The sequence below is a fragment of the Squalius cephalus genome (assembly GCF_949319135.1).
Source record: "Squalius cephalus genome assembly, chromosome: 25".
Taxonomy (NCBI): Eukaryota; Metazoa; Chordata; class Actinopteri; order Cypriniformes; family Leuciscidae; genus Squalius; species Squalius cephalus.
Window position 1 is genome coordinate 18,829,241 of NC_137146.1, and position 72,089 is coordinate 18,901,329.

General features: G+C 38.6%; 1 protein-coding gene across 3 annotated transcripts; it reads right to left on the reverse strand.

Annotated features, from left to right (window-relative positions):
• Positions 1-18,657: 18,657 nt before the first annotated feature.
• Positions 18,658-56,474, reverse strand: lztfl1 (leucine zipper transcription factor-like 1). 3 transcript variants are annotated; one of them, XM_079862626.1, is made up of 10 exons: positions 56,238-56,474; positions 55,353-55,477; positions 55,053-55,247; positions 31,206-31,263; positions 30,652-30,723; positions 30,499-30,564; positions 29,412-29,489; positions 28,808-28,966; positions 21,859-21,962; positions 18,658-21,752 (listed from the first exon to the last, which is right to left on the reverse strand). In XM_079862626.1, the coding sequence occupies exons 1-10, from the start codon at positions 56,238-56,240 to the stop codon at positions 21,734-21,736; spliced, it is 879 nt and encodes a 292-aa protein (XP_079718752.1). In that variant the 5' UTR covers positions 56,241-56,474; the 3' UTR covers positions 18,658-21,733. The 3 variants fall into 3 exon arrangements, with proteins under 3 accessions (XP_079718752.1, XP_079718753.1, XP_079718751.1); XM_079862627.1 differs by having other exon boundaries at positions 20,502-21,752; positions 28,808-28,885; positions 56,238-56,467; XM_079862625.1 differs by having other exon boundaries at positions 20,502-21,752; positions 28,808-28,984; positions 56,238-56,467.
• Positions 56,475-72,089: the final 15,615 nt, after the last annotated feature.

Sequence of the window (72,089 nt, forward strand, 5' to 3'; positions counted from 1 at the left end):
TCGTCGGTTAGGAACCTGGGTGTGCTCTTTGATACCAATCTTTCATTTGAAAGTCATGTGTCTAGAATCTGTAAAACCGTATTTTTCCATCTTAAAAATATATCTAAATTACGTCATATGCTCTCATTGACAAATGCAGAACAATTAGTTTATACGTTCATGACATCAAGGCTAGATTATTGTAATGCTATTATGGGTGGTTACACTGCACGCTTAATAAACAAACTACAGCTGGTTCAAAACGCATCAGCTAGAGTTCTTACCAGAACCAGGAATTATGACCATATTAGTGGTTCGGTCAACACTGCATTGGCTCCCTATTAAACATTGTATAAATTTTAAAATATTGCTGATCATCTATTGCGATCTCAAAATTCCGGCCAGTTGATAATACCTAGAATATCAAAATTGACTGCTGGCGGTAGATCCTTTTCCTATTTAGCACCAAAACTTTGGAACAGTCTTCCTAACATTGTCCGGGAAGCAGACACACTCTGTCAGTTCAAATCTAGACTAAAAACACATCCGGCCTAGCATACACATAACACATTATTGACTTCTATAATTCAATATTAGGCTGCATAGTTTAGGTCAGCCAGAACCGGGAACACTTCCCATAAATCCTGAGGTACTTGATGATGTTTTATTAACAAAGTTCAGGAGGAGCACGTTCAGATAATTAACACAAGTGGAGAGCACTCAGCAATCAATGGTAAGAGGTGTATATATAAATTCAGCAGTCTCACCTCAATCCATTGGCAGTTTAGCAGCAACACTCCACCACCCCTTCTCCACACTTCTAGTCCTAACCACTTACATACAGGGGGGAGTACTCTCGGTTCGGGCCGAACTCCGAGCTCGGAGCCCTCCCACCGGAAAACACGCCAAATACACATTAAACTTTACCCCCTCTAATTGTATGTAAGTGTGAACTCGTGAATTACATCATAAGAAGGAAGGCGTCTACGCTAATATTAGTCTCTCTGTTTATCCGAGGTTTAACGCAGTCCGACGGATCCAGGCCGTATCCAGATCTGATGAAGGACCTGCGCCTGGACACGATGACAACGCAGTCCTGAAGTGTCAATCAGTCCATCCCCTGTGAAGGCCTCCTTCCCTTCCCTTTTACCTCAGTACAGATAAAATGTTGTTGGGATAGTTCCGGTTCGCGTGGCTACGCAGACGCGACAAAAAAAATTCTGTATTATACATTTTTAAAGCCAGACAAGTAGTTTATTGAGGGTTGATTTGTAAAGAAGGACTACACGCCTGCACACATATATATTCAAACGCGCATACATTTGGACTGAACACGTAATGCGCATCTGCGTTTTCGGGGGTTTGCATTTTTGAGGTTTGCACAGAGATAACGGATAATCGTTTGCACCTTCAAACCTATTTCAGGGAGTGCGTTCTCGAGACACCAGGCACTGTTTTGTTCGGATGGGCGGCCGGAGCGCATTAAAGGAGAACTCCGGTCAATTTTAACATTGAGCTCATTTTTTTGTACATTTGGAGTGCTGTCAATACAGAGAACAACGACAAAAATCGGTGTTGCCTACACCGAGTTATTCCATTTTTAAAATTTGCACCCTGTTGACTTCAATAGGGCAAGTAGTAAGCCTGCTTTTTAGCCTCTTAACATCCTTTAAGTGTCATTACAAGTGCACAGAAAATGTGAGTGATTCCTTCCGAGTGAACACGGGTGGATCTGACTGCAGTAGATGTTAGAGATATTAATAAAAACGAAGTTAATTCAGCCAGCGCTCATACCTTTGTTTACATCCTGTTTCGGTGGAACGCCATAGTAATCGGTTGTCGAGTTCACGCGCATAGGTTTAGTTACCAATTATCACGCGCGTGAACTCGACAATCGATTACTATGGCGTTCCACCGAAAACAGGATGTAAACAAAGGTATGAGCGCTGGCTGAATTAACTTCGTTTTTATTAATATCTCTAACATCTACTGCAGTCAGATCCACCCGTGTTCACTCGGAAGGAATCACTCACATTTTCTGTGCACTTGTAATGACACTTAAAGGATGTTAAGAGGCTAAAAAGCAGGCTTACTACTTGCCCTATTGAAGTCAACAGGGTGCAAATTTTAAAAATAGAATAACTCGGTGTAGGCAACACCGTTTTTTGTCGTTGTTCTCTGTATTGACAGCACTCCAAATGTACAAAAAAATGAGCTCAATGTTAAAATTGACCGGAGTTCTCCTTTAAGGATTTTCCTGTTAGAACGGTGTTGTGTTAGCAGCCCCTAAGTTTATAACTAATGATCTTCGCAACAGAAGGGAATCAATCAAAACTAACTTTAGCTGGACTATAATGTTACGGGTAGTCGGACACCACCCTTAACATAAAGGAGAGACGCACACAGATCAGCTCGTATCAAAATTAGGGGTATGTTTATTTAACAGAATGGGTATCAAATAATAGGTTGGTTAACAATAAAGAAACAACCACAAAGGCGGAACGTTTTCTACTGTCGGGTGGACGACTAGACGACAATCATTCAAAAGACAGAAAGCACGGCTGTGCATCGACTCTGTTCTCAGTCTCTGTGTGCGCGCTCAGGAGCGTAATGAGAAGCCTTTTATAGCGCAGGTAGGCTTCGCTCAGGTGTGGCTCGTCATCTGTAATTAAGACAAGGGGAAGAGACATTGCACTCATACATGTGTAGGAACAAACACCAGGGCTGAGGGACGTAACAACCCCACCCCAAAATGGTGACTTGAACACGAGAACTCATTTTTTTACTCTTATGAATTCTGTGTTCAGCTCACGGTTCGAGCGAACCCAGACAATAGAGTTCCAGCTACAAATAATCATTACCTCGTTCAAGGCGTATCTGCATGTGAAAGAAATTAGAATTACACAGGTAAATCATAACTATGTATGATGCAATACTTAGTATTGCTACAGAATTACATTTGGTTAGCCAGCCCAATAAATCAAAATAAATCTCAAGACAAATAATCTACAGTGTTTTTCTTTTATTCTTATTATTAACTATAACCTATATGTATAGGCCATTTCAATCAATAAGGACACATGCAAGTTCATTTATAATAAACAAAACTTTTTTTTTGGTTTTTTTAATAAAAAAAAAAAAAAAACATGTAATACTATTAAGCATCCACCCTAGACAACGCATCTGCGATGATATTGTCTTTTCCCCAGACATGCACAATTTGGAGGTTAAACGGTTGAAGCAATAGACTCCAGCGCATTAACCTACGATTTGAATTGTACATGCGACTGAGGAATTTGAGTGGGTCATGATCAGTATAGACCTTGACTGGATGTACCGAAGAACCCAAATACACTTCGAAGTATTGGATAGCTAGTACTAAAGCCAAAGTCTCTTGCTCGATAGTGGAGTACTTTCGCTGGGCAGAATTAAATTTCTTAGAAAAGAAACTCATGGGATGGTTTACGTTGTCTGCGCCTGATTGCAAAAGTACGGCACCGCCGCCTGTGTTGCTGGCGTCTACAGCAAGCTGAAACGGTTTGTTAAAATCTGGCGCAGCCAGCACGGGAGCAGTCAGTAAGAGAGCTTTGACGTTTTCAAACGCTCTATTACAGGACTCAGTCCAGTCAAATTTAGTTTTGGGGCTCAATAGGTTAGTGAGGGGACAAACCACAGTCGAAAAGTTCTTACAAAAACTACGATAGTAGCCTACCATTCCTAAGAATCGGCGTAGCGCACGCCGATCGCAAGGCACAGGGAATTCTTGAATTGTGGCCACCTTAGCCATTACTGGTAAAACATGTCCTCTGCCAACTACCCGCCCCAAGTAAGTGAGAGTGGCTTTTCCAAACTCACATTTTGCTAGATTAATTGTGAGATTTGCATTGGACAGTCTACAGAAAAGTTCTCGAAGTTGTGTTATGTGTTCGGACCAAGCGGCAACATTCTAATCTGAAAAATGAAGCCTACCCGGAAGTGCGAAAAACTGCAATACATCGAAAATCCGCTAGGGGAAGGTCCCAAAAGGGAGCAAATGTCCATAGCCCCCATGTTAAAATGTCCATTTTCACAGCATAAATTCATGTTTTTACAGGTTGGTCCCATGGACTTTTATTGTATTTTTCGATAGCTTCCGAGTGCCTGACAACTGTGAGGGGGGTGAATTTTTTTCTGACTCGTTAGTTTAGATCATATTTAGATATAAAATGTATGACAAATAAGGGCGTGGTTAACTTGATTGACAGCTTGATTGACAGCTTAGGCTCAAGGAGAATGACAACATAAGAAGCGCCATTTTTTAACACAGTTGAAATATAATACTACTGTTTCTGTATCATGAAATGTAGTTTTAAGAGTTTTTCAGGCGAGAATGTAGTTGTTTAAAGCTCAAATCTGTGGTTTATTTAAAGATTTATGAAAATTTTATCCAGTTGTGAGATCCAGCGATGACCGGGCGCTCGGCGCTCCTGTACCCCGCCTGGAACAGCCTTTTCTCGGCTAGTCGTTCTGGCGCTTGCCGCGGACTCTGGCGTCTCTGTAGTGAGACATGAGATATAATTCGTCTTGTCTATATCTAATGGGCGATTTTTGGTCTTGTGAAACTATAATTTGTTCCCTGGGCAATCGTTTAGGCTGTGGGGAAGTTTCATAACTTTATAAGCAATAACTTTACCGTTGTATGGTTAGACTAGAGCGCTGACTTTGTATGTTTGACTGAATTGTTTACTTTATTTGTATAGCTTCTTGTACCTTTTACTTATACTTTTATAATGGCTAATATTGATAAAAGTGAAATTTAACAAAAAAGAGACTGGGTTGAGTTTTGTCATTTTAAATTTTAATACAACGAAGATGATCTGCAATGTTGTTTACTGCAAAATCTGTTGTTTAGTACAAATGCACATATTGCCTGGACCATATTAAAATGTTTAATATTTTTGTATTATATTCAAAACGAAAAGAGGCAGGTTTGTGTTTTATATTTTGTTTTTTTATAAATAGGCAAACGTTATGTGCAGTGAATATAATCAATACGCGTTGCCTGAACCACATTTGTGTGGCTATAATGTTTAAGATTTCTTTAAATGAAAACGAAAAGAGTTAGTGTGGTGTTTTATAACATATTTAGTTGCCTAAAATATACACAGAGATAACCGGAGTAGCAGAGCGAGCTGAGTGACGCGCGCTGCGTCAGAAGGTGGGCGGGGTTAGGATTTCCCAAGATTTTCCAAGATGGCGCCGCCCATACCCCCCATAAACGGCTTCAAACCCGTTCTTCAGAAAGTCTATGGGTGACGTCACAGACGCTTTGTCCATATTTTTTACAGTCTATGGTTCGGACCAGTGTGTACTATATAGGACTATGTCGTCCAAATACGCCTCGCAATTTGACATTCCAGCTAAAACAATATTTACTAAACGCTGGAACAAGGCAGGTGCGTTACGCATTCCGAAAGCCATAACTTTATAATGCATGAATGGATCTGGTGTTACAAAAGCTGATATTTGTCTGGCTCTTGGTGTAAGGGGCACTTGCCAGTAACCTTTTAGGAGGTCGATTTTAGTGACAAATGTGGCCGAGCCAACACGGTCCACACAGTCATCCATCCGTGGCAATGGATAACAGTCTGGCAGAGTGATGGCATTAACACGCCTGTAATCCATACAAAACCTGTAAGTGCCATCAGGTTTGCCAACTAAAAGGCACGGGGAGCTCCAAGGGCTAGAACTAGGCTCAGCAATATTATTCTTTATCATGTACTCAACCTCCCGTTGCAGGATAGCTCGCTTTTCTGGATTTACCCTATATGGGTGCTGTTTAATCGGCCCTTTATCACCCACGTCTATGTCATGTTCCAGGACAGTAGTTACAGTCGGAACATCTCCGAATAACTCAGGGAAGCCATCTATCACAGACAATATGTCAGCTGTTTGAGAGGGAGTTAAATGTGGCAAACGATTTGCAATGACCGCCAGCATAGCAGAGTTGTTGAGTCGACCTTCAATCACGCATCGCGACGGAGGAGTCACCGCGTCATCATCTTCTATCAGTGAAGAGAGCAACACGGAGGACTCGACTGGATCGGGTAAGTTAAAATTACACAAGTCAGTAGCCCCGTTTACATGTAGCATTGTATTCCGATTATAACCAGTTTAAAAGTCCAATCAGAATGAAAATGCTCCATGTCAACACCTCAATCGGAATAAAAATGCTCAAACCGATTGAAATTTCAGTCGGATTGAAGGGGGTGGAATAAACCTTTTCATGAACCGATCAAACGAAAGATTACACCATGTAAACGAGCTGATCCGATTACTTTGAGTGTACGTCTTTCTGCGCATGCCTGGTTTTGCGCCAGATAATTCTGTCAGCTAACATTACGCCTTCTGTTTGTGATCCGTTGTGGATTCTGATCACCCTATAAGGTAGGAATATGTATACCCGATGCAAAAAACTATGCGCGCTAACCATTACCATAGTAAACATGGTAAATATGAACGCTTGAAGAAATCAGACAAATCATAAGTTATCTTAATCCTGTTTTTATTTTATCTCTTTATACTGGACTATCCTCTTTTAAATATAACTGTATCCTTCTGGGAGAGAGTGCTAAAGCTCCTCAGGTCAAATTTCTGGTGGCATATTTGTAGAAATTATCATTCTTTCTAAATGTGATGTAAATGTCCTGTAACTAGGCTACCAAATAAACAGAAACAGACGCGACTGAATAATTGTGTGTCCTCTTTCTTTTGTGAACGTTCACAAAAGTCATAAACGGTAAACCACTTTATTTCTGTGTGACTAATGTGCAATTTTGACACAAATTAATTCATTATGATGTATCGCTTTTTATTGTAAACCTGTGGTAAAACATCTATTCTTGGGTTTTAAATATTCAATTAAACAACAAAAATGCCAGCAAACGGTCGCTCTTGTTTTGCGATCACGCTGTTTCCAGTGATTTCTTTCTGATAGTTTTCTGATAAAACTTCCATTTTATTGGTGAAATGATGGGTTAGTGTGACGTTGTTCCAGAGAGGCGTGTTACAGGCGTGTTTTAGTGAAGCGCTGTGGAGCTTCTGGCTCCACTGCGCAGTGGAAACGCAGCATATTTTGGGCACGGTGCGAACGTTACTGGCCCGAGGCTATTAGCCTGGCAAGGCCCGTTTAAAGCCCTGGATCGCACTGGCCCGACATTGGAAACGCGGTTAATGCCTAACGTACAACTAACGCGACGATTAAGTGATGCACCATCTTGACAGGATTGAAAACGTGGGAAATAATGAGCTTCCAGATCCGGCAGACAAGCTGTGTGCGCATGTCACAAAATGATTTCGATTGGAAGCGTCAGCACATGTAAACACCTGATCGGTTTAGATAACATCCCATGTAAACAGTCAACCGGAATCCGTCAATCAGAACGATCTCAATCAGAATAGCTAAAAAGTGTGCATGTAAACGGGGCTAGTGTTAACATATTCACGCGTATGATATGGTTTGAGCATATTTATATGACAGACGCGAGAATGCCGTCGCTTATCTGGAGTTAAAATTACATAATCCAGGTCAGATTTTTCTTTTCAACAGTATATGGCCCTCTGAATCATGCCTGAAATACAGAACTGGGCACGGGTAAGAGAACCAACACTTGGTCTCCAGGCTTAAACGAACGGGCTCTTGCTTTTCGGTCATACCAAGTTTTCATGCTAGATTGGGTCTTTTCTAAATTTGCTCTAGCGAGTTCACGAGCTCTGTGTAGTCGGGTGTGAACGTCCCTTATAAACTGTAACGCGCTACGAGAAGTAGGTTTGCTAAACCACTGATCTTTAATGACGCTCAAAGGCGTGCGAACGTCGTGAGCAAACACTAGCTCAGCAGGGCTGAAACCAATTGACTTGTACAACTTCTCTAGAGGCCATTAGCATCCAAGGAATCGCATCTTCCCAGTCTGTACCCACCTCCAAACAATATGCACGCAGCATCGATTTTAGCATCTGATGGTAACGTTCGAGGGCGCCTTGACTCTCTGGATGAAATGCGCTTGAAATGCGGTGCTTAATTTGGAGCGACTTTAGGACTTGGGAAAAGACACGCAAAGTAAAATTTGTCCCTTGGTCACTTTGAACGATTTTCGGTAGCCCCACAAAAGAAAAGAATTTTAATAAAGCCCTGGACACGATTTTAGCAGTGATCTTCCTCAGAGGCACCGCCTCTGGGAAGCGAGTAGCAGTACACATAATTGTTAATAAATACTGATATCCACTTTTTGACCGTGGAAGAGGACCGACACAATCAATGATTACCTTTTCAAAAGGCTCACCCATCGCAGGTATGGGGGTACAACGGTGCAGGTGGAATTATCTGGTTTGGTTTACCACTAACCTGGCAGACATGGCACGTTTTACAATACCGCCGCACATCACGCTTCGGCCAAGGCCAAAAAAAGTGACGAAGAACGCAGTTGAATGTTTTAGTCACACCTAAATGACCAGAAACACCATCATGCGCGACACTCAGAATAGCGCGTCTGTTTTCAAATGGCATAACGATTTGCTCAATGTCATTCCACTCATTACTTTTCTGAGGTCTCCACCTCCGCATAAGTAAGCCGTCTCTGATGAAATAGGTCGGACTCTCGCTTGCACGGTCTGAAACAGATTGAACTGCATTAAAACATGAAACAAGAGAGGGGTCTTTTTGTTGAGCATTAACAAGTTTCTCTAATGACAACGAGACATCTGATTGTTTTTTCTCTCTTTTCTCATCGGTCACTATAGGCACAGGACTACTGCGGCACTGAGTGAAAGCGGGCTCGAAGAGCCTCTCACACTCTGCAGGGTGAGCGACGAAACTGTCACTCAGGTCGACGTCACTGGGAGGTGCTGCATCCTTCAACCTCTGAGTCTGCGACCTAGTGACGACACTAGTGGGAAAAACCTCTGGGAATTTTTGTGCGCACTCATCGGGGCTCTCTTGAATGAGCGGCACAGACACAACCTCGGGTGGGACATCGCCACGGCTCCACACGTTTCCACCGGCTAGGTCATTGCCAAGGAGAAACGTGACACCGGGGATAGGCAAAGAGTCTTGAACACCAACAACCACGTCACCACACACCAAATCTGAATCAAGACGCACGCAATGTAACGGCACATCAAGAAAACCCATCTCGATTCCTCGAACAAGGACACTACTACCAGTTGCAGACTTTTCAGACAACGGCAACAAGCCGTGAAGGAGGAAAGACTGCGCAGCTCCCGTATCACGCAAGATGCACACAGCGACAGCCTTCTCACCAGGCACAGATACGGTCCCATTCGTCAGAAAGGGCTTGTACATGGACTGGGGTTTCTCTGATTTTAACTCTGCACGAAGGACAGGCGACATTTTCTTCGAAGAACTAACGAGACCCATTGGCTTTGTGGACTGGTTTTTTTTTTATATTAAACAGTCTGCCACAACATGCCCGGGCTTTTTACAATAAAAACAGTGTCTGTCTTCTTGCTTTACTGCATTCTTTTTCGTGTCTACATCAGTGGTCGTAGAGGGGTTAACTCTTAAACGAAAACGTTCCCTGGCAATGTTATGCGTTAAGACATATTCGTCAGCAAGTATAGCAGCTTCAGAAATAGACTCGGCCTTCTGCTCAGCTAAATAGGTTGCCACAGCGGTTGGCAGGCAGTTCTTAAATTCTTCTAAAAGAATTAGTTCACGCAATTTCTCCTCACTATCAGCACGCTGTGATGAGCACCAATGATCAAACAGGGCTGCTTTATCTCGACCAAATTCAACAAAAGTTTGACGCTCAGCTTTTTTTAAGTTCCTAAACTTCTGTCGGTATGCTTCAGGGATCAGCTGATAGCACCTCAACACTGACGCTTTCACAACATCATAGTCACCGCTCTGCTCCAGTTAGCGATGAGTAAACCTCCTGCGCCCGTCCCACTAAAACGCATTGCAGGAGGAATGCCCATGCAGTTCTCGGCCAATTTAAATTAGTCGCGACATGCTCAAAGTGGGGAAAATATTTTTCCACATCTCTTTCTACAAAAGGGGGCACAAGTCGGATGTGGCGAGTGACATCAAATGAATTAGGGTCAGAAGGAGCAACACCTTCCCTCTGACAACTTGTCCCATCATTACGCCTGAACTGTACAGCGTCTCACCATATCAGGGGGCTAGAGCACACATTTAGTTACTTCTTGACATGTTTCTGACACACAATTTTCCTGTTTACATAATAATGCATGTGTTCGTTCACCTTCGTGAAAGCATGATGGCTATTATGTTTCTGATGGGTCACATGTGTTCTGTATTGTGAAGGGTAATTCTGTAAAATAGTGATCCAGACTTTACAATGGCACACAGAGGTAAAGACTGGCCTTTCTGAACACCATGATATAAAACCACACACTGTAGCTCAAGCCTTTTAAGTGTTTTTGGCATGGTTAAAAAGAGTACCAAGTGGTAAGCCCCTTGATGTTTGTAGTGAATGTTTATAGTGAAACTTTCAAAGCCACAGTCTGCTGTCAAGTAACCCAGCCCCCCGGATTTTTTTTTTTTTTTTTTCAAAATATTTTTATTGAAATTTTCCATTTTTTTTCCAACAGAATAGACAAGGCATAAAAAAAAAAAAATATATATATATAAAAAAAAAAGAACAACAGTTCAGGCAGACCTTAAATACACAATTCTCAAATCAATTATTAATAAAATAAATAGGTTACAAGGGAAGATACATCAATACTCACAGGAATAGGCTTCTTGTCGTGAGCCATTACAACAGTTTTCAAGAAAAATATAAGCAATTGTCCAAAGTAAGAGAAACATAGTCTAAATAGGGTGTCCATATTCGTTTGAAAACGTCTGTAGAAGAATGTAGTATGCATGCTAAAAATTCCATTGGGATGAGCTCTTTCACAAGGCTATGCCATTTTTTAATTGAAGGAGTCTTCTCACTTATCCAGAACATCAAAATGTTCTTTCTTGCAGCAAAAGTTAAAATACTAAAAAGCCTTTTATGATATTTATTCAAAACAATACCAGCTGGCAGACCTAGAAAAAAAAAACAAAGATCAACATCAATTGTCATTCCCAGAATGTTGCCAATGTGGTCTGCGATTTTTTTCCAAAACAACTGAATTTTGTGACAAGACCAAATACAATGAATATAATTACCAACTGATATTTTACATTTTGAGCAATTGGGGGAAAGTTTTGGGTCCATTTTATTCCTGATGTAGCCGACGTATTATTTTGAATTGAATAGCACGTGCTCTGTTACACACTGATATTCTTTTAGCATGATCCCAGACTAAATCCCAATCCTCTCTGGAGATATTTACTACCAAATCATTTCCCCACATCTGTCTAAGATTATCTATGTCCCCTGGGAGAGTCAAACTCAGTGTAACATAAATATGAGATATCTTTTTTGTCTCGTGTCTTCTAGTAGTATTTTCTCAATTTCGGTCCTGGAACTATCAGTATGCAAAGTGGTCTTTTTACCAATGAAGTCCCTTAGCTGCAAATACCTAAAAAAATGATGTCTTGGCAGATTAAATTTAGCAGACAACTGTTCAAAAGACATAAGTGATGAACCCTCAAATGTATCTTTCAGCCTCACAATACCTAAAGAATTCCAGAGGTTGAACCCAGAGTCATCAGTACCAGGAGGAAAATCTGGATTATTTTGAATTGGTGTAAGAGCTGATGACAAATTAAACCTACCCTCTAACTTGCGCGACTGCGCCCAAGCTTTAAGAGTGTTCCGTACGATTGGGCTATCATATAGAACTTTTAACTTTTTAGGGTTGACAACAAACAAAAGATTCTGAAGAGGGCACAGAGATTGTGAGGCTTCAAGATCAAGCCAAATAGAACCTGGATCATTCTTCAACCAATCCGCCACAAAACGAAGCTGACACACGCCAGCTGATACAGTCTGATATTGGGAACATCTAGACCACCCTTATGACTAGGAAGCTGTAGTTTGCTCATTTTTAACTTTGGTTTCCTTTTACTCCATATAAAACAAGAAAGCCATCCATTAAGCTCCTTAATGACTTTGCTAGAAAGTAAAATAGGCAGCATCATTAAGGGGTACATTAAACGAGGTAAAATGTTCATTTTGATTATAGCAATTCTTCCCAAAAAGGATACGGGAAGAGCATTCCACCTCTGCAAATCACTATGAATTTTTTTCAAAAGAGGATCAAAATTACTTTTAAATAAAAGTTGGAATGTTGGGGTTATGTGAAGCCCTAGATAGGTAAAACCTGACATGGAATATTTAACAGGGAAAGAGGAGAGCATTTGTGTTTCCGAGGTAAGGCTGCCCAGTGGTAAAGCAACAGATTTTGTTAAATTAATCTTATAACCAGAAAATTCTCCAAAGAAGTGTATAACATCTAATAATCGTGGAACTGATGTATTTGCATCCGACAAAAATAGCAGAATGTCGTCTGCATAAAGTGAAATCTTATGTTGTCTGTCATTTATTGTAACCCCTCTAATCACCGAATCATATCTTATTGCTTCTGCCAAGGGTTCAATGGCAAGGGCAAACAATAATGGTGAAAGTGGGCAGCCTTGCCTAGTGCCTCTACCCAGAAGAAATGTTTTAGATCTAATGCTGTTAGTGATGACAGCAGATGAGGGTTTATTATAGAGCAGCTGCACCCACCTCAAAAACGTATCTCCAAACCCAAATTTCTGCAAAGTGTAAACTAAATAGGGCCACTCAACACGATCAAAAGCCTTTTCGGCATCTAATGAAATAACTAAAGTATCAAGTTTTTGATTTTGTGAGATATTAATTATGTTTAAAAGCCTTCTGACATTGTGGCTAGAACTCCTTCCTTTAATAAAACCAGTCTGGTCCTCACAGACTAATATTGGCAATACCTGCTCTAATCCAAGTGCAAGTATTTTGGATAACAGTTTCAAATCCGAATTGAGCAGTGCTATCGGCCTGTAAGATCCACAGTCCTCTGGATCTTTCCCTTTTTTTAAAATTACTGAGATATCAGCCTCTCTTAGTGAATCAGGTAGCAATCCTTTTTCAAAAGAGTGGTTTAACATCTCAAGAAAGGGATCCAGCAGGACATAATGGAATTCCTTATATAATTCAGAACTTATGCCATCCGGGCCAGGTGCTTTACCGGCCTGGAGACTCTGAAGTGCCTGCATAGCCTCTTCTCTACTGATTGGGGCATCAAGAAGGTCCTTATAAGTTTGTGGGAGAGTTTTCAAGGGTAAATTATTAAAAAATGAATACATTCGCTCTGCACTGTCCACACATTTTTCAGATTTATATAAATCTGAATAAAATTCCCTGAACACATCATTAATTGAAGGATTATCAAAATGTCGTTTGCCAGATGTGTCCAACACAGAGGTAATTAATTGTTGTTTTGCCCTAACCTTGGTCAGCTGAGCAAGATATTTACTTGGTTTGTTACCATGCTCATACAATTTCTGCTTCGAAAATAAAAAATTTGTATTAGCTTTTTGTGTTAATAACAAATCCAAAGAGGTCCTAATGTTAGATATTTTTTCAAGCATTTTAGAATCTGAAGTTGCATTAAATTCCTTCTTAGTATTATCAAGTTCAGTTTCAAGAAGTTTTTGTTTTGCCAATTGTCTGTGTCGCTTGCTAGACAAATATGAAATAATCAGCCCTCTAATATATGCTTTACAAGTTTCCCATACTAAAGATGGGCTCACTGAATCAGTAGAGTTAATTGAAAGAAAAATTTTGAGTTCTGTACAAAAAAAAGAGAGAAAAGCCGAGTCCTTAAGTAAGCTAGTGTTGAAACGCCACCTTCTTGTTCGTTGTGGGACTCCCTGAACTAATAAATCTAAATATACAGCGGCATGATCTGATACCAGAATGTTACCCAGCTCACAGCAAGCGACCGATTGCAAAAACAGCTTATTAATTAGAAAATAGTCAATTCTTGTATGGCATTTGTGCGGGGCAGAATAGAAGGTAAAGTCCCTTTGTGTCAGGTTTAAAGTTCGCCAAACATCCAAATAGTCTAGTTCTTCACAGATAGCTACTAATGCCTTTGACTGCTTAGTATGAAAGGGATTTCTAACAGGCCATTTGTCCATCAAAGGGTTCATCAGGCAGTTAAAATCCCCTCCTATTATAAGTGTTTCAGAGGGATATACAGAGAATTTAACAAGGGTTGAGATGAGAAATTCAGGGGAAAAATTTGGAGGAAAATACACATTTAGCAGCGATACATCTTCCCCATAAAGAACCCCATTAAGATAAACATATCTACCAAATCGGTCTTTGTCACTCTTTACAACATTAAAAGGGATGTTCTTATTAATAAGTATAGCAACCCCTCTACTACTAGTTGTGAATGATGAAAAAAAGATTTGGCCAATCCAATTGTGTTTTAACTTTAAATGTGCCTCATCATCCAGATGTGTTTCCTGTAGTAGAGCAATATCTACCCTTTCCTTAATAAGAACAGACATAACCCTCCTTAATTTTAGTGTTCCATGCAAACCCCTAACATTCCAAGTGCATATTCTTAATTTACTACCCAACATTAATCTATAGAGCAAATTTTAATGTATAGAGCAAATACAGATATATGGAAGTGCTCCTCCCTCTATATAAAGTAACAGATTAAGTACTCAAATGAAAAAGAGCCTGCCCAAGCTTCAACAGTGAACATTATAACAAATATCATCAAAAAACAAAAAGAAACAAAAAAAAACAGAAAAAACAGTGAACAATACTTTTACAAGGGGTATTTCCCCCATAACAAGGGGAACGATGCGCACCAACAAAGCGCCGTTCAGTGCAAAAGGCTCTTGCAAACCTCAAAGAGATATGGCTACTTGATAAACACTGAACAACTCAAGAAACCATGCACTTTAACGCAACCTGTCTCACTCATTGACAGATTAGAGAGTACGAAATCAAGCAGAACAAAAATTAGGATAGGCCTACTTTTTTAGACATACCACTAAGGCAGGCGGGAAACAAAACGATCCATAAAATTATTTAAGCCTACCTAAAACCATCAGGTACAGTCCACCTCCATTCAAGACAAAATGATCACTTTGTCGAGTCAATAAAGGCCAGAACTTCATCAGGGGACTCACAAACTTTAGTAACTTTACCGATGGTAACTCGGAGTTTGGCTGGGTAAAGCATGACATATTGAGCTCCCATCTGCTGTAGCTTTTGCCGCGCCGCATAAAACTCCTTTCGCTTGCGTTGAACATCAGCGGAAAAATCCTGATAAAACGATATTTTACAGCTGTTGTACATCAGATCTCCCTTTTGTGCCTCGCGTCTGCTGGCATCCACAACCCGCTGCTTTTATCTTGAAAGTTGTGGAAGCGAACAATAAGCGGACGAGGCCTACCCTTGGCGTCGGCTTTCGGCATAGAGATGCGATGAGCTCTCTCCAGCTTAAGCATCCCCGACTTTGTCTCAATGCCGAGGAACTCTGGGATCCAGGTCTGAAGAAATGCGGTCGGATTAGTTCCTTCAGCATTTTCAGGAAGGCCAATGATACGTACATTTTTCCTCCGCCCTCGATTTTCTATATCATCCAGGTGTTCGGCGAGTGACGAAACTTGGCGCGCGAGAGACTGAAGCCGCGCGTTCGCGGTATCAACCGACGACTCGGCCTCAGCAATTCTGTTCTCGGCTTCATTAAGTCTACCCGTCGTTTGCTCAAGTTGTTGCGAATGGGCTTGAATAGTCTGCGCAAGCGACCCAAGCCTTTCGTCAATCACCTTTGTGATTTTATCAGTCATCTCCTGTAGCGCCCTAGATAACGCTGGATCAAGTTGGCCAACATCGTCGCTCGTGTGGCAATCCTCGCTAGCTGCGCCCTCAGGTAGATCCTTTTTCTCGAGTTTCTTCGATGGTTTCGGCATTTTCACAAAAGAATCAGGCCAAACAGTTTCTAATGACATAGTACCTCAGGTTACATTGCCAAAATGCATTAAATTACGCACTCAACTGAACAAATGATGAGTTTTATATTGAGTGAGGCAGGAGCATCAGCAAAAGCATCCACTTCTCCACAGAACTAGGTTTCAGCGCCTAGAGAAACATTGGAAGATCCGAAAGCTCTCATCGGTTTGATGGTGTTTATGCTACAAAAATGGTAAAACAATGTGTCTCTGGTACTTGTATCACTGATTCCAGCTATCCTGAGAGGATGGGCAATGGAATTTATTTTATTCCATTTCCTAAACCCAAACAAGACAGAGCAAAATGTCTGCTTTGGATTAAGCTGTGTATTAATCCAATGATGTGTGCGCAGTAACCTGGTTCCCTAAGGATTCAACCCCAATCCCAATGAAGACGAAAACGTTAATTTTCTGGTTGTCTTACTCTTATAAGTTCAAATTAAATTTAGTGAGTCCATGCTAACGTACAAACCTAAATAGCTAACTGTTCTCACGTCATGTACAGACTGGTCTACAATTCAATGTCTCTCCATATTAAACTCGTTAAAGTAAATTAATTTAATCTTACCCTGCAGTACATGAAGTTGTTCGGTTGTTCAGTAGTTGGGCGGCAGTGGCTCAGTGGTTCATGTAGATTGTCTACAAACCGCAAGGTTGGTGGTTCAATCCCCGGTTCCACCTGACCAAGTGTCGAGGTGTCCTTGAGCAAGACACCTAACCCCAGCTGCTCCCGACGTGCTGGATCGCCTTGCATGGCTGACACCGCCGTCGGTGTATGAATGAGTGAGTGAATGGGTGAATGTGAGGCAATATTGTAAAGCGCTTTGGTGGCCATTGGGTCTGTCGGAAAGCGCTATATAAATGCAGTCCATTTACCATTTACCATGAACAGTGTTGATCCTGGATGTTGCCATCTGTGATCGTGATGACTGTAACATGAGGCTTTTCCCGCTTGCATTGTGATCTGTAAACCCTTGCTGCCAAATAAATGTTGTTACCCACCATATTTATTTTAAAATCTTTTATATATCCTCCATGGCATAGTTAGGTCCCACATGAATGCTCCTCTACGAGAGGTGGTCTTTCTGTGTCCAACATTCATCAAAAACATCTTGGGACAAGGTTTGCACACACAGCTGTCGACAGCTGTCGCAACAGTAACTAAGGGGGGGCGGGGCTTATGATAGGTCAATTGGAGGCGGTCCTTGGCGCTATAAGGCCAATTCACACTGCACCAACAGAAGGCAATGGACACTTCGTCAGGTTTTGTCGGATCAGTGCGTAACCCCTGTCAGTGTCTGTTGGCGTCTGTTAGAGCTTGTTCTCACTGATTGAATATGCTGAATTGGATTTAGAATGTCTGATAAGTGATGTGCTGTAATCTGGTGACTGTCGGCATTGTTCTGTGTCTGTCGGTGCAGTTTGAATTGGCCTTTATAAGGAGGCACTGAATAGTCATTGCCTCAGAATCTTTCTCCTTCAGACAGCTGAACTGTCTTCAAGAAGCCATCTACAGCTTGCTGTTGATATACGCTTGCCAGTGGACAGTGGACGGATTGTTGCTCCCCTGCAACAATTTTTCTTTCAGTGATTTTATCTCAGAAGCAGTGCTGCATGAGTTTGTTTTTCAACCAGATGTGAACCTTAAGAACTGAGGTTATGAGGTCACGCCAACTAAGTGACCGCATTCCTCTCACCGAATTCTTCAAGAAACAAACATGGCTTCAAATGCTCCCACCCATTGTGTGGTGGAGCTGTGAGCGGAGATAACAGCAAGGGGTTCACATGCCGGCAAAGGTCCAGGATGCCCCCGGGTTTACGAACAGATAAAAGCAGCCCCCCCACCTCAGAGCAGCGTTTTGCCTTATTAGCACAAAATGTTTGTCACTCATTCAATCACATGATGTAAAAAGGTTCCGCATGCCCCCTGCTCTCAGAATGTGCCTATGATAAAAGCAGCCTCAGCGTGGCGTTCTACCTTGTATAGGGCACAAATTGCTCCAGCTGCTTACTTGTTCATATCATATAACCAGCCCCCTGGCCTCAGTGACGAGCTGTCGTATACAAAGCAGGCAGCCTCAGCCTGTACGAGAGGACGTGTAGTGCTGCTTACACTACCACTATGTACACCAGCGCTGCTGCCATTTATTTGTTTCTCTATGATAAAGCACCAACTGTACCGCTGCTTTCATAAGATTGCGTGGTGTTGCTTACACGAACCAATATATACTTCAGCGCTGTTCATTGCCTTGCTATGATAAAACACTGGCTATGCCACTGTTTTCATAAGGTTGTGTAGTTCTGCTTGCACTAACCATTTGACTGTAAAAAAAGATGGATGACGCACCTTCACTCTCTTCCAATGTCGAAAAGTGAATCTGCCAATGTCCCAATATGGCACTGACATCTTGGAGCCCTAGACTGCGTAGTAGTGAACTCGGAGCCCAAGTCTGTGCAGTAGTGAACGCGAGGTGGAGCTGCTGTATCAAGACCCCGCCCACACGGAGTCAAGTTACGGAAATGTAGAAATTAAAGTTAATTAAAGTTAAAGCTTCAATATCCTCCAGAATATCCCGGGGGGAAAAAAGTCTGTTGGTGCCTCAGTGACTACTTCGCTCAGAGAAGCTGTCAATCTCAGCGGTCAATCATGACATCACACTTCCGTTTTTTATAGCATCAAATAACTAACTAAAACCAACCTTTTTTTTCTTTTTTTTTTTACAAACACTTGAAACATCTTTGGAAAAAATGTATTTGAAGGTAGTTGAGTTTGTCTCACGTCCCATTAGATTACATGGAGAAGGCGGGGTTTATGACCTATATTGCATCCAGCCACCTGGGGGTGATCGAAACATTTTGGCTTCACTTTTCAGGACTTGTGCGGCACATTGGGCACTAACCGATATATATACGTCAACATTGCTGCCGTTCATAGCCTTTCTGTGATAAAGCACCTGCTGTGTGTCTGTTTCCATAAGGGAGTGTAGTGCTGATTATGCTTACAGCCGCTGTACAATCTGCATGTCGGTTTCAGACTGTGTCTCACGTTCTCATGTTGGGTAACAGAGCCGATTTTCTTTTGCCATTTGCAAATGAAGAAATGCAATAGTTAAAATAAACAAAGATTATCAATATCAGAGTCTTTTTCTTCTTTCTTTAATCACTAAAAGGCTTAATCTTAATCTTTAAAGGCTAATGGCCTTGTATACAACGGAAAGTTGCTCAATAGGAATTGCCTTGATGTCACAGTGTACTACACACTTACACAGTAAAACAAGCTTCAAGCAGCAAACTGCTCTGTACTCAGAACAAAGTGCTTCAACCTCTAAGCACGGAGATACATGGCGGGCTCTGCCAGGCATCTTAGACTGCGTAAAATGATATGCTTTCCTGTAGCTCAAACAGTAGAGCATTGGTGCTTGCAACGCCAAGGTCATGGGTTCGATTCCTAGGAAAAGCAAGAACTGATAAGAATGTTAAAATGTAAGTCGCTTTGGATAAAAGCGTCTGCCAAATGTAAATGTAAAAAAGACAGTGATAAGCGAGTATTCACAGTTTATTCACAGACCGCCCCGTTTCAATGCAGTTATGTCTGTTGTATCAGCTTAGAACATGAGCAGAGATTCACACACTTCTCACAAAATGTACAATAGAGGTAGTGCCTCTAAGATCTGCGCTGCTAAATTGCACGTGTTCAACTAGATCCGGTACCTAGTAATAGGTATGACAAGGGAGCTGATGTCACCTCCGCCATCCCATTATATGACATCACCTGGATGATTGGCTGGTCATAAACCCATTCCGAGTGTGTGTTACACAGCCACAAAGTCAAACTACTCACCTCAGGTGTTTAGGGCTTGTAATCAATACACAAAGAGCGTACTGCAGCCCACTCAAAGTATCTCATTCCTGGGAATAGAGCTAAACTCAGTCTCAATGCGGGCTAGGAAGTGCGGGCAAGGAAGTGCCTTAAATTTTGATAATCTCCTTCACTTCATCGAACTAGGAAAATCACTGCGTTTAAAGGGTTTTCGAAGAACATTTGGGTTGATGATGGCAGCCTCATTGTTATGCCACCTTAGTCCGTTCCATTTGTGGCCACTTCAACTTTGGCTAAAGCCCATGTCCCACGATATGCGTGGCGGATTGGTAAGGCATGTCAAAGTGACCCACAGCTGCGTCCTGATTTAATGATGCATGTTTAAATAAATAAAATAAATTTAAATAAACAGATTAATAAATATGAAATAATGCATGTGATGGGTGTTTGTTCACCTGAATATGCGACATCAATATCCCCTTATTTAAACTAAAAGTGAATTGTTTATTCAGATAATTACAACTAGTAACTGCCAGGTCTAACTGCTTAATTATTAAAGTCCCTGTAAAGTCAAAATTTAGTATGTGTTCTGAGTTTGTCACACCACAGAATAATGTGTTATTAGCCACCCAGCCACATTTGAATGATAAAAAAAGCAGCCAAGTAAATAAAATAAGCGATCAAAATCTTGAAAAAATTAGCAGTCATCTCTGCTGATAAATAATCATAAATCAGACCACAAATGCTGCAAAAGCAAACTTTATGAGCTCAAGTGAACCATTGCATTTCACACTATTACATCACTAGAAATGTTAATATCACTCCTACACGGCTGTTACAGTGATCCTTACTGATTGAAGGGGAAAGGACATAGGTCTTACAAAAATATACTGTGGATAGCATATAAATATACAATGAATGTGCAATCCAGTAAATATTTAAAAGCACTGGTGTCTCCAGTGATGTAAAGACTGCATTCAGCTTCTAATTGGCCTGTAGTGTTAATATGTAGATATGTTTCACTGGTCTCTGAGTTTACAGAATATCTTAAAAGATTCACAGTAATTTGAGGAGCAAGTGTCAAAACAAAGTATGTGGACTAGTGCCTCACTGTGAGTCAGAATGGGAATAAACATATTTTAATGAAGTATCTAACTATAGCCAGGCAAATAAAACAAAAGAATGTACTATTCTTAATTATATATATACACACAATTTCATCAAAATTGCAATGTATTCAAATATTACCATAATTGCCATAATTTCAATATTCAATATTGGCATAATTGCCATAATTTCAATTTTGGTAATTCCAAAATTACCAATATTTTCTACAAGATGTTATAATCTACAAATGTTTGTATAGGTTATGTCCTTGTGGTAGCAGATAAAGGTTCTAGTAGATTCATTTATTCATAAAAAATAGAAAACAATGAAAAAATTGCACAGCTATATACTTTTTTGAAAACAAAGTATGTTGGACCTAAAAACAAGAATTTTACAGCAGAGTCAAGCTGAGTCAAGCTGTATTCCTCTAGGAAAGATGAGAACAAAGCCTTGGACATTACATTTCCTCTTTAGCAACGTGAACCCACAATCTTCTGTGCAAAAACATGAAAGTACTTGCAAAAAACACCTCTCAGGTAGCCAGCCGTAGACAATGAAGAATACAGAGAGAACCGGTGATAAATAACTAAGCAATTGTTGTGTCACGTCTGAATACAATTTCTAAACTATTGTAAACCATTAAATTGTACAACAAGTTGTTGCTGATACGTAGTGATCATCTCGCCAATGAGGAATTACATAAGAAGGCATGGAACTGTGTAAGAATCTCAGCTTATTTTTGTTGATCATAATTTGGTCCTTTGCCTTTTTGAAATGTATACCTTTATAGACAAAAATGACCACTTCCGTTAATATGTATTAAAAGTCCCTCTGTTGACCTCCTCATATGTGTCCTGTGGGTTAAATGTTCACTCATCTGATTCATACCTGTGAAGGGAATAAAATGCAACAAAATCACAAAAATTTCGGATTTAAAACAAATGAGTTTTATGACATTTTAGTGATGGTCATAACATCCGAAGTGAAATTATACCTTTGTAGTCTCTTTCTCAGATCTTTAATATGTTCATTCTTTTTAGTGAGAATCTCCTTCATGTTGCGGTATGCAGCCGTCTGCTGAAATTTCTTTTCCAGTTCCTTAATTGATAAATAAACACAAAATGTATTATCAAACGCATAAAGCTTCACTGATTTATGAACCACTGATTTGCTATTTATGAACCACTGACTTACGATACCTTAAAAGTTCTAAAGATTTTTTATCAGCTATTGTAAGTTATAAAAAAGATAAATATTAAATAATAATGTGTAATTATGTATAATAATTAATTATAATCATATATAATTACATTTATATATATTAAAATGTATTATTGTCAGAATAAATTAATTAATTGGGTGAAATTTAAAGATTGAGACTGAAGCTGATTTTTTTACTGTCATCTGTTTTTTTAAGGTGAGTAGCCAAAGTAAAACTGAATCAAATTTCCAATTGTGATCAGGGCCCGTATTTATCAAGCTTCTCAAAGTACCATTTTAGTCTTAACTGCTGGGAATTAATGAAATTTACTCCTACTTTCAACCTTAAGTATAAAAGCAAATTTCTTAAAGCTAAGAATCACTCTTACTCTTATTTAAAACAGCTCGAGAGGTCTCAAGTGGTTAGGAGTAGCCAGTAGGGGCTTGTGATGGCACTGAGGAGACAGAGACGTGCGCAAATCTTTTAGGAGAGGAAGAATGTTTTGAATGTTTGTCGACGAGCAGTTAATCAAACGGAATTGTATATATACCGTGCAATTTATAAGCGAAAATGTGATACGCACTTTATGGCGTGTAATACCCACGTACCCCACACCAATAACCCTACCCAAACATATAATACGCACATACCCCACACCACTAATCTTACCCGAGGGGTTTACAGTACCTATCATATGAACATAAAAACTTTTTTTTGCATATAAATTGCATGATAAACACAATGCGTGCTATAGAGATGCATTTCATAAGATCAGGTTGGTAAATCATTATGTATTCTCTTGAAAATTATTTATTGTCAAATGTGTGTAAACTCCTCTTAGGAATTTCACCATTCAATATGAATTTATCTGAGAATATTCTTAAATAAGGAAATCTATTCAGTGATTGGTCCATGCCAATGTCATCATACAAAATCCCGTTTGTGGCACATCAAAGTGTCGTGAATCATCTCTAAGACTGACACTTAAGATTTATTCCTACACTTCACATAAATTACGACTGAAATGCTTGATAACTAACTTTTAAGCGCAGCTTTGAGCCAAGAATTGTTTTACTCTTAAAGGTAGGGTAGGTAGGATTTTTATAAAAAACTTTTTTTCAAATTTGTTTAAACTGTCTTTATATACCAATACATAATTAAAATGTAAGTGCTCTGAAACAGAGTATAAAAATCGAGTGACTGTAGACCTTTTAATCTGCAATAAACACAGCTCATTATTTCCATTCGGGACGAAACAATTGATTGGTTTGGGCGACTGTCACTCACTCTCGCAATCATGGCTACCACCCCTGTTGCTAGATCTGCCCATATGCGCACGCACTCGTTTGATTTGAGGAGTGCAAGAGAGGAGTGGAACCTACAAAGAGTAAAATTATGGCAGAGAAAGAGCATTCAAAATTCAAAGCACCTGCATATTCAGTCAGCGAAGGCAAACAAGGCAAAAACTACTTCCTCGGACCCTGGTTGCCCGCACTCTTGAACGACCTTCTCTGCTTCGCCCTCGACCCCGGACCTGTCCTCGAACCGACGAAGCGGTACTTGTCTCCGGAGTGTAGTCCTCATTAGAGTCAACAATGTTTTCATCATGGAAACTCGCAAAACACCGTATATGTTATGAATCTTACACGAAATTCACCTTCATCACAGTGTAACTGATGGTAATGGAAAAACGTGTATCAATGCAACCTGTTTTTAGCTTTGCCTTATAAATATAGCTCGTTACCTATAAATATAGCTTGTTACCGAATCAAACAAAGTATATTTTAAACTTTACCAGTATCGATATTAGGGATGTGCACGAATATTCGAATATTCGATCTGTAATTATTTTTCGAAAAATAAAATACTATTCGAATTTTATCGAATTTATGAAGCCGTAAATACTTTGCGGGTTGTAAATGCAGTGAATCCCTGATAAATCCCAAGCACTAACGCGCAGTTATAATTAAATGCACTGGATGGCACTGTGGTGCGTGTTTAACAAGTTGTTTGTATTTGATCATAATGTCGTCGTCTGCCTCGCGAAGTTTGGAATTACTAGTCGAAAATGAGGTTACTAAATGATTTTACCAAATGGAGTTACATTTGATCAAATTAATTAATTAATCTGGAGTTATAATATCATCACCACAATGAGAAATCACATGAAATCCAAACAGCAGTCGGAAAGACAGCTGTCTATCACTGCATCACGACTGCAGGTAAGCGCAGCTGTAGTGCGAGTGATCCGAGATGATAACTTATCTAATAGCAAATTGATTTTGAGACATTTTCGTCCTTTAACTTTCGTTGAGAGAGAGGTTTAAGAACAGAAAACGCAAAGTGTTTTGTTAGAAACTTAGAACTAGAACACCGTTATCTTTGTTTCTCTGAAACATCTGTCAGCGCAGCACGTTTTCTCACTCGAGCATAAATTGCTGGCGACGCCCCTGCATGTGGATATTATTGTTTTTCTCAACATAAACGTGAAACAATATAAACACGATTATACCATGGGCTGTTTAAATACTCGATTCTGATTGGCTGGAAGGTGTGCAGTAAAACCGTTTAATGCACAGGTAGTTCCAGTCAGTTTGATTACAGTTCGAAATTAATCCGCTACATTGGTAACCATAGTAACACAGATACACTTGCAAGCAGAGTGAGAGACGCATATGAAAACGTTTAGGTAGGCTAAATGGATGATTTTTGAATATCGTTTAATTTGTATCAGTGTTGCCTGTCATTCATAAATAATTGTAATAAATCCATTAAAGAATCATTAAGTTAGCTATATGCTTAAGCAACGAGGGGACTGTAAGTTAGCTGCTTAAAGAAGAGATCGACGCACACAGGTAACTCGCGCACGCATCTCTCTCTCTCTCTGTTCCTTCTCCTTCAGTTCTCTGTCTCTCTCTTTTAATAATGAATTTAAATAAATGTGAATTCATTCAAATAAAAGCAATCCGATGGCTCTACTTTATTTAAAGCGGACGGAGTGCAAGAACTTAAGAAATAACCGTCATTTTTACACGTCTGTTAAAAAATTACACTGTAAACATCAGTTACAGCTTTAACTTATTTTTAACTTGGCAAATAACCAAGGTATAAGCGGGATAATCGACGGCTAGCCATGCATTAAAGAATTTAAATGCACTTCGTAGAGGCAACCACCCTCCGCTTCGCGTCGGGTGGTTCTTCGCCTCTACGTCGTGCATTAAAATCCTTTAATGCATGGCTAGCCGTGGATTATCCCTTACTAATCATATGCTGACTCGAGTGTATGTCAAGGTTATAATCGTTAACGAAAACTAACGAAAAAACGAAAACTAGGTGGGAAAAAACATTGTCGTTAACTGAAATAAAAATAAAAACGAGGCATTACAAAAAAAACGATAACTAACTAAAACTGTAATGTGTGTTTGGCAAAACTAACTAAAATAAAATAAAATTATAGAGTAAATGTCCTTAGTTTTCGTCTTTGTCAAGGTCTTTCATTTTTTTAACGCTATTTAAAACACGCAGCGTATTCGTTCAGCTGCATTTCCTTTCCCTGCTCTCCCTCCGTCTCTGTCTCTCACATACGCACGCGCGCGCGCGCACGCACGCACGCACACACACACACACACACACACACACACACACAGCCCCTCCCCTCCGTGCACACCGCGTCTCCATGAGAACGAGTGTTCGTTCGACGTTGAAAGCAAGTTCGCTAAAGGTTAGTATCTCTATCTCGTGAACACCTTACAATCACACATTAAAAAGTGGTATCAAAATATTTTAAATTCTGAATATAATTTTGTCAGTGTGTTAATGTCGACCCGAGAAGCGATTGCTCCTTTTTTTAGAAAGTTAACTAGTCGCAAGTTTGAGGTAAGATGCACTTTTTGGTTGTGGTTGTCGTTGTCAAAACACTGTATACGATTTGATTCAAATATTAAATAATGTTATGTCATTTTTTTACTTTTACACTTAATGTTTGCTGCTTCAATCCAGATGAGTAGGCTATTGACTGTACGGAAAGTGGGGTGAGTTGTGCCAGTTTTTACTCAAAGTGACTTTAAAGTGAGGCCATGGCAGTAATTCCTTCAACTTAACGATGTAGCAGCTACCGGGTACATATATTTCAGGATGTGGTGCATCCCTGAGAACAATAACTTTGGATCTGAAATAAATTGGTTCAGAAATATAGCTTTTGGGGAAAAAGTGGTCTCATGGCACAACTTGCCCCTGGTGCGGGGGAAGTAGTGCCTTTAGGGCAATACATTGGGGTAAATTGTGCCAGTGATTTCTGAAGTAAAACAGAACATTTTAATGTTATGAACTGTAATGCTATATGAAAGCAAGACAATTTCAATACAAAATTACTCATTTAAGGTTTATTTAGATATTGTCACCCTGGAATACCATAGCATGTGTTTTTCCTACTATGGTCAATTGCATAGGGATTTTGTATTGAACATAACTCTGGATCACAGTGTCATAGAGACAAGGGGGTGGGCTAATTTTACTCAGACGACCAATCAGTCTCTCAGGATCATTGTGAAGCTATCAAGCTACGGCCTAGCAACCATTTAGAGCACCATAGCAACACAATATATGATATTTGTGACTCATTTCAGGCAAAAAGGCTTTGGCAATAGATGCCTGTTGACATGGCGCTGTCTGTCAATTATGTAACATATAAGAATAAAGTGACTAGGCTAATTTCTAAACATACTATTGTGACATAGGCCACTTAAAAACGGAATAAAACTTCTCTTTACATAGTGCAAACTCAAAACTGAAATCAGTGTTAGCTAAATTAAACAAATAGCAGGCAGGCCTAAGTCAAACAATGATGAGGCATGCCCATCTCCTCACTTCTCAAGATTATCCCCTGTGAGTATGTAGGTCTAGGTGGTCTGGATCTGGCACAACTTAACCCAGGCCCTTTGGCACAAATCACCCCAGACCCACAAGTTTGAAAAACTAGCATGATCCAGCAGTTAAGAGCTAACATCATGCTAACTGTATAGACTCATTGTGTAGCCTACTAAAGCACTAAAACATGTGTGAAATGTTTTCAAACTTGTCTATAATTGTTCAGACACTACAATCAAAAAACGTTAATCATAGAAATTTTACTTTGAAAGGGAAAAAACTGTTTTTTGCACTAAAATGTGCTTAAATCTCATGCCATGTGTCTCTTTGGAGGATGACTAAAAGTGATTGCTTTTCAAAATTATGTGGTCACATGACCAATTTCCTCTATGGTTTTCCAGAAACAAGGGGTGGAACTACTTCCCCCCCCCCCCGGCACAAATCACCCCACTCTCCCCATAGGGTAAATTTAGTATAGGGTGTGAAAATTGTACAGCTGTGGTATTTAGGGTGTGAATTCTGTATAGAAGATGTGTAGATTTTTGGTACAGCGTGTGGATTTTGTAAGAGGTAAAGGAATTTCAATGGGGTGTGAATTTTTTTCTAAAATTGTATTATGTTTTTATTATTACACAATACTTTTTCTGACTTTTTTGAATCTTGCCCCTGACAAATAACCCAAATTACAAAAAAAGACTAAAACTAACACTAAAACTAATAAAAACTAAACTAAAACTAAGCATTTTCAAAAAACAAAAACTAAACTAAACTAGCAAACCCACTTTAAAAACTAATTAAAACTAAACTGAATTTGAAAACAAAAAGTCAAAACGAAATAAAAATAAAAACTAATGAAAAATGCAAAACTATAATAACCCTGGTGTATGTGTACGTTCTGTACGATAACTGTTACTGGCGCAATCTGCTAGGCTACTCTGCTTTATTAGGCGTTTTTTCCGTTCGCGCTGCTTGAGCTTATATCCTTTTGTTCTTTATATTTTTTTGTTTACACATAGGCCTACTGTTTAATGTTTTCAATTAAAAGAAAACTTTAACATATATTGTAAGCTTGTTGTGTATATTGCCTAATCGTAAGCTTCTTCAGAAATGGTGACAAAAACGGAAAAAAAAAAGAACTTAAAAAATAACGTCTTTTTCATTAAATGTCATTTAAATAAACGAATATTCGAATATTCAAATTTTATGAGCCCGAATATTCGAATGCAATATTTTTGAAAAATGCCCATCCCTAATCGATATGCTAGCTTGATAGTGAGTACTAAAAGAAATCTTATTTGTTTATATTTATAGTGATAAAGTTAGGTATTTTATTACATGTGATTCTGACATGATGTCACTGCATGCACTGCGCTCCTTCCTCTCCACTCGTCTCAGGTAAATAAATGTGTCTTCCAGCTGAGCCTGAGCGTTTGGTGTCGCGCGTTCATGTGTTTTGGGGGCGTGGTTTTGGAAGGAGCTCAGAAGGGAGGGGGTGGAGTGAATGGAAATAATTAGCTGTGTTTACAACAGTCGTGAGAGGTCTACAGACACTAAATTTTTATACTCTCTTTTTCAGAGTACTTACATTTTAATTATGTATTGGTATATAAAGACAGTTTAAACAAATTTGGAATGTTTTTTTTTAGAAAAATCCTACCTACCCTGCCTTTAAGTCAATTCTTAGCAGTGTTCTATGGAGTAATACTCAGAGGCTTGATAAATATGGGCCCTGATTTCATTCATATGTGGAAATATACTGAATTTGTATCTGATTTTTGCATTGTGATTTCAGTGTGAACAGTCAGGTCAGAATTCAGATTAGTGTCTGATAAGCGCTTCAGCTTCAGAATTTGCAATGTGCAGGTGGCCTTAATACCTTCTCAGCAAGGGAAAGTTGCTCCTGGACACGGAGTAAGTCATGTTTAGCGGATACCAGGCTGTCTTGCAGGTCTTTCTGAGAAGCAACATTGGCATTCAGAGTCTTTTCAAAGTCAGCCTGCATTGCTGCAACTGTGCCTTCCAGATTTGCGATCTCCTGAGCACACATTGCAAACTACCAACGAAAAAAAGGTCTGTAAATATTTTGTCAATTTTACTGCTGTTTCTAAACTTTACACACAAAAAAAAACTTTTCAACACATATAGTACTGTGCACTTGACAGATACATATATAAATAAATAAAACAGCACATACCACAGAGATCCCATGAAGCCAAACAGAAAGTCATAACGGAAATGGTGAGAAATAAAATCTTATAAACAAAAAATGAGAAGTCATATGCCAACGAAGGGAAATCACTCTCTGTGTGTTCACAGGGGCATTGACCTTTGTCAATGCCCCTGTGAACACAATCCAAATGTCTACTATGGAATCAAATCCATGCCACATATATTTGCAAAACAATAAAGTATAGGTCTACCGATAATGAAGCTGAAGGCTAAAATTGCCAACTTGGCTAAGTGTGTGATATATTTTAAACCTGATGATCTCCTTGGCTTTTTTGAAGGGCTTTCAAGGCTCTCTCTGCTTTCGACTTGTCATCTAGAGCACTCATGGCCTACAAAGGAATCATTATACAGGCATAAGAGATAATAATGTACTATAAAGTGGTGTCCAAAACTATTTGGACACTTAAGCCACAATTAAAAATGTCTGAATGGCATGGCATTAGATACAAAATATCAAAGCAAGTAGGGCTGTCACTTTACGTTCGAAAATCGATTGCACAATCGATCGGACCAACCAACACAAGTTTCGGAAACGAAAATAGGGAATCGATTTTAACGTTTTTTTCTCGGAACGCGTCCAGCTCGTCACGATACGCCCGCAGCGAACGCGCATCACACAGCAACTCACAGCAACACACAGCAACAAACACGCATTATACTTCTGCATAATGTTTCTATTTTTACTACAAAAATGTGAATTCTGCCGGTATTCAGACAGTCTCATGCATACAGATACAGATTCAGGCTACGGTCAACAATCGCCTACGTAGGCAACATTTGTTTGACTTTTCTAACCGTAAACACTAGGCATGTTGAAGACTGCAGTAATGTTTTTCATTGATGTTATGGCAGTCCACTCTGCTTATTGCTTTTCGAGAATGTTGCACTCCTTTTTGTCATTGTGCACTAAACTTCACGCCAATAAATCAACAGGAATATTGCTGACTTGTGCGCGTCTCAAGCGCCCTCTTTACGTTCGTCCTAATGCCTGTTAGTTGTCCGTGGATTTGCCCATATTTGGCGTTTAAAATGGAAAAGTCTTTAGACATGGAAAATCAATTTCACAATCGATTCAATGAACACATGTCTCACAAATCGAACAGAATTTTTTCACAAAAGTGACAGCCCTAAAAGCAAGTGGTTTTTATTTTAAAGAAGCACAGTACAAGCTCACTTTTAAAGCTAAACATTTCACAAAAATATGTCTGTTGGGTTTTATATGAGAAAATAATGTTTTTTAGGGTGCAAATACTTTCTGAGGCCACAGTATGTATTACGTTTACCAATATACTAAGACATTCTGGGTTTTTACTATTATTATTTTCATAATTTCTTTACCTGAGATTCCAAAGTTCTGAGTCTAGCTTTCAATTTGTCATTGTCCTCTTGTAGTCTGGAAATCTCCTAAAATTAAAAATTTAAAGACTTTCTCTGTTAGTGTTTATTTATTTACAGCACATGTGTACTTGTTCCAATTTAATAAGAAATGACCTTCTGGAGTAGTTCAGAAACACCTCCTTCATTCAACGGTGCTAATTTTGGCTTACTGGACTCCTGATTTACCTAAAAGCACACAAAGAAGATGTTTAAGGTAGTAGCTCACCATGGAGAAGCATTCTTAAAATATAGTCCTTGTTTTTGTCTTTGTTTATTTAGGACATATGAAATCTATCAGAATTAGCATTGTGGGTCATTAGCTTTGAAGCCTTAAATATGCTCATCTAATGTACTTCTAAATTTGCTAAATAAACAATGCATTTCATGGAATTTTTCATTTGAACTCATGACCATGACAGAAACTAAAGTTATATGGCCACAAGATATGTTTTGACTGTTTATATTTGCTGTTATCATCAGACTAGCATGACAAGCTGTTCTTAAGAACATCACAAGCCATGACAATCTAGAACGACAAAAGGCGTATGTCACACTTTAACCTGCAAAATGTGTGAATTTTGTGCAGGCTGCTACAAATAAAACAACTTAATAACTGACTACACCTATCAGAGACAGATGTCTCATGTCCAGATCTGCAATGAGCTCACCTTGCTGTTGGGTTTGAAATCAGTCTTCTCAAACTCAGCTACTTGTTCCAGTAACTCTCTAATAAGATAAGAAATTAAAAAAGGGGGGAATGAGAGACATGTAAGGATTAATTATGAATGTTGCACAATATATGAGCGTTATCCTTGTTATAATTCATTTTAAAGGAGTCAAACCATAAGAAATCACACTTTTCCTTGATACTTTGAACAGAGTGTCCAAGCTGCTTTTACATACAACGCAAGTGAATGGGGACTAGGGCTGTCAAGCTCCAAAAAGACAAAAACAATTATAAAAGTAGCCCATTCGACCGTCCATTCTCTCCAGTCTTTCTCTTCAGAATACTTTTGAACATTATGTAGGAAAATTAACATCAATATTAGGAAAGAGTGGCTGAAATACATTTTTCTTGATCACTTTAGTCAGATTCAAAGGAGGAAGAAAATGGTCATTAAAAAACAATATTATGACTGCTTTAGCTCAAAATACATAATGGACCTTTTAATGGACATTAAGGAAAACATAAATAATGAAAAAATGTATAATTACTTTTTTAGATGTATGAAAAATATTAATACATTTAAGTTGATGTTACGTGTTGATGTAAGCCACAGAAAAGACACATCAATGACACAAAAGCAGATGCACCTGCTCGGATTCTCTGTTGTGGGTGGAGTCAAAGAAGGGAAAGAGAAGAAGAGCCTCTAAAAAAACACACATACGTACATGTCAGTTACATGATTCTAAATGGAAAATAAAGCCCCTCCTTCTCCTTCTGAAAACAGTTTGTGGTAGGCAAAACATTTGGCTGTGTGTGCGGTCTGTGAAGACTGCGGTGTACACATGCAGATATGGGTGTTTTCCCTGTGTGAGGCCCATCCCTGATGTACCAAGGAGGGAGGATCATACACAAACACATACAGCTGTTTATGCAAGTAATGGAGACAAAACACACTTAGCCACAAACACCATCATACTGCACAAGCGACATGTTACAGTAAACAAAAGTAAAAAAAAAAAAATTAAAAAAAAAAAGTGTTTAAGTGTGTGAATGCTGCTTAGCTCTCTCAGATCTGTGTTTGTGATTTTACTGTTGTTGGTCAAATTTAGTTCAGTACTGACCACACTACAGTGCATTATTTTAAAAGGACAAAAATTCATATTCTACTCATTATCAACAAAAACAATAATAAAAGCAGCCTATATTCCAAGTCTTCGAAAGTCATACAATAGCTTTGTGTGAGGATTAGAATGAAGAAGGAAAAAACCAAATGGGTTCAAACAACCATTAGGTAAACCACCTAATGATGACTTAATTTTAGTGAAGTATCCCTGTGGATAAAGCTGTTCTAAGCATCATTTCCTCAAAGCACCCCCCCCCCCTCTCCCCCTCCCTACATATAAGATGTTTCTTTATTATGACAAAGCCACTTCTTTTCACATTTTGTATACAGAAACTGTGAGTACAAAATGAATAGTGGTTAATCAATATATGAATAATTCCCTAAGTTTGTATGTTCTATATTAAAATCAATAGTGATTGGGGAAAGAAATATAATTTGTTTACTCATATTTTTAGCATTTTAATTTAGATTAGAGTTAGATCATTTTAATAATTACTTTCTTCAGTTAAATGAGGAAAAAGACAGAAATTATTATATTTGGCCCTAGTAACTGGACAAAAAATATAGCAACGAGTATAGATCCTTTATCATCCAACATGCACACTTATGTTAAGAATTATGGTTTTATTTTTGACACAAAGTTAAAGTTTGACAGACAAATCAATTCAGTTGTGAAGAATAGTTTATTTCAACAGCGAAAAATTGCTAAACTCAAATCATGTCTTATCTTTCAGTGATCTGGAGAAAGTAATTCATGCTTTTATTTCTTCACATCTTGATTACTGCAATGCTTTGTACCTGGGTGTCTTCGCTGTCACGTCTTCAGCAGATACAAAATGCAGCAGCAAGGTTGCTGACAAACACAAGAAAGAGGGATCATATATCCCCTATTTTGGCCTCTTTACACTGGCTACCAGTTCAATTTAGGATAAAAGTACAAGGTGCTTTTGTATACTTTTAAAGCCCTACACGGACTGGCACCAAAACATATTTCTGAGCTTATAAACTTTCGTTTGTCACAGAGATCTCTGAGATCCCAAGACCAGCTGCTCCTTGAAATTCCTCGGTCACGCTTAAAAGGCAGAAGGAGATTGCGCTTTCTCATTTGCTGCCCCAAAGTTGTGGAATGGTTTACCAATATCTATCAGATCGTCTACTTTGTAAGCATGTTTAAAACCCATCTTAAGACGTATTTGTTTGATGAGGCCTTTGCTACTTTGTAAGGACTATTGGTTTGGATTAGGATGCATTTATAATATTTTATCTCTTTCTCATATTTTATTTAATTAATTCTTTCTTTGTATTTTTATTGTTTTATTTAATTCCTTTGAAACTGTACAGCACTTTGGGACACAGTGTTTTTTAAGGTGCTTTATAAATAAAGTTAGAAAAATTTGGATTTCAATGATAACTATAAAAATAAATATAACTATATTAGCGTCCACACCTGTGGACAATATCATTCTATTTATTCTAATCGTGTGCTACAGTTGAGTCATCTGCCACTTTAAATGCTCCAGCTCTAAAGCAGAATGTTTTCTGATTGGCTGTCAATATTTGTATCATTCATCAGCTGGAAAAAAATTGTTCTGCAAGTTATTTCAATAATACCTTTTCTCTGTGCCAGTTATTGTAATAGTTGTGGTGTGGACTCTGCTATTATTTTATATTTAGAATGATTTTTAGAAAAATATCTTTATCATTATTGTTATAGTTATTGTCCTTGGTGCGAACAGGCCTTAAGACCACTAGGCATTCCAGATGTCCTAGCCTGATGACCTCTCAGATGTCTTCATCATCAACATAAAAATCAGAGAGTGAAAGTTTAACTTTCAGCTGACCTTTAAGCATGAGGCCCGACCAGAGCAGTAGGAAGGATGTGGTTTTGACTCTGACAGTGGAGCAAAAGTGCATGGGTCACAAATATGAGATCATGATCCTAAGCCCTTCAAGTTATTCTAATTCAGTCTAGTGGTTAGCATGAGTAAAATTAAAAACAATTACAAAACCAAGACAATTTTGTTACGGAGTGTCTATTTATGCTAAGTAAGTATTTAAGAAGTAAGACGTGCTGAAAATAGAAATAGTTTTAAAGGACAAGTTCGGTATTTTACACTTAAAGCCCTGTTTACAGATCGTTTCTGATGAAATAGAACGGTTAAGATTAAAATTTGGACACATGCTGCTGTCCCGAGAATTTTAGGTTTCTTTCGCTTCTCCCCCCCACCTACAGAATGGCAGCCTATGGGCACTGGAACAATCCTTCCAAAAAACGCATTAAACTTTCGTTTACAAAGACGTGAAACTCACCGAGTGGTCAGGGCTGTTCACTGATATGCTCAAACAAAAATCGCTGCAAAAGATGCTTTCCAACAGGTTTTATCGTAGTTTTTGTCCAAGTTTTTTTTTGTGTGTGTGTTTGACAAAAACTACGATAAAACCTGTTGGAAAGCATCTTTTGCAGCGATTTTTGTGTGAGCATATCAGTGAATATAGAAAAGTGCTATATAAATAAAATTTGTTTGCTTGCTTGCTATTTACCAGAGGTGGGTAGTAACGAAGTACATTTACTTCGTTACATTTACTTGAGTACTTTTTTGGAAAGATTGTACATTTAAGAGTAGATTTAACTTTACTTTTACTTGTACTTTTACTTTAACTCGAGTACATTTCTATACCAGCATGGTATCCTGCCAAGACTCCTATGGCCACTACTGATTTACGAAGTCCCAGTAACCAGTGTGGAGGGCTTTGAACGCAATATCAGCCAATACCTGCGTAGATGGCTGGGTCTGCCGAAGAGCCTGAGCAGCATTGCTCTGTATGGGCACAACAAGAAGCTGCAGCTTCCCTTTACTGGCCTGACCGAGGAGTTCAAAGTCACCAGAGCCAGGGAGGTGTTGCTTTACAGAGACTCTGCTGACATCAGAGTCTCTTCCGCCGGCATCACGGTCAGAACTGGGAGGAAATGGCGAGCGCAAGAGGCAGTCGACCAGGCAGAAGCGAGACTGAGACATAGTGTCTTAGTTGGCTCTGTGGCAGTTGGTAGAGCTGGTCTAGGTAGCAACACAAAACCACGCTACGACAAAGCCCAAGGACGAGAGAGACGCCAGATGGTGCAGGGAGAGATTCGTGCAGAGGTGGAGGAGGAACGCCTCAGTAGGACCGTGGCAATGCGCCAGCAAGGAGCCTGGGCTAATTGGAATCATGCATCTGCCCGGAAGATCACCTGGACAGAACTATGGAAGTCTGAACCCGCAAGACTTAAGTTCCTGATCCAGTCGGTGTATGATGTCCTCCCAAGTCCATCTAACCCTCTGTGCCCAGCTTATGGTTCCCTGGAGCACGTCCTGAGCTGCTGCCCTAAAGCACTAGGAGAGGGGAGGTACACGTGGCGCCATAACCAGGTGCTGAAGGCAGTAGCGGACACCATCTGCACCGCAATCCGGGAGTCTAAACATCAAGTCCCAGTGAGGCACAACATCTCCTTTGTCAGGGCAGGGGAGAAACCTCAGGGAGAACGTAAGGCCTCAACTGGACTGCTAGCCATGGCCCGTGACTGGCAGTTGCATGCGGACCTTGGGAGGCAGTTAAAGTTCCCAGAGCACATAGCAAGGACGTCACTGAGGCCAGATCTGGTCTTAACATCTGACTCAACAAAGCAAGTTGTGCTATTGGAGCTTACTGTCCCCTGGGAGGACAGGATGGAGGAGGCTTACAAAAGGAAGAAGGCCAAATATCTTGAGCTGGTTGAGGCATGCAGAGGGAGAGGATGGAGGTCCCGCTGTGAGCCAATAGAAGTGGGCTGCAGGGGCTTTCTAAGTCAATCTGTGCATCGGGCATTCAGGCTCCTTGGCATCAGAGGGTTGCGTGAAAGAAGAGCCACCAAAAACATCAGTGAGGCCGCCGAAAAAGCCTCTAGGTGGTTGTGGATCAAAAGGGGAGAAGTATGGAGTAGCGCGCTGCTTGGACACAAACCGGGGCCTGATCAACCCCGGTTGGGTCGCCCAGGTGAGGGTGTCTGAAGATCAAAGACCCGAAACACCCTATGACCCTGGGTCCTTCACTGAAGATGTGTCCAAGCTGCACCTTCAAGGTGTTTCAAAATCTAATGAAAAAACTGTACTTTTACTTCGTTACCTTGGGCGACGTTCCTCTCGTTACTTTATTTTAATGCAATATGTGTTGTTAAATGCGTAGTTTATTCCAAGCGTGCTGTATCTTTTTGCTGGGCTTGAGCGATGCTCAATTCACAAATGAATCACTCTTTTGAGTCGATTCTGTTCAAAGACTTCACCAAACAACAAGTTAGATCTGTCTAAATCGGTTCGCGAATCAGTTTGAATGATCTGTTCAGTTCCTGCACGCACTGAATCGTCTGAAGCGCTTTCAATTCACACTCGACTCAGAGTCGTAACAGGAAGATTTAAGGACATCAAGAGCGTTAGATGAAGTGGCAGTGGACCTACAGTACAGTCAGTGAGAGCAAATCTTCAAATGCATCATATTTTTGCCAGCGATGAAGATCTTTATTAGTTGAACATCTTCGTAAGCTGTCTGTGAATTAATGATTCCACAGGACGATATATTCGATTTCATTTCACTCAGGTAATACATTTTACAACCAAACAGATTATTAGGCCACGATAGCACTACTAGAAAGTATGACATTACCCGTTTTTTGGACATATACATTAATTTATACATTAAATAAGCTACCATTGTTCACAGTTTATGAACACCCGCCATCCCGCGGTAGTTTGTGTGTATTGTTGCGCAGTGGCGTGCGAACTCGACTTGAAAACGAATGCCTTTGCCTGCCGTAGACACAGTTAACCAGTTTAAACATGCTTGCAGAAATATACATTTGATTATATTTTGGAGAACAGACAGAAGAAGATCCGTCGATGTACTTTTATTTGTTTTGTTTTTTTTGTGTTCAGATGTTAAGTAGCAGTCATGAGCGCGAGCACATGTGAAGAGTTTTAACTATTTCTTCTCTGTGTCAATTACATGCCTTTGAATGCAACACTCTGCAGATTCACTTTATTTCGACATTGTCTAATAATCCAAATGTAGTTGTATAAGTTACTATTATACAAACCAACGGACAGGCAATGATTTTCGGGCTATACAGATGGCAGAAATAATGCTTACGCCTCTCTTCTGTTTTTGTTGCAAAGACAGCTAGGCCTACTTATGATAATAATAGTCATTTAAATAGTCATTAAAAAAAAATCTAAATAAAATCATTTTATATGACGACTTCAAAGGCAAAAGCCTCTAAGTACCATCTGAAATTTTCTTCTAAAAGAGCATTTTTATCAAGCTTGTATGTTTATGTTGTTATTTCACTTAAATGGCAATGAAAAGTACCTAAATTAATTGTCATTAAAGTGAAATTACTGAACTTAAATATACGAGCTTGATAAAAATGCTCTTTTAGAAGAAAATTTCAGATGGCACTCAGAGGCTTTTGCATCATGAAGTCTTCATACATATACATATATATATATATATATACACTGCTCAAAAAAATAAAGGGAACACATTTTAATCAGAGAATAGCATCAAGTCAGTTAAACTCCTGGGATATTGATCTGGTCAGTTAAGTAACAGGGGGTTGGTAATCAGTTTCAGCTGCTTTAGTGTTAATGAAATTAACAGCAGGTGCACTAGATGGGCAACAGTGAGACAACCCCCAAAACAGGAATGGTTTTACAGGTGGAGGCCACTGACATTTTTTCCCTACTCATCTTTTTGGACTGTTTTTCACCAGTTTTGCATTTGGCTAGGGTCAGTGTCACTACTGGTAGCATGAGGCAATACCTGGACCCTACAGAGGTTGTGCAGGCAGTCCAGCTCCTTCAGGATGGCTCATCAATACATGCCATTGCCAGAAGGTTTGCTGTGTCTCCCAGCACAGTCTCAAGAGCATGGAGGAGATTCCAGGAAGACAGACAGCTACTCTAGGAGAGCTGGACAGGGCCGTAGAAGGTCCTTAACCCATCAGCAGGACCGGTATCTGCTCCTTTGTGCGAGGAGGAACATGATGAGCACTGCCAGAGCCCTACAAAATGACCTCCAGCAGGCCACTGGTGTGAATGTCTCTGACCAAACAATCAGAAACAGACTTCATGAGGGTGGTCTGAGGGCCCGACGTCCTCTAGTGGGCCCTGTGCTCACTGCCCAGCACCAGGGAGCTCGATTGGCATTTCCCATTGAACACCAGAATTGGCAGGTCCGCCACTGGTGCCCTGTGGTTTTCACAAATGAGAGCAAGTTCACCCTGAGCACGTGACAGACAGGAAAGGGTCTGGAGAAGCCGTGGAGAATGTTATGCTGCCTGTAACATCGTTCAGCATGACCGGTTTGGTGGTGGGTCAGTGATGGTCTGGGGAGGCATATCCATGACCTCCACAGACCTCTGCAGGCTAGACAATGGCACCCTGACTGCCATTAGGTATCGGGATGAAATCCTTGGATCCATTGTCAGACCCTATGCTGGTGCAGTGGGTCCTGGGTTCCTCCTGGTGCACAACAATGCCCGGCCTCATGTGGCGAGAGCATGCAGGCAGTTCCTGGAGGATGAAGGAATGATACCATTGAAGGGCCACCACGCTCAACTGACCTACGTCCAATAGAACACCTCTGGGACATTGTGTTTCGGTCCATCTGACATCACCTGGTTGCACCTCAGACTGTCCAGGAGCTCAGTGATGCGCTGGTCCAGATCTGGGAGGAAATACCCCAGGACACCATCCGTCGTCTCATTAGGAGCATGCCCCGACGTTGTCAGGCATGCATACAAGCACGTGGGGGCCATACAAACTACTGAGTACCATTTTGAGTTGCTGCAATGAAATTTCAGCAAAATTGACAAGCCTGCTGCATCATTTTTTTTTCACTTAGATTTCCGGGGTGTCTTTGAATTCAATCCTCTGTAGGTTGATCATTTTCATTTCCATCAAACGATGTGGCATCCTTTCGTTCATAACACATTACCCAGTCCATATTAGTATAGATATCCAGCATGATATTTTTCCCCATTGAGATCTGATGTGTTTTCAAAGTGTTCCTTTAATTTTTTTGAGCAGTGTATATATATATATATATATATATATATATATATATATATATATATATATAATATATATATAGGCCTATATGATCCGAAGTAACTAGTAACTCACTACTTGAGTAGTTTTTTCACTGGATACTTTTTTACTCTTACTCAAGTAACTATTAAGATTAGCCTATTACTTTTACTTTTACTTTGAGTAAATATTTCTATAAGTACTTGTACTTTTACTTGAGTACAGTTTTTGGATACTCTACCCACCTCTGCTATTTACACTGTGCAAATACCCCACCTTGTTGGCAGAGGCCATTTACACTAACTCTGCCCTCTGACGTCTGGTTGGGCCAGACAAAATTTCAGAAGATGCTAGGTTGTCACTAGATTGTCAACAGTAGCAATAGTGTTGGGGCAAGGCGCGAGGAAGAAAGGCAAGTCCGCACCACTCCCTTTTCCCATCACATATCAGATCTGAAAGGCATTTATGTTCAATAAATATGAAAAAAAATTAGAAAAGTGGAAATAAAGTGTCTAAGGTGTGTTTAATAATAAAATGTTTATCGGGTAGGGGTAGGTGTAGAGAGGGCTTAACTGTCCCAATAAGGTAGCATCCATATAATAAATTGTATTATTGCATACCGTCAGCGGTGGGTAGTAACGAAATACATTTACTTCGTTACATTTACTTGAGTACTTTTTTAGAAAAAATTTACTTTTAAGAGTAGATTTGAATGTGGGTACTTTTTACTTTTACTCGAGTACATTTCTAATGAAAAAACTGTACTTTTACTTCGTTACATTGGGTGATGTTCCTCTCGTTACTTTATTTTAATGCAATATGTGTTGTTAAATGCGTAGTTTATTCCAAGCGCGCTGTATCTTATTTTCTGGACTTGAGCGATGCTCAATTCACAAATGAATGACTCTTTTGAGTCGATTCTGTTCAAAGACTTCATCAAACAAGTTGGCAGATCTGTCTAAATCGGTTCGCGAATCAGTTTGAATGATCTGTTCAGTTCCTGCACGCACTGAATCATCTGAAGCGATTTCAATTCACACTGGACTCGGAGGCACATCAAGAGCGTTAGATAAAGTGGCAGTGTACCTACAGTACAGTCAAGTGAGAGCAAATCTTCAAATGCATCATATTTTTGCCAGCGATGAAGATCTTTATTAGTTGAACTTGAACATCTTCGTAAGCTTTCTGTAAATGAATGATTCCACAGGAGTCAGGACGATATATTCGATTTCATTTCACTCAGGTAATACATTTTACAACCAAACGCCATTCGCCATTATTACGCCACGATACTAGAAAGTATGACATTACCCGTTTTTTTGACATATACATTAATTTACATTAAATGAAGCTACCATTGTTCACAGTTTATGAACACCCGCCATCCCGCGGTATTGTGTGTATCGTTGCGCAGTGGCTTGCGAACTCGACTTGAAAACGAATGCCTTTGCCTGCCGTAGACAGTTCACCAGTTTAAACATGCTTGCAGAAATATACATTTGATTATATTTTGGAGAACAGTCAGAAGAAGATCCGTCGATGTACTTTTATTTGTTTTTGTTTTTTTGTGTTCAGATGTTCAGTAGCAGTCATGAGCGCGAGCATGTGAAGAGTTTTTAACTCTTCTCTGTCAATACCTTTGAATGCAACACTCTGCAGATTCACTTTATTTCTACATTGTCTAATAATCCAAATGTAGTTGTATAAGTTACTATTATACTGTTATATAAACTACTATTGTACTATTATATAAACCATAGGACAGGCAATGATTTTCGAGCTATACAGATGGCAGAAATAATGCTTACGTCTCTCTTCTGTTTTTGTTGAAAAGATAGCTGATAATAATAGTCATTTAAATAAACAAAATCTAAATAATATCATTTTATATATATGACGACTTCAGAGGCAAAAGCCTCTAAGTACCATCTGAAATTTTCTTCTAAAAGAGCATTTTTTATCAAGCTTGTATGTTTATGTTCACACTTAAATGGCAATGAAAAGTAGCCTACCTATTAATTGTCATTAAAGTGAAATTACTGAACTTAAATATACGAGCTTGATACAAATGATTGTTTTAGAAGAAAATTTCAGATGGCACTCAGAGGCTTTTGCATCATGAAGTCTTCATACATATATATATATATATATATATAGGCCTATATGATCCGAAGTAACTAGTTACTCACTACTTGAGTAGTTTTTTCATTGGATACTTTTTTACTCTTACTCAAGTAACTATTAAGATTATTACTTTTACTTTTACTTTGAGTAAATATTTCTATAATTACTTGTACTTTTACTTGAGTACAGTTTTTGGATACTCTACCCACCTCTGCATACCGTTTAACGTACAACAACATTGAGCTGCAAATGGTATTTGCTACTATTTATAAGTATTAATAGCATAACTAATATTTACACTTATTGCAATGTCATTTGCATATATCATTTGTCAATATTTTTACATAGTGTAAATAGAATCTATTGCTATTTTCACTTAGTGTAAATAGCATCTACTGCTAAGAAAATATGCTAACTTAGGGTGTATTCACACCAGGAAAGTCCGATAGTTCGCTTGCTTTGGTCCGGACCAAATAGAATGTTGATTTTTTTTGTTTGGTACGGTTCGCTTTCACACTGCTCTTTTTGCAAGTGAACCAAAATGTGTAAACAAAACCACACGTGTGCTAAGGTCGTCCATTCATTGGACAGGAATTCTCAAGCAGGGAAAAGCAGGAAGTGCACAAACAGGCTCAGCATGGAGATATTTCGTAATGTAATATTTGTTATTTTACTGATTTGGTGTTATTCTCTACAAACGCAATATGAAGAAACTATATGGTATAGATAAAAGCCCGCCCGCACTTACAATTGATTGCTTGGGTCGTTACATGCGCTTCGTGAGACACACTAGCGCACACACGCAAGGTCACTAGCTCCCTCTCTCTGCCGTGCGCGCGCTCTTGCTCGCTCGCTCTCTCTAGATTCGCGGAGATTTTAACTGATTTGCGGGAAACATGGAGCCGCTATCGAGATGCGGGAGACTCCCGGAACTTCCGGGAGACTTGGGATGTCTGTATAATAAGACAACATTATGCCAAAATGTCAGTTTTGTTAAGTATCCTCATAAGAGCAGTCAAATAAAAAGACGCAGTTTTCTGCAGTTGGGTCGGTTCATGTTCACACCGTAAACGAACCGTACCAGAGTTCGTTTGGAACCGTACCGAGACCACCTCTTCAGCTGGGTCTCGGTTCGATTGTTTGGTCCGCACCCGAGTTCGATTGCTGTATTCACACCTGTCCAAAAGGTCCGCACCAAGGGTGGAAACGAACTAGAGTTCGATTCAATCGAACCAAACAAGGCAGGTGTGAATACACCCTTAGTGTAAATAGAATCTATTGCTATTTTCACTTAGTGTGAATAGCCACTGCCATTTTGTTAAAGGGGGGGTGAAATGCTCATTTTCACTCAATCTCCTGTTAATCTTGAGTACCTATAGAGTAATATTGCATCCTTCATATCTCCAAAAAGTCTTTTGTTTTATTAAATTTTTAACAGAAAGATAGGCTGTACCGAGTCTTTCCGGAAAAAAACGAGCGGCTGGGGGCGGGCCCTGTGGGCGAAGCTTAGCTGTGCTAACGCGCCAAGCTAGTGACAACACACAGAGACATTTGTTCAACAAACAGTTTTACTCACCGTCCGGTTCCAACGCACGACCGCGAACCTTTATCATTGTGACTGCTCGATCCTTAAGCATTAGACGATCTGCAAATCCGTCGATATGGGCTTTGTTTATAAAACAATCATCGTCGAAATGCAGGGAACAAACAGTCTAACAGTTACACAACTCCGTTTATGCTCAGGAAAACAAACTCCATCCACGGGTTCCTTAACGCTGGGTTCTTTGGGAATCTGTGCAGGGTTGTCTTGCCCTGGCAACCAAAAACACACTTCTTTGGTGACATTGACTTCCCAAAAGCCGGGCAGGGCACTTTGATGGCGAACTGCTTTCACTCTCTTGCTCTAGTCTACGAGTGCGCGCGCGGCCGCGATCTTACCGGAGAAGTGCCCTTAGGACCCATATAAGGAAATTCCGCCCTATCTTACGTAAGACAGAGCCATACTCGAAAAAAACTTTCCGAAACTTGTGACAAACCGGAAGGAGTATTTTTGGAACAAAAATACTCCTTCAAACGTACAACTTAGTTTTTGAAACTTTGTCCATGTTTAGCATGGGAATCCAACTCTTTACCAGTGTAAAAAACTCAGTATGCATGAAATAGCATTTCACCCCCCCTTTAACAGTCAATGATGATATCAGTTAATGATGAACTATCCACTCCTTTATTATCAAACTAGAACCAGATGACTTTGTGAAGAACTAGGGTATCGAAGTGCATCAAGGTGCAACAAATGTTTTTTACTTTCTAATTATTTAGAAATTTGTTACAAAATGGATGTTTTTAATATATATATATATATATATATATATATATATTAGTGGTGGGCCGTTAAAAAAAATATCGCCGTTAATCTATTCTCCAAGTTGGGTTGTTGGGAGCGGAGCTGGCTCAAGCTACACAAGCTATGATGACGCAATCTACCCGCGGCCGCGAGGAACACCCGGCTGCAACGCATCATATTCGTCGTCATCTTAAGTAAACACGGCTGAAAGTGAAAGCTGGTGTAAAAGATCCGTGCAACATCCATTATTTGGACTTGGTTCGGATTTAAGCCGTCCGACGTAGACTGTGTGGTGTAACAGTTCGTTAAGTTAACACACGACTAATCCGTTCTGCTACCACCTCAAATTCAAAACGAAACATATCACTGAATACCAGCGCGCGCGTATTATTCCCAATATATCTTAGTGAGTGGTGTAGCACATAATCTCTTTTTATTAAAAGCGCCCGATTTTAAGAATCGTTGTTGTGTTTCTTTTTAACTGAAAAGACATCAGTTAGACAATATTCTAATTTTAAATTTGGGGTTTCATAAGCTCCAAGCCATAATAAACATTAGACCTACTTAAGTCTCTGCAGCTAGTGTACTTAAATTTTATTTATCTGCAAAATTATGTTGTATACTTACAGTTTTGCACAATATATGTTCTCAAAACTACATACACCCTTTCAAAAAAAAAAAAAAAAAAAAAAAAAAAATTTAGCAGTTGTTTAGCAGGGTCTGTGTAACCTGTTCTGAAATGGTTTTATTATAATATATATCGTTATCGCAAGAGGCTGCAATGTATATCACAATATGGATTTTAGGCCATATCGCCCATCCCTAATTGATAGCCTATAGTAGTTGATAATAACATAGGCCTACCTAATGTTGCCTACGGACGGTAACAGTACAGTAGTAACCTTTTACAGTCTATGAGTAGAACAGCTTTCTCAAGCAGTTTGTGATGCATTTTGGAAACAGGAGATGAGCCCCTGGTCTAATGCGCCACCTGTCTTGAGAAACCCGTTCTCAAAGACTTACTTTTATAGTCATTATTTGGGTAGCACACATATTCTGAATGCCTTCGGCAGAATTCAAATGAGCCATTTTAATCTAGATTAATCTAGATTAATTTCAAAATTAATCTAGATTAATCTAGATTAAAAAAATTAATCTATGCCCACCTCTAATATATATATATATATATATATATATATATATATATATATATATATATATATTAGTGGTGGGCCGTTATCGGCGTTAACGTGAGACTCTTATCGGGCGATAAAAAAAATATCGCCGTTAATCTATTCTCAAAGTTGGGTTGGGAGCTGGGTCTATACTACGCAAGCGATGATGACTTTCACTTTGATGTTTTAGCGCGGATTCGTTTCGGTGTTCGGTACGCATTTTCAAACCGAACTGTTCGTTGGACCATTTTTCCTGCCGACCAAAATTTCGTTATTTCAAATGTAGGCGGGTCGGTCGCGCGTGGCAAGCGCGCTCATAATGTAAGAGACGCTGCCTGGCGCGACCACAACATTGTCCGACATCAAATGGCAAACGTAATGCAAGCGGAATGAAACTGCTCGTTATTGTGTGGTTGAAGGACCGTTTATCAGTTTGGACCAGTGCAGCGCGAGCCGATCGTGTTCAAGAGATCCAGTAAATAAATAATTTGAATTCGCTACTTAAGTAATAACATCGCTAGTGAGAAACATTCACATTTCTCCGTTATTAACGGATCAAACTGTGCGTAAGCCAGGAAGAAACATTGTGCCATGAATGAACTATCCAGTGTCCACAGATCAGCAACATTCACCATGGATTTACTGTAGTAACACTAACTGCAACCATGGAGGTTTGGCAGGAATAGTAGGCTATAATGCTTTCAAGTAACATTACGTTGGTTTTATTTTGACATTCTGAATAAAATTGCTGCCCTCAAATGTTAATCTGAACTAAAAATAGACCTTTGTTTATAACTACTACAATATTAGGCTACATTTCATTTTTTCCAAGGAGCTGTTTTGTTTTATATGCTCATAAGAAGAGTCTATTATAGCTCCATCATTGCTCAAAGTAAAATAAAAAAAATAAAAAAATCATACTTTATTATGTTAGTTTTAATAAAAATATATATATATATCTGGCATTTCTTCACAAGTTCTTTTAAATGTCACTTTGTATTTAAGAAACACGTGCCCTTTAGTCATTATTTGGGTAGCACACACATATTCTGAATGCCTTCGGCAGAATTCAAATGAGCCATTTTAATCTAGATTAATCTAGATTAATTCCAAGATTACAGTGAGATTAATCTAGATTTAAAAAAAATAATCTATGCCCACCACTAATATATATATATATATATATATATTAGAGGTGGGCATAGATTTTTTTTTTTAATCTAGATTAATCTAGATTAATTTTGAAATTAATCTAGATTAAATGGCTCATTTGAATTCTGCCGAAGGCATTCAGAATATGTGTGCTACCCAAATAATGACTACTGTACTGTTACCGTCCGTAGGCAACATTAGGTAGGCCTATGTTATTATCAGCTACTATAGGCTATCAATTAGGGATGGGCGATATGGCCTAAAATCCATATTGTGATATACATTGCAGCCTCTTGCGATAACGATATATATTATAATAAATCCATTTCAGAACAGGTTACACAGACCCTGCTAAACAACTGCTAAATGTTTTTTTTTTTTTGTTTTTTGTTTTTTTAAGGGTGTATGTAGTTTTGAGAACATATATTGTGCAAAACTGTAAGTATACAACATAAATTTGCAGATAAATAAAATTTAAGTACACTAGCTGCAGAGACTTAAGTAGGTCTAATGTTTATTATGGCTTGGAGCTTATGAAACCCCAAATTTAAAATTAGAATATTGTCTAACTGATGTCTTTTCAGTTAAAAAGAAACACAACAACGATTCTTAAAATCGGGCGCAGACAGAGATTATGTGCTACACCACTAAGATATATTGGGAATAATACGCGCGAGCTGGTATTCAGTGATATGTTTCGTTTTGAATTTGAGGTGGTAGAACGGATTAGTCGTGTGTTAACTTACCGAACTGTTACACCACACACTCTGTCTATATAGTTTGCTGCTGCTCGTCGGACGGCTTAAATCCGAACCAAGTCCAAATAATGGATGTTGCACCGATCTTTTTCACCATCACCAGCTTTCACTTTCAGCCGTGTTTACTTAAAGGGGGGGTGAAATGCTATTTCATGCATACTGAGTTTTTTACACTGGTAAAGAGTTGGATTCCCATGCTAAACATGGACAAAGTTTCAAAAACTAAGTTGTACGTTTGAAGGAGTATTTTTGTTCCAAAAATACTCCTTCCGGTTTGTCACAAGTTTCGGAAAGTTTTTTTCGAGTATGGCTCTGTCTTACGTAAGATAGGGCGGAATTTCCTTATATGGGTCCTAAGGGCACTTCTCCGGTAAGGTCGCGGCCGCGCGCGCACTCGTAGACTAGAGCAAGAGAGTGAAAGCAGTTCGCCATCAAAGCGCCCTGCCCGGCTTTTGGGAAGTCAATGTCACCAAAGAAGTGTGTTTTTGGTTGCCAGGGCAAGACAACCCTGCACAGATTCCCAAAGAACCCAGCGTTAAGGAACCCGTGGATGGAGTTTGTTTTCCTGAGCATAAACGGAGTTGTGTAAAGACTGTTGTTCCCTGCATTTCGACGATAATTGTTTTATAAACAAAGCCCAGATCTACGGATTTGCAGATCGTCTAATGCTTAAGGATCGAGCAGTCACAATGATAAAGGTTCGCGGTCGTGCGTTGGAACCGGACGGTGAGTAAAACTGTTTGTTGAACAAATGTCTCTGTGTGTTGTCACTAGCTTGGCGCGTTAGCACAGCTAAGCTTCGCCCACACGGCCCGCCCCCAGCCGCTCGGTTTTTTCCGGAAAGACTCGGTACAGCCTATCTTTCTGTTAAAAATTTAATAAAACAAAATACTTTTTGGAGATATGAAGGATGCAATATTACTCTATAGGTACTCAAGATTAACAGGAGATTGAGTGAAAATGAGCATTTCACCCCCCCTTTAAGATGACGACGAATATGATGCGTTGCAGCCGGGTGTACCTCGCGGCCGCGGGTAGATTGCCTCATCATAGCTTGTGTAGTATAGAACCAGCTCCCAACCCAACTTGGAGAATAGATTAACGGCGATATTTTTTTTATCGTGCGATAAGAGTCTCGCGTTAACGCAGCACGTTAACGCCGATAACGGCCCACCACTAATATATATATATATATTTATATATACACAGTACTGTGCAAAAGTCTTAGGCATGTTAATATCCCCACCCCAAAAATGTCCCCAAAAATGGTTGTAAGTCAGTTATTTATATCTTTTGCTGTAGTGTGTCAGTAGGAAATATCAGTTTACATTTCCAAACATTCTGAACTGGTGTTCCTAATAATCCTTTAGGTGAGTGTATACAAGCTTGAATGTGCAACAGGCAGCACATTTTACTTACTGACCATATAGAGAACATTTTTATTTAATTAAGGCTTCTTCGCCCGAAAACGGGCGAAAACTTGAACGTTTCGAATTGTTTAATTTTTTTGCTTCATCGGATGGGGGTGAAACTTGGTGACTTTTGTTTTATTACCTATATGAACACACACAAAAAATCAAGGAGATGATTCTGATATGTTAAAGGGTCGTAAAAAAAAAAGTCACACTTAGCTTCCTCCCGCCCGAAAACGGGCGACATAGGAAATGAATGGGAAATATGAAAAAATAGGAAAACTCAGAGAAACTTTTGGTAGTACAAGCTACAGATCAGCCACTGTGCTGAAAAAAAGTGTACAGCAATGAAGGGGTGACACTCTAAAACATCAAGAGTGCAAATAAGACACCCCCCCCCCCCCCCCTACACACACCAACACACACAAACACACAGAGAGAAATGAACTGGTAAGACTGAAACAGCAAATTTTGCCCCAAACTATATAAAAATTATATAATCATAATAACTCCAAAACTATAGCAAGGAGAGTCAAAAGGTAGGTATCGTTTGAAAGAACTCTTTTTAAATTTTTTGAAAATATAAATTACATTACATTTGGACATTGTCCTGCCAAGAAACAGCGGATAAAAGACAATATATATATATAATTTTTATTATGATTTTGCATATCTTTCTTATTTGTCATGGAATAACTCAGGAAGGAAATAAGGTAGGAGGAAAATTATTTTTTAGTGAAGTCCCCCTACATGTTAGCTGCATCTGGATAAAAAAATAATAATTTTTGGATAAAGGAATCAAAAGTTACAGCATTTGGAAAAGAGATATCCTTTTTGTACAGTCTTTGACACCCCCTCATGGGCAATTTTTTCTCCATGAAGAATATCTTGTCATAAAAGCAATAGATTATGTTAATTTTGGGCTCATTTTAATTGTAATAATATGCTGTAAAAAATGAAGTGCCATTTTCAATGATCTGAGAATGTTTCATGAGCTGTATGATGTTTTTGACACATTGCAGTACATTATTTTATAGATTATGAAAAAAAAGAAATTCTATTTATCAGCAAATAACTTTTCAAAGTGGATACATTCACTGTAAAGTTCAGACTCTAAGCTTTCAAATGACATCAACTTTGTGTTAATCAAGGCAAGATTTTTTTTAAATATGGTAAAGAATATTTTCGCAGCTAGGTGGCGCCTGCTGGCGGTACACTCGGTTTTAGAGGGATTACTCAGCACTCGTTAGGAGTTAATAAATGTAATTAGATGCATTAAAAAGCTGAGATCCTAAGCTTTAAAATGATATATAATTTGTGTTGTTCCATTCAGTGGTTGCTTAGTAATACATTTTTTTCTTTCCGAATGGGAATAAATCAAATAAATAAATAAAAAAGCTATAGGCCGCCTATAGGCGGTTATAGGACATGACACAAATTAATACATTTTGTAGCCACTAGATGGCGCTCTTCTCACTTGAATTTTTTTTTTTTTTTAGGCCTGCACTCTATTTTGATGTGAAATGTTGCATTTATTGAAAAATAAAATAAAATAAATAAAATAAAAATATATATATTAATTCTAATGGAAAAAATAGCTCATAAAAATTATATAATTAATGCAAAGTATCATAAAAAATTCTAAAAATTCTAAATAATAATCAGAAAACATTATAGAACAAAAATATATTTGATTGGTTATCCTGGGAAAAAGTAAAGTAAAATTTTAAAGGCTTCGCCCGTTTTCGGGCGGGAGGAAGCTAAGTGTGACTATTTTACGAAGAAGCCCAGAGGGTTAAATCATAGCGTTTAGAAGTTTAATAACAGCCCCCAGTGAGTCATTGTATAGATTTTCTTTAAATACAGTGCTATGCATAAGTTTAGACACCCATACTAAAGTTGACTAAAAAGAGGAATAAAAAATCATCTTTTGGAAACTGAACTTAATGCCTTAATTTAAAAAATTAGGAAAAATCCAACCTTTAAGAACACCAATTTTCTTTGTGAACGAATAATGTATCGTAAATAAATAAATGTTCTTCCTTAAAATACAGGGTGCATAAGTTTGGACACCCCTATGTTAAATTCCCATAGAGGCAGGCAGATTTTTATTTTTAAGTATTTTTTTTTATTTTTTTTTTAGGATACTATGCATCCTGATAAAGTTCCCTTGGCCTTTGGAATTAAAATAGCCCCACATCATCACATAGCCTTCACCATACCTAGAGATTGGCATGGTTTTATTTCAGTTAGCCTAATAGCTAGTTTGATTTGCACTGAGAGATGATCTTATGGAAAGTACCCCATGCCAATCTCTAGGTATGGTGAAGGCTATGTGATGATGTGCGGCTATTTTAATTCCAAAGGCCAAGGGAACTTTATCAGGATGCATAGTATCCTAAAAAATAAATTAAAAAAAATACTTAAAAATAAAAATCTGCCTGCCTCTATGGGAATTTAACATAGGGGTGTCCAAACTTATGCACCCTGTATTTTAAGGAAGAACATTTATTTATTTACGATACATTATTCATTCACAAAGAAAATTGGTGTCCTTAAAGGTTGGATTTTTCCTAATTTTTTAAATTAAGGCATTAAGTTCAATTTCCAAATAATGATTTTTTATTCCTCTTTTTAGTCAACTTTAGCATGGGTGTCTAAACTTATGCATAGCACTGTATATACACTATTAAGGCTTCTTGAGTCGTTTTTGTGAGAAAATTTTACTTCCGCATCTTAAAAATACCAAACCGGAAGTGATGTAACGGGAGAGAGTGCGGCCAATTTAAACAATAGGAAAACAATGGATTGCAATGACAGTTTGGACGCTGAGGAAATTGTAAATGTTTACTCGTATGACGGACCACAGCCATACAATTATGAGCCTGCTATGTGGCCAAGGGAGCAGGGACAGGCCAGGATTAGACCGAACAATGGTCAGAGGAAACAAATAGGGGTTATGCGCAACATCCTTCCGGGTTCTATAAAACAGATATAACTACTTCCGGTCGTCAGCTACTGAGGTAAACACAGCGTAGGAATGGCGACCTTTTATAGCCGGTGTTTACAGGAGCTACCCATTCTATCCATTTCAGATGTACATCGTATTGCCAAACGGACTTCCAGAGCCCCGAGTACTCCGTTAGATAAAGGATTTAAGTTTTTATGCCTCCTCATTTATTCATGATTATGAAGGTATGCAAGGTAGTATATGTAGCTTTTGCTAATGGCACCCGATGTAGAGTTAGCTAGCTATCAGTAAGTTAGTTTAGACTTGTATGCTATCATAGTAGTTTAACCTTTTATATTTGCTTGCAGACAATTAAAACAATCAAATGAAGACTGCATTTTATTTTTTTATATAAAAAAATTTCTGATACTTCAGCATTCGTGACATTTTAATTAAAACAGAAATAAGAATTGTATTCTAAAAAAGCGACAAATAAGTTACCTCAGAGATCACCTACCGCTGCAGATGCGTACAGTAGTGCAAACCGGAAATGCTTATACCTGTTTTCCGGTTCGAACGTTGGGCGTTCCGCATAACCCCTATTGAGTTTTGGTGTGAGGAGAACCAGTGGAGAACAGGGCAGGTGTCTTGGTGAGAGACCAGTGTTAGTTCATAGATATACGTTAGCTGACGATATGTAACACTATGCTCAGATCAGAATATTGTACAGATTATTATCATGTATCAGGCAATAGCAAAGCTGGTGTTGGTCATCTAGGAGTATTGATATTTACCATTAACAGAAACTAATATGCTTTGATCATCAGTATGGAGTATGTCACACTCGTTAATATCCGTCCACACTAACGTTACGTGATATAGCAGTTTCTTATCACCAGAGGAGAGAGAGGGTGAGAGGGAGAGATAAACATTTTCCTAATACACATTTTCGTTTCATAGGTGCTTATGAGGGAAATGCGAGGCCATGGTGACAGCTGAGGAAAGGCAGTGCTGCAGAGACTCAGGGAGGTGGAAGCATAACGTTACTGGGCTTTAGTGGAGAATGTCACCCCCAGACTTGATGTACAGTGTCTGACTCTGTTGAACTCCATCATATTGCCAGGATGATAATCTTCCGGTCTAAAGTGAACGCTACACACTACCGCGTTTTTCGAAGCAGATGCATAAGAAGTACAGTCTCTTCACCTGCACACAGTGTTTCTGCAGGTTTCAGTAAGTCAAATTTAAGACCTTTTTAATGCATTTTAAGACCATAAAGATTGAAATTTAAGACCTACACGACGCATTATCCAAGTTAGATAGATAGTTACCTCAGGATCATTAGAGTATCTATCTATCTATCTATCTATCTATCTATCTATCTATCTTTCTATCTATCTATGATTATCTGATGTGTGTGTGTGAGAGAGAGGGAGAGGTAGATATTTTTGAATAGAAAATTGTACTTTTGCATATTATACTGTAAAAACACAATTATTGTTGATTTTAGTTGATCATAGTTGATCATAACTAGAGAGGAAATGATGAGATGATTAAAGTGACCAAAATTATCACGGTTATCACAGAATCCTGTTCAAAAAGTACTAATACTACAGAATGAAGTCAATTCAACAAGTTTTATGCCGAAAAACAGCAAATAACAAATTGATTAGCATCAATATGCACTTTTTGTTCACGTAAACATTAAAATACCATTAAAAATGATGGCCAGATTTTAAAAGAGTGTCTTGCAACATGTTATCTACTAACATGTACAAGTTCAAATAAAGTTTTGACAAAAAAGGTTTTATACAAAGATAAACCTCATATTTCAGCCTTTAAATATTTTTTTATAAAAAGAATGAGTCAAAAAAGATAAATTACTGACATTTACACATTAGCTTATATTTATTAGTAGTGTTTGGGTGCACCCCCCATCCTTCATGTTGACTGAGCTTTCAATGTTGTTATGGAAAGGGGTGATTGGTTGGTTCCTGTCACATGACCTGCGGTGCGTTTGCGGCATTCTGAAAAGTTTAGATCTCGTTGCGCCTGGTAAAAATATTAGCGTGTCGCTTCAATTATGAGCGCGCTTGCCACGCGCCTACATTTGAACAAACTTGAGCGTGCAAAAGACGCGATATGTGAACGGCCTCTGGCGAGCTAGCTCATATCAAGCCACGAGCTATTGGTAGCACGCGAGCGACGAGTTGGAGACCCCTGCTAGAGCTCCGCTTTGTAGGCTACAACTCGATACTTTTTTGCTACTTTGTAATAACTTTCTGCGGCCAGCGTTTCTGGAAATGAACGAGGGTAAACACTTTTTAAGACTAAATGAAATTTAAGACCTAGGATGAAAATCTGGCCGTTTTTAAGACTTTTTAAGGCCTTAAATTTAAAGTTCAGAATTTTAGACTTTTTAAGACCCCGCGGAAACCCTGTGCACAAAACGCTTCCATGCACCGTCCTTTTTCTTGTTAGGAAACCTGTGGACTCGACAACCTGCAACCTCCACAAACACAATAATTTACCGTGACGATATTAAATTGAAATACAATAGGCTTGTTCGACTTCACACAGCGCTGCGCAGACCGATTGTATGCCAGTTAGAAATTGTGTCTGACTTGAGACAGCACCGACACCACATTACTTTACGTATGCCATCAAAGTACCGCGAAAGCACTGCAAAGCAGCCGGCTGATTCATTCTGCGCAGCTTCTCCAGAGCGGCTGCACGAGCTCTGATGACGACACAACTGCTCCACAATTGGCCGAATCCACCACATGACAACTACCACGTGCGTTTCGTGTTTATTCGAACACCTTCAGTTCCACTACTGTTCACAAATCTGTTTTCATAACAGTAAAATCTCTTTTCACATGGTCGTGATGTAATATTGTGTCATGTTTATCAAAATTAAACTCATAAAAAAATATAGACCCTACTACATTGGTATTTAAATATTATAGGCTTGTTGAACTTTATTCTTGTACAAACAGACGTTGTATTTAGCAGTAAATAAAGTATTAAATGGAAACGTATCTGAAACGTTTGTGTATTTGACAAATATTGCATTTATTTCACTTTTAGCTGTGATAAAGTATGCAAACACCACGTGAACAGTCACTACGGGAAGCATAAAGTGTACGACTTCACATCTTCATTTTCAGCTCCTCCCCATCTGCACGCGGCAACTCTCGCCGCTCGGTTACATCCAGCCACAGCCGATGTCGAAACACACCTAATGTGTTACGGAAAATACACTAAATCACAACCGTTCCTATTGAACACCAATCTACTCTGCACTGAGCAAACGCAGAGCACGGCAAACGATTCCCTCTCGTGACGTAATATGCCCGATTAAAAAAAAATAAAAAAATAAAAACTTTTAAAAAACGGTCAAGGACCTTTTCTACTAAATTTGTGCCCTCCTGCATTAACTTTTCATATGGTATTTTCATACAAGGTTATATTAATTTTGTAAAAAAAAAAAAACATTCTGCAATATGCCCTTTAACTATTTTTAAAGAATTTAAGACATTTTAAGAAGGGCCGCAGAAACCTTGTTAAATTTATAAAATTGTTTTATTATTTGAGAAGAAAAAGACTTTTACTATAATTCTATACATTTCTATTATCAGATCGTTTGTTTCTCCTCGAAATAGTTGCAATGAAATGGAAGTAACAACAAATCGTTTCTTCCTTTTCCTCACCTGTTCTCCAGCTCAGAAATGTCTGTTTGCAGTCTCAGATAGAATTTCTCCGCCTGGGAAAAGAGTTGTCGCAGCAGAAGTACGTTAGTGTGAGCTGTGTTTATGAGTTCCATCTCCACTTCTCCACGCACCAGCACCTGCAGCCCGTCAAGCATGTCAGACACCTCATCCACTGTATAAGTCTCCTCTATGAGCCTTTAATATGGAAGTAGAGAGGGGGGTAAAGTCAGAGAAGACCCTTTAAAGATGGAAAAAGAGTAATTGTGAATACAAAAATGACATAGGCTTGCATTCTCTCACCTACTGTCCTTCAAGTCTTGGAAGCAGGAGTCGATTGTCTTCAGTCTCAAGGCCCGTTTAGAGCGGGCAAAGCGCATGTAGTTTATCATCTCATTCTGATGGAGCTCATTAAACCCAAAATCAGCCTATAGGGAAAGCCACAGGATATTGTATTTAATGGTTAACAGCTTTACAGACAAAGTTTGTGGAAAAAATCTTACTACAGAGAAACAGCGCCCTCTTCTGGCTGAATGACACTTTAACACCAACTCACTGTACTAAGAGCTATAAGAATATTATATCATTGTAAAATTCAAACAACCTTGAAGCTGACTTACTATCGGGTTCAAAGATTTTCAAATTTACACATAATTAAATGAATACACTTATGTCAAACAAGCAAATTAGGAGTTTTATGTGACAAAATTTTCCAATTCAGTAATTTTAAATTTATTATCTATAGGTGTCTCTTATTAAAACAGCATTTAAATAAAACACTTTTACTGGTTAATTATATCAATAATGACATTATAGGGGAGTGATTACTGTTTGCTCTGGTCTATAACCCCTTCGCACAAATTACGCTGATTTCTGAACAGCTTATGATTTGATATTGCTTATAATAAAGAAAATATATCAGTATTATGCTACACTGAACTCACATTGCATTTACTGGTTTCAATGGCCTGAAAGCATTAGCAGCTAGCTAAAGTTACTGGTGTCATCTTCTAGATCGGGCTAGTATTCACTCTTTTCCCACTCTTAAACTGCTTATTTTTAGATCGCATCCATTTATTATTCAGAAATAACGCGTATGCTAATAAACTGGTAAAATGTAGCCACACACATGATTTTTTATTAAGTTTCCCATCAGATTAGCTAATGTTAGCTGGCTAAGCTACTTACCATTACAGCAGGGTGATGCGGAGTTTTATCGTGACAAGGAGTGAAAATAAACGACTCTAGAATGAAATATATTGCGTTAACATAAGGCTCGATAATCAGTAGGCATGAAAATAAAGTGGGAATGATGTTCACGACTGAAATATTTGCAGTGAACGGTAGCGAGAAGAGTAATTTTGGGTTGCGCTTGGAAACGGAACAGCGTTGCTGTGTTACTAATCACACTGGAGAGAGATTTGCAGACGGCAGAGGGCGCGCTGCACACGGAAATCTATGGGCCTAAACTGATATCAAAACTGAGGCAAAACTTTGTACAAAACAAAGAATTTTGGCTTACTTTGTAGGTAATTGTTTTAGGAGCAAAGTCCACAATTGGGGTAGGTGGGTAATTCTAACATTATCCGCTGAAAATATTTTTGTTAGGTACTGTATGCCTATACAGTAACCTGTTATTTTTAGAAATAAAATAAATTACTGTGATTCACCAAAAAGTTTTTTTTTTTTTTCATGTTTCAAAAGTTGTAGTACGTTCCTAGTGACCAGACTGACTTATGACTGACTTTATTTCTTATGAGTGGTGAGAAATGCAAAATCTCACCTATAGTAAGTCAATCTGGTCATTAATGTAGGCTACTACAACCTTTGAAACATGAAGAAAAAAAAAAAAAGAAAAAAACTTTTGATGAATTACACTGTTTATTTCTAAAAAAAAAAAAAAAAAAAAAAAAAAGAAAAAGAAAAGAAAAAAACCTTGTTTACTGTACAAGCGAGATATTGACAGAAGCTCATATACAGTAAGTCAGCCTGCCCACTAGGTATTAAATGCAAATATATTTTTTGGGGGAAGACTGACTTGCTGTATATGAGCTTCTGTCGATATCTCGCTTGTACAGTAAACTATTATTTTTTGGGGAAAAATTGCTGTAACTCATCTTAAGTTTTTTTTTTCTTTTTCCATGTTTCAAAGGAGTATGTTCCTAGTGACTCATTTACTACAGGTGAAATTGTGCCAATCTCCCTTCATGTATTTACAGTACGATTTGTTTTTTTGTTTTGTTTTTTCATAAAAAATTACTCTAATTAACTCGTCACTAGGAACGTATTACAACCTTTGAAACATGAAAAAACCCTTTTGGTGAATTACAGTATTTTTTTTTCTAAAATAGAATTGTGTAGGCCTACTGTACATACATTAAGATAGTCATTCTTGTCACTAGGAACATACTACAACCTTTGTTTGAAACATGAAAAACCCCTTTTGGTGAATTACAGTATTTTTTTCTAAAAAATAATTGTGAACTGTACATACGTTAAATTAGGTATTTGCAAAATCTCACCTGTAATAAGTCAGTTGTTCACTAGGAACGTACTACAACCTTTGAAACATGAAAAAAAAACTTTTGGTGAGTTGCAGTAGGCCTATTTCTAAATATAATAAAAATAATAGTTTACTGTACAAGCGAGATATTGGCAGAAGCTCATATACAGTAAGGCAGTGTTCCCACAAGTCATTTACTATAATTGTAAATATCGTTCATTTGATTGAATGATTGGACGTTTATGGACTGTGAGTGGAATTTGCAGACGGTCCCTTTAGCAGCCTAGGCGAATATGCAGGAATATCAAACCTAAAACTAACTTTACTGCCCTAACCTAAAGCGTGTATAAATGCATCTACTCTGATGAAGAGATTATAATCAGCAGATAGCGTAGCCTACTACTATTTTTAACAGTGTCAGCCAATGGTAGCCTATTGTAATAAACCTAGAAGGTTCGGACAAATTGTTGCGGCTAGAAAAATCTACTCTACAAAGCAAACAACATCACAGGGGTAGAAACAATAATCTTTATTTAATATAATTCATGCAGTTACCAAACATGTCAGACTGGTTCGGGAGTAGCCTATAGATAAAACAAGTAATAAAAACTCAGTGAGTGTTTTAGCGCAATTTTCTGACGTCATGGGATCACAACACTAAGAGATAGTAAATGTTTTTATGGTGTTTTTTTTTTTTTTTTTTTTTTTTGTGTGCGTTCCCGAGATTAGACCTTCCTTAACATAATGCCGAAAACCGTGGTCTGGTTGAGGAGGAGATAGAAGTGCAAGATTGGTGCGCACAGACAGAACAGAAATCATGAGTTAACAATCGCAATTTTGTCCGTAGGAAAATTGCGCTAAAAAGCCCGCCCGCACTTACAAATGATTGGTTAAGAATTGGTTGTCCTTACATGCGCTTCGTGAGGCACACTAGCACACACACGCAAGGTCTCTCGCTCCCTCTCTCCACACGTTCTTCCCCCGGTAGACGTAGAATCCACGGCTAGATCAATGAGAAGTCCTATTACAACGACGATCATTTGAAGTGTCACACAGTTCTGAAATTATCGTACATTATAGGTTTTTTTCCATTATTGATCGTACATCGTACAGAGGTCAAAATTATCGTACAAATACGATAATTATCGTACATCTGGCAACACTGGGTGCGAACAATCCATTAACTCAACCCACTCTTCCCTCAAATCCCTCCCCCCCCCCACACACAACAGTCATAACAATGCATTTATCCAATGTCACTTCATTACAGTATCATAGAGACCGCCTTCTGATGTTTGATTGACACCCTCTCATTAGCATGTAAACTTTCAGTTTAGCATTTCCTTTAACATTTCCCTAACATTCGTTTTGTTTATTTAATTATTTATCTCCTCGCACAATTCATTATTTATATATTTATTTATGCAGGAATATGTGGATTTATGTATTTATTTGCACATTTATGTATTTATATATTTATCTATGTATAATTTTGTGAATTTATTTATTTATTTATTTATTGTTTTTGCAGGTTTCGTCCTCCATAGTGTTGCACTTACAAAGGTCTTTGAAAAAATCAATTTCAAACAGAAAAAAAGATTAACATTTATTGCATAGAGCTGCACTATTAATATAGTGCGAGGGCACTTCGTCCCCCTGTGACAGGGGGGTCCCTCGTTTAGATTTGTTTAGACATTATAAAATCATTAGTACAGCGACCACAGACGCATGAGTCTAATGTCGTAGATATAATAAGTACTCGATACCAGTATATTTATAATACATAGCACATATATTTATACATTTTTAACCTCCACCTGTCACGGAAGCAGACTCAAGAGATGGATAATGAAGTTAACAGGAGTTTGACAACATGAGTGGAGACAGAATGCAGGTAAGTGATATGAACAATGATACTTTGGAGAGCGGTGTGCAGGCGATGTATGGAGACTGATTGTGAGTGAGACAGATGGCTGGAACAAAGAACACTGGAGGCAATTGAGATGAAGACGCTGGAGTGGAGACGCTGGAGAAATAAGATTAGCAATAGCAGGGTATTCCTCTTCGTATGAACGAGATGAACAGAGGTGAAGAGTGTGTCTTTATAGTGGTGGTGACGATGATAGTGATGAGGTGCAGGTGTGTGTGATCAGGAATGACATGCAGGTGGGAACAGAGGAAAGTGATGGGAAGTGTAGTGCAGGAACCTGTAACAGTACTCCCCCGCTGTAGATGATCTAACCGGGGAGGGGGGGCAGGTGCCCTGGAGCCTAGACTGGTGTAAGCAGGTGGGTGCAGACTCCAGGGCGATGTCGGATTAGCAGGTGACCAGCTAAGACGGCCATGGCAGAGACGGCCCCTCAGGCGGGCTCCTCGCTGGACAATGTAGGAGGACATTCAGGCGCGGCGGCAGCCATCTTGCACGATGGCTCATGCGCGATGGCGGCCATCCTGGGCTGCGTTCCAGTCCACTTTTAGACACGCACTTGCCAACTTCCCTAAGCACTTCCCCTTGGGGGAATCCCTGTCGCCATTTTGAAGTGTGTTCCACTTCATGAAGTGAATGAGGGACCTATATGTCCCACAATGCAGTACGATTGTGACGTCACCACATATCTCGTCTAATCACCACCACAACAGACAACTCTATGATATATTAATTATATTTTTTTTCATTTAAAACAACCCAAACACACCTATAAACATTTGGATGCTGCATTAAACAAATTATTTAAAAAAACAAAAAAAAAATTATAATAAATCAACTCCATAGCTGATTCCAAGTGATCAAGGGCTTAGGACATTCCAATTCAGCCCATTGCAGTTTCCGCCAGTAGTGGCCACTCATGCAACGTAAGCAATGACGTACATCCGAGTGAACGAGACAGAGGGAAGTTAGCGAGTGAAGGGTATGACAATTTTGGACTGGAACACAGCACTGGATGAAGGCTCAGGTGCGACGGCAACCATCTTGGGATGAGGCTCTGGAATGGCAGCGGCCATCTTGGGACGAGGCTCTGGAAGGACGGTCTCGGCGGGACGAGACTCTGCAAGGGCGGCGGCCATGACGGGACAAAGTTCTGGAAGGGCAGCGGCCATGACGGAAAGGAAATCCGAATCTGTTTTTTTTTTTTTTTTTTACTTTTTTTTTCACTTCATTTTTATTATCTGTGTCTTGTTGTTGTCATTCTGTCTGTGCACTGTACTATGGAGCTTCTGTCACCAAGATAAATTACTTGTGTGTGTAAGCATACTTGGCTATAAATCTCAATCTGATTCTGAAAACTGATACCAAATAGAAAACAGGTCTCCGGGAATTACCTTTCACATGTAAGACTGAACATTTGTTTATGGTTGTATTTGGTCATTATATAATTATACCTATAGTAGTTGGCCACCGGACAGAGTCAGTCAGACTAAAATAGCTAGCGGCAGGGCCGGAGTGGGGCCACTTTTCAGCCCGGGAGTTTCAGGCCCAAGACCGGCCCACTTTTTCCATGGTGGAATTCCAAATTAGCACTTTTTTAAAATTGGATAAATGAAGCAACAGTTCAGCTCGTACTATTGTGTAGTTAGTATTAATACCATGGGTTAACAAATAATGTAAAGGTTAAATAATAATTCACTTAGACTTTATAAGAAGCATAAGAAGCAACTGCAACTTTTTCACACAATTCTGACGTTATATTTCGCAATTCTGACTTTATATTTCGCAATTCTGACTTTATATTTCGCAATTCTGACTTTATAACACGCAATTGCTACTTTATATCACACAATTCTGACTTTATATCTTGCAGTTCTGACTTTATAAGCAATTGCGACTTTATTTCACACAATTCTGACTTTATAATTTGCAATTCTGACTTTATAACACGTTTTATGATTTTATATCACACAATTCTGACTCTATATCTGGCAGTTCTGACTTTATAAGCAATTGCGACTTTATATCACACAATTCTGACTTTATATTTCGCAATTCTGACTTTATAACACGTTTTATGACTTTATATCACACAATTCTGACTCTATATCTGCAGTTCTGACTTTATAAGCAATTGCGACTTTATTTCAGGCAGTTCTGATTTTATATCTTGCAATTCTGACTTTATAAGAAGCAATTGCGACTTTATATCACGCAATTCTGACTCTATATCTCACAATTCTTTATAACACGCAATTGCAACTTTATTTCAGGCAATTCTGACTTTATATCTCACAATTCTGACTTTATAACACGCAATTGCGACTTTATTTCAGGCAATTCTGACTTTATATCTCGCAATTCTGAGAAAAAAAGTCAGAATTGCGAGATGTAAACTCGAGATAAAAAGTCGCAATTATCTTTTAAAATGTTTTATTCTGTGGCGGAAACAAAGCTGCATACCTCCTGGCCTCTTCCTCCCATCCATCCTGACCCTGACGCGTACCGTTACGGCCGGCCCAGCTATCAGTAGGCGCCGGCGGAGCCGCGGAAGCCTCCCTGAGAAAACGTTTTGAAAAGACGGGCTATGGACCCAACCATTTCTATAGGAGGGGAGGGGAGAACTCCCTCACATGGTACAACCCATGCTGAGTTGCGCGCTGTGGTGGCAGAATGCGGAACGTGTGTATCCTAATGTAACTAATGTGACATTGAAATGTAAAAAATAAAAAAAATAAAAAAAAAATTCCTCGACCGGCCCAAAAGTGAAGCGGCCCACCGGGAATACTCCCGATTCTCCCGATTACCCACTCCGGGCCTGGCTAGCGGTATCACTAGCTGTGAAAGTTGAGACATGAGTTTACATGATTTATATTATAGTTTTAGCTTATATTGTATTTTATATTATTTATATATTATTTATTTTTGATAAATTTCCTGTAATTGAGATGTTCATCTATATTTTCTTAAAACCGACTTTTATGACACACCCAGCGGGCAATTGATGTCAAATAGACATCAAATTGACGTCAAACATAGTCATCAAAGAATTGGTCAAAAATGCAAATCAAATCGATGTCAAAACTTGACATTAAATTGACGTCAAGTTTTGACATTCATTTGATTTGCATTTTTTTTAAATATTTTTTAACACATTGATGTCCTATTCTAGACCACAAGAATAATGACAAAACAGTATTAAATGCAAGACGTGTTTTATTAAATCCACTGGTTTATATATATATATATATTGATAACTGCATTACATTTTGTGTCATCACAACAACATTTTACATATTACAGGTTTTTACATCAAAGCTCTCAAGACATTTAAAAACAAAGAGCAAGTTAAATTAAAATAAAACCAGTTTTGTAATTTGTTTCATAGATAAACAAATTAATGAACAGAAACATTGTAGATAAACAATAGGTGCATTCTACTTATTCAGAGTCTGAACAGACCTCAACGGCTGATTTCCCCTTTAGCTGTCCCATACCCCCATATCTATCAGGAGCAGACCGGAGATAGCTGCCCATGTATTTCTTTATTTCGGCCTCTGACGCAGAAGGTTTCGACTGCTGTACAGCACCTTAATGAATATAAAGCCACAATTAGCACTCATTTTAAGACATTAAAATACAGCATACATTTTTCAGCAAGCATCACTTGTACATGTACTGTAAATCCACAAAGTAATTAACTTTTTAAATAAGCATGGATAACCATCGAGTGGCTCAGTGATCCTCCTCACCATTCTTTTCAAGTGAGCTGCAACAGCAGGAAAACAGAAAAACTGAATCCAATTTTTCAATGTCTAACTTTTCGTTTTTCAGATGAAAAATTAAACTGATAATAAGTGCTACCCATCAAAGGTGGCATAGGTATAACATAATTCACACATTTAAAACCTGTGCTTTTAATATTGTCTGAAAATTTGTAGATAAACAACTGCATATTTTGAGTTTATGCATGAGAGCATCCTCTGGCTCTTGGATGTGGCAGCATTTGACCGTAATTTATTGAGAAACTGAGCATAATAATTGCACAATTAATTGTTACTAGAGCCCGACCGATAAAGGATTTTTAAGGCCGATACCGATACAAATATTTGGTGATTTAAAAATCCGATATTCCGATATATCGGCCGATATATATATATTTTAAAAAAATCCAGAAACGTGTAACAAAACATGAACAGTTCTGATAAATATAATATATAAAAATACAAACTTAAGATATGAAAACAACCTTTGAACAAAAAAAAAAAAAAAATCAACTATTATTATTAATATTGACAGTAGGCTAATAATAAAAAAAAATCAATGATGATGATTATTATCATCAACATTTGTATTATTATTAAACAAGACAAAGGTCATTCCGTGTGTGTGTGGTCATGGGTTCAAAGCAAGAACTGATAAGATTGTAAATGTGTACCTTGAAATGCAATGTAAGTCGCTTTTGATAAAAGCGTCTGTCAAATGTCCGTTTGCATTTTGATTATTTCGAGAACCGTTCATCCAATCGACTTCACAAGGGAGTGTAGTGTCGCATTTGGTGCAATATAGATGGACACGCGAGACGCAACACATTCAGAATTAATAAACTTTTAGTAAACTACAGAACAGCGCGAGCGGGAAGCGGTGCAACTCACGCGGGCAGGGCTGGCGCGTGAGCAGCGCGTATTTTTTTCGGCGTCCATGTTAATCAATGAGTGCATTCACACCGGGAGCAGGAGCAGCGTGTGAGCGTCCAGCAGGAGCGTCGCGTGAACAGCAGTGCAGCGGGGGTTTCGGCGCCGAGTCTATTTTTGCTGCGCCGCTTACACTGAATTAAAGTGACAATGCATTGATCGTGGCCAAAATACACCGCAGTTTTATCCAAAAAGTGCATTGATGATATCTATTGTGTTTTAAACAGTCAATCAAATGACCAACAGCAATTTAAAAAGAAAACAAATGTCCAAAAACAAACTTGTTGCCCGAATAATAAAAACAAAGATGAACCAAAAGTTATATAAATGAAATTATTAATAAAATAAGCTTCTTGACAAGTCTTTTCTCTTAAATGTATTTGAAAACGAAATAAAGCAATGCCAACTTATCCATTATGCTCCGAGAACGGACACTGCAGTGATATAAACCGCACACGTCTGTTAAATTAAGCAACACTTTTAAGGTAGTCTAATATTGTTCTGACTAACAAATTACTGACACAGTTAAAGGGTAGATTTAAATAAAGAGGAACGAAATTTAAATAAAGAAAAACGAAATTTAAATAAAGGAAAACTAAATTTAAATAAAGAAAAAACTAAATTTAAATAAAGAAAAATGAAATTTAAATAAAGAAAAAATAAATTTAAATAAAGAAAAAAATAAATTTAAATAAAGAAAAACTACATTTAAATACAGAAAAACAATAATTAAGTTAAATTAAAAACGAGATTAATTTAGATTGATAATAAGGGGTAAAAAGGCTAATACATTTTGTTTCTAATATTATTTTATTTTCTACAATGTCAAAGCAACGCAGCTTAACCCAAAACACAAGCTCAGGCATGCACTTCAGTCCATACAAACTGTTCTGCGCTCTAGCCTTTCCGCGTGGCTTGAGCCGCATTTTAGACACGTGTCTCACGCAGGCAGTGTGCAAACTCCAACCTGTTAACATGGGAGCTGAAATAAAAACGGACATGCCACGCAGCTGAGACGCTCACGCCACGCAGTCAGTGTGTCGCCGCCAGCCTTATTCAAGCGCGAATGAGAACAGTTTCGCGGGGGATCCCAGGTGTGCAAAAAAAAAGAAAAAGAAAACGAATATTCAAATGTCAAATCGAATACCATTATTTTTTAAATATTAATTTATCGGACATTATAAATGCCGATACCGGTAGTTTGGAAAATGCCTAATATCGGCCGATAATATCGGCCCGCCGATATATCGGTCGGGCTCTAATTGTTACACCCCTACAGTATTTCCACTGTGCATCTGTGATGGCTAAAAAGTTTGCCGCACAATGGGTAACACTGGATAGATACAACAGTACATCATCTAATCATAAAAAAAGTAATGTAGTACCTATTATAACACGGCATAGCCATGTTTTTCCAAACGCCTTCTTCACCCCTGAGCCGTCCATGTTCATTGTTGCCATTACTCTGTTGGTAAGAACTCTGACAAAAGAAAAAAGACAACCAAGTAATATCAGTAATCATTAATTGTTAAGATTATTGAACAATACAACTAAGTGACCAGAACAGCTGAGCCTTCAAGCAGAAAAGGAATGTCTTACAGTTTTTCACCATCACTTGGTGCATTTCCTGAATCATCATCAACATTTCTACAACAATAGTGCACTGCTCAGATTAGTATTATCTACGGACTTCGTCTGAATGAATGACTTCCGGTAACTTTGGAAGCTCAAGTCGGCGGCGGTGTGAACGTACAGTTAGGCTGCAGGATCCAGCAGGAACGTAGGCTGCTACGAGGAGCTGCAGCTGTGGTAACTAGAGCAGAGCTGGCAACCCGGATGCCGAAACACTACTGACTTCGTGATTGGTAGATAGGTGGAGGGTGGCGCTTCAGGCCAAAACACAAGATGACAACATCAACATCAGTTCTGCCCTACAAAGGCAAAAGACCTTAAGTCGCTAGAGTGTGGAACTGAGAAAAATGACTTTAAAGATTTTTAGTTGTCCCGCCAAATTAATTATAGGTAGGACACTGGAAATCTGGCAAATAGATGTTTTAGTAATGGAAATTATATACATAAAAAAATCTTGAGCTCAAACTTGACTTTTGACCACTATTTTAAAGTAACTTTACTCTGCCTTTGTATTGTCAGCAAAAAGTGAGAAGTCATGCCAAGGCAAAAGGCAGTAACTTCCACATTATCAATATTTAGTTGCTGATCACCATTAACAAAATCATTATAGTAACACCTGTATAAAATCTAGTGATCATGGCATTTATTTTGTATGATTTACAATTATTTATAGCCATCTACTTATGTGCTTTGGTTGCATTCTGATGGCATTATTAATACATTTGACATGACAAAATATCTCCATAGACATATTAGTCCAGCGTTGACTCGACCGCGTATGTGTTGCTTAGGGCGGGGCTGAAGGCGAAGTTTTGGCACTCTGCCAGCTAGTTTGCCAAACTTTAATTCTTGGTTGTATTCATCTGATACGGCAATGTGTAACGTTTTTCTGTCAACTCTGCATAATCCTTCGATATCGCACGTTTGTCGATGGAGCGGGTTCAGACCATAGCCTACTAAATGTTCTGACCGCTCTGAGGACATCAGAAGTTAGAGCGACTGATGGCAGCTGTACAAAGTACACAGGCTACACCGTAATTTTAATGGACATTAAAATAAAGGCAGGTAACCGTACAATCTGGTAGGTAGCATTATTTGATTGAACACCGGCACAGTAACTTCATATTGACGCGCTGCAAAACAAAGGCAGAGCACCGTAACTCAATTTGAACGTTCCAAAACAAAGCCAAAGAGCGGTAACTGATGTTACGGTGTTCTGCCTTGGTTTCTCATGGGCTTTTGGAAGTTACTGTTAAGACAATCATTATTTTCTCGAAAAAAACCCCGGAATTGATTCAAGATACTTATCCACATGATAAAGAAGGTCTTGAATGTGCCAAAAATATAAATAACTCATTTTCGACCAAAAACGAAGTTACGGTCTTTTGCCTTTGCACGGCAGAGTTGAGGGCTGCAACTTCACTTTTTAAATGACAATATCCTGGCCATACTACTGTTGTCAATGATATAAGTATTTGAAATGAGCATGATTTCTTAAATGTCTAGTGACATATCAGGGCCATTTTATGATTAATTGAAATACATTTCTTACATACAGCTCCTTTAAGTGGCTTAACCAAAATGACTTCAACTTATTATTATTTCTAATAAAATTAGATGAAAATGACAATTATTAAGTTATAAGTTATATTAAACATTACTTATTCAACCAAACAGGATTTTTTTTTTTTTTTTTTTTTTATCAAATAAAGCTTTTTATCATCTTCAACTAACTTTTCAGCCCACAATGGCCAACTGAATTAACCAGTCTTACTAAATGATCAAAGCTCATTCACATCTTGCATTCTCTGTGGTTCATTTTAAATGATTCAATGATCTCTTATATTCCTATAGTGACTGAAAAGTTCAATAGCTTAAATTAAGCGGTTCAAATGAGTCATTCGTGTGCAAGTCGTTATTCTGAACGCAATGTGTTACTGGCGAACTCGTTGTGTACAGTATACGACGATTCAACGATCCAACTGCACTGATAAAGACATAACAATGATGTACGTCATGTTAATTTCGCATAACGTTAGTGGACACAATTTTGAATTATAATTGGTTATGTTGCGTTTTGTCGAATCGCATCGGGAAAGAGATTCAAATGTTAGGGCATTTTTATTAGTACGAACAAAAATTGTAAAACTAACATTACTCGTGACATTTCAAAAACGACATTTAAAAAAAACAATAGTTATCTGCTTAATGGATCTAACTCTGTTAAATTACCTCAGAATTCTTCACAGTAACGTACATTAACTGGCGGGAAATTTCAATTCACCAAAAAGAACAAAATACTTATTACAACGTCAAATATTTAATCAAAACACAATCTTCTAAGTTTTCAAAGTTACTCAATTATGTTTTATTTAATGAGATGTTTATTACTCACCTGATAAAAGCGGCAACCTTGTCGAGCTGCTTCGACTTGACGACTTCACAGCGCTACAACGTCAAATATTTAATCAAAACACAATCTTCTAAGTTTTCAAAGTTACTCAATTATGTTTTATTTAATGAGATGTTTATTACTCACCTGATAAAAGCGGCAACCTTGTCGAGCTGCTTCGACTTGACGACTTCACAGCGCGAACTGCCACTAGCCTCTGTGTTGTACGCAAGACGTGATGACGTGCATTTCAACGGTCATCAAAGTCGTAAATCCTCCAAATATTTTTTCTTTTCTTTTTTTTTTCCGTGTATACATGTATAACATTATGTCATACTAGGTTTGCATCAAATTGCACACAAAAATAAATTAATTAATTGTAGTCCATTCTTCAGCTACAGAAAAACCCGAGAATGTGAAAAAGGCGCCATCTACAGGTGGTATTAGAAATAGAGAATATGAATGGGCATTGTATGCCCTACATTTTTCATAATAAAAAAGAAAATAGAATTTCTGAAAAATAAATATGATTTTTTTAAGAACCCTAGCATTGCATCTATCAGTTGAAGACAAGAAAATCGAAATCATTTTAAAATATGTAACCTGTTCACTAAATTTAATGAAAAATTACAATTTTCCATAAATGAACATGTAGTTGTAACTTGTAATACACTTGGTATTACAAATTCATTATCAAGCAAATATATTTTAATTTTAAAGTATATAAAAAAATAAGGATATACACATACTTTATGTGGGGTTACAGCAAAAAATGCTGCATTTTTTTTTAATTAAGCAAATCAGTATATTTTTTGTAAAATATAATACTATTCACTTCTTTCATTATCAGTAATTTACATAGGCCTACATGTTTATTTATAAATAGTTTTTTGTTGTTGTTGTTTATATGTTTTTAACCACAGAAGTTACAGAAGTCCACTTTCATGCAGAAATCAAACAACATATGATTCAAAACATGTGCCGAATGGATGCATTTTGAGGCCCCAGTAAAGAAAAAAATTTGCTATTTACATTGATATCAATGTGATGTCAATATGACGTCAACTGAACGCCTATAACACGACGTTGATTTGACGTCAACTCAATGTCAAACATGTTGGCCCATATACTTAAATAATCAATTTCAGTATGGGATAAACCTAATATTTTCACCAATTAACCACTGGAAGGACTTGATGTATAATCTGACTTTGAAATTATGTTTTGCAGCATCTTGATCAAATTTTGTCTAAAATTTGACGTCAAATTGACATCAAGGTGCCCGCTGGGCATGCTCGTTTCGGCTATGACTGATATTGTGAATCTTACTGTAATTAGATGGCTAGCTAACTTTTCTCACACATTGAAGGTTTCCCAAAGACAATTGAGGAGACAGTGGTAAGTAGCTGTTAGAAGGGGAGATTTTTCCACAAGCAAGTGCTCTGTGCTATGCAGTGGGCACTTCAAGGACTTTGACAGGACAGGTTAGACTGTCAGAATTAGGGATGGAACTAAACCATCAGTCTTCAGTTTCACGACTCATCTACAAAGAGTAGGTTTATTATCACTAGATTATAAGCATCTGATAGAGATCACATAATTTGTGATTTGTTTATATTTTTAGTTCCTTTTTAGCCCGTGGCAACCAGGGCTACACAAGCCTCAAGGAAAGCTGAGGAAAGCCTGTCAATGGACTGTTCTCAGCTAGCCTGGCTAACGTCAGACCTAGTCTCATTGAGACGTGGTCTGGGAACCACGTTTATTTTCTCGTATTTGAGGCGTGGTTTACGAATGCCCAGAGCCGTTTATTGGGCGCTACGAATGTCTATAAAATGCGCCTGTACGTAGCTCATAGCCAATCGTTTCAATTATACCAGATGACGTATGTAGAGCGACAGAAGAAGACGAAATAAACTTGCGTTCTAAACTACTTAGAACACTATCTAAGGCTGCATCGAAAGGTAACTTCGCGTCTGCTGCCATGTTGGATCCATAGATATAAACAAACTGCTTCGGTGTGTCGCATAGACGTCGTCATCGTCTTGCTGCTCCCTCCCCGTTCTGTGATTGGTCCCCTCGCTGAGGCGAAAACCTGGTCCATGGAATCCAGGCTGCCTAGCAGTGTGAATAAAATCGCGCTGCGCGCAAGGCAGCATGTGGAAACCCAGGCTAGTTCTCAGCATTCCCAAGAGACTGATCCTCCTCTGCCTAATGCTGTGAGTATTTGTTCTAGTTAAACCCAGAACAGCTGTGAGCCTTATGGCCCAGGTCATATTCAAACCTCTCTGTCTCACACAGAAAAGGAAAATTTGATTAAAAGAAATAGAAAATTTGCCATAATTTACTCCCTCTAATTCCATCACAGACGTGTATTACTTTCATTGTTTATCTGAACACAACTGGAGATTATGTGTGTGTGTGTGTGTGTGTGTGTGTGTGTGTGTGTGTGTGTGTGTGTGTGTGTGTGTACTTTGTTTTTAGGGGGATGGAATAACAGTCCTACTGCAGGTCATTTTCCACCGTCTCACGGTCCGGTGCAGTGTCTCTCCAATCACTTCAGGGAATGTGGCACCACGAGACAGTGTCCCTATCAGCTGTTGAGATGTCATCTTCTCACGCTGTAAAAGAACCTGAGGAGCTTCCATCCCCTTTTGTAAATATTTCTGCACTTGTGTGTGACCACAGCTACCTGCCAACCTGCCTTTTGGACAATGCCCTTGCCATGTATGTAAGAATAAATGCCTTCCCTGATCTTTGAACACCCCTGGTTGCAGTTTGGTAGCAATCTCCTCCCAGATGTTTTTTCTTTCCTAATTTGTATGGTGCCCTTTAAATCTGTTGAAAATAACATCTTTGTTTCACTCTCCTCTAGAAGGACATTAATTTCATCTTTTTGAAAGGTATCTTTTCTTTCTTGTTTTTTTTTTTAAAGGGACTCTTAAGTAGCGTAGAACGTAGAATGCGTTCTCGCGCGTTAAGCCCAATTTATACTTATGCGTCGAAATCACGCCGTAGCTTCGGCGTACTCTGACGTTCACCTCTCCAAACATTTAACAATGCGTCAATTCTACACGGACCACAAGGGCTGTGATTGGTCTGCTAGAACCCCTACTTCGTGTTTCACATGCTCCCTCATTTTAAGTGCATTTTTGGGAAACGAGCGTGGAATCGCGGTGAGCGCTCGTAACCCTGCACGTTGAGAGCGCTCTTAAGAGCTAAGATACATCTTTATCAGGAAATCCAGCCCATGGGCAATATGGCGGACACGCTGACGTATCGCAGCAAATTCCAAATTTTTATTTATTGGCTCCAACAAATACATGAAAAATGACTGCTGAGCCACAAAAAAAGACAATTAAATTACTCAGATTATGAAACAAGAAAAATTATTGAGCTATTCAGTAAGTAGCTATATGCATATTTTGGTATGCAAGCAAACCAATTCAGTGTCGAATTTAACAAAAGAATTCATCTGGCAAAAGATAACAGCGGCAGTAAATGAAGCTGAGGGTGGACTAGGAAATCGGACAGTCGATGAAGTAAAAAAGAAATTGAAAGACCTTTTTCAAGGCAGACAGGAGAGACTCTAGCCTGCTCACCCCCTCCTAAAATCTCACCCTACGTAGGCCTACTATTATAATGGATGTTTGGAGAGGACTCAACAGCTTTTACCGGCCTAAAAGGCTGTGATCATTGTGCCAGCTACATAAAGGAAGAACAGAGCTGAAGAGGACTCAAGTTTTTCTTCCATATCTAATGTTTCATCAGACACCAGTTATGAAGGTATTGCCTTAGTGGACTAATAAATAATAGGTTAGACCTGTTTACGTTACAAGGTGTACAGAGTAGCCTACACACATTTTTGAAGCAAGTTATATTTTAATAACACATT

Excerpts from the sequence above, each read along its gene's own strand:
- lztfl1 (XM_079862625.1), bottom strand. Across the intron at positions 31,264-55,052 it reads ATTTCTGAGCTGGAGAACAG|AGAGTTACTGGAACAAGTAG; the intron begins GTGAGGAAAAGG and ends TTATCTTATTAG. Across the intron at positions 30,565-30,651 it reads TTTCTGAACTACTCCAGAAG|GAGATTTCCAGACTACAAGA; the intron begins GTCATTTCTTAT and ends TTTTAATTTTAG.